The sequence below is a fragment of the Notechis scutatus genome, chromosome 5, assembly GCF_049901735.1.
Source record: "Notechis scutatus isolate UNSWTSFEM ecotype Mainland chromosome 5, rNotScu1.2, whole genome shotgun sequence".
Taxonomy (NCBI): Eukaryota; Metazoa; Chordata; class Lepidosauria; order Squamata; family Elapidae; genus Notechis; species Notechis scutatus.
In genome coordinates, this window is record NC_142013.1 from 82420899 (window position 1) to 82492987 (window position 72089).

The following is a 72089-nucleotide window of genomic DNA, read 5'->3' on the forward strand; positions in this document are numbered from 1 at the left end:
GTAATTTTTTCTTTTTTTAAATATATACATATATATACACATATTTTCTTTTTCTATTGGGCTTTTTTTTTTTTTTCGGGAAGAAGGGGGAGTGGAGTAGAGAAACTTTGTAACTCTGTAACACTGCCAACTTGAAAATACTTTACTTGAAGTTGAGAGAACTGTGAGAAACTCTTTCCCAAGGACACTGAGTTGATAAGATAGAGGGAGGAATTCTGGAGAATGTTTTCACAGGTGTCTCTTTGGGATTTCTACAATCAACTGAATATTTGAAGCTTGGCTTTGAAACTTGTGGAGAAGCCATAATAAGAGCCTTGGACGTTTAAATAAAATGCAGTGTGCTCCTTGCTTTACTTGTTGTTAGCTTTCATCCCTCCTCCTCAACCCTATAGCATTTCGTAATATTTGTACACTTTTGCTTATCACTATTATTATTTTTCATTTATTCTTTTTCTAAAGGGAAAGCCTCAGAATATTTTTTCCTTTTTCCTTTTCTTTTTCTTTTTGGGGGACTTTTGCTTTTTTCACCTTTATATATATATATATATCTTTTTTTATGGCTATGTTTTATTTTCTTGAGATCTCGCAATTGGATTAAGGTGTGAAGAACCTGAAGAATTTTTCTTTTTTTCCTATTATTATTATTATTATTATTATTATTATTATTATTATTATTATTATTATTATTATTATTATTATTATCTAATATTATTGGGTTTTATTCTCCTTCTGACTATCGCAACTGAGGATTAAGGTCTAGAAGAACCTGAAGAAACCTTTCTTTTTTCCTTGAAACCTTTTTCTTTTTTTTAAATTTTGGGCTTTTTATTTTTTACTGGTTTTTCTTTTTCACGTTTTTCCTTTCCCTAATTGGATTACAATTGCCACTCTGCCAACTGGATTAAAAGAGTGGGAAGATTCTGAGTTATTCAAATGAGTAAGAAAATTCTACCTTCTGGTACCTCAACTTCTACTCCTGCCTCCCCATCAACTGGAGGACGACTTTCAACAATGGCGAAGCAAGATAAAGCACAAATGGATCTAACGACGGTTATACAAGGAATTCAAGAACTTAAAATGAGTATTGAACAAAGGACGGGGAGTATCGAACAAAAAATTGAAAACATCCAACAAATGATGGTGAAATATGATGAGAGACTGCAAAAAATGGAAGAGAAAGACAATCAAAGAGATGAGAAACTGCAAAAAATGGAAGAGAAAGACAATCAAAGAGATGAGAAAATTGGAAATATTGATGACAGAGTGACAACGCTTGAACAAAACAAGAATGAGATGTTGAAGTGGGAGATGGACAGATCAGAATATTACCTCAGATTTCAAAATATAGAGGAAGAAAAAGGACAAGATCTTGCTGCAGTAATGATAGAAATCTTGGCTGAAGCTCTGGAAATAACAGAGGAAAAGATGATGGATGGAATAGATGAGATATACCGAGTTTTTACAAGATATGCGTCGAGGAATAAGCTACCAAGAGAAGTTCATGTCAGATTTACCAAAAAATCTATTAAAACACAGATATTACAAGCGGCAAGAGAGAAGGCATTGAAATATAGAGATAAAGAGATTGTGGTTTTAAAACAAGTACCCAGAAAAGTTAGAGAGATGAGAAGAGAATATCGATTCCTGACTAAAATATTATTGGAAAAGGAGGTGAATTACAGATGGTTGATTCCAGAAGTATTAATGGTTACATGGAAAGAACAGAGATACAGAATTGGCTCAATTGATGAAGCAGAAACGTTTTATAATGAATTCTTTAAAAGAAGAGAAATAGAGATAGAAAAAGAGATTACTCCAACTGAATTTCAAGAGGACCAAATAGAGATGGGAAAAGAAGAAGGTGCAGTAGGTGGACGAGTGGAGACTAAAGAACAACGTGAAGTAAGATCAACGAGAGCTGTTAGACCTAAATATAAATCATAACTATGGAGGAAAAAAAATGATTTCTTTGAATATAAATGGACTGAATTCAGCTACTAAAAGAAGGAAAACCTTTCATAAAATAGAGAAATTAAAATTTGACATAATTTGCTTACAAGAAGTACACATTAAAAAACAACATCAACAATTATTGGTGCGACCAAAAATAGGGAAAATTTTTACTTCTTTGACTCACTGTAAGAAAAGAGGAGTGGTTTTGTATATTAAAGAAACTATCCCAGCAAAACTGATTTACAAGGATGAAGATGGAAGAGTATTAATGGTTGAAATAGTGGACAACAATACAAAAATACTCCTGGTTGCAATCTACGCTCCGAATGATAAACAAAAAAGATTTTATAAAAAATTACACATGAAAATAATTGAATTGGACTATGCTAATATATTTATAATGGGAGATTTTAATGGAATTGTAGACAATGAACTGGACTATACAGCAAAAATAACACGACAAAATAGGAAGACCCTCCCTAAATCCTTTTTTGAAATGATAGAGGAACTAAATTTAAAAGATATATGGAGGGAAAGAAATACTAAAACTCAACAATATACTTTCTATTCGAATAGACATTCATCATGGTCCAGAATAGATATGATTTGGACGTCAACAGAATTATTATCTAATATTCAAGAAATAAATATTGAAACAAGTACATGGGCAGACCATAACCCAATGACAATTAAATGGAAAGGACAAAAAAGAAGATCTGGATGGACATTAAATAATACTATTTTAAAGGAAAAAGACTTTACACAATGGATGGAAAAAGAACTGGCCTTCTTCTTTAATGAAAACAGAAAAGAAGATACTTCAATACAGAACGTTTGGGACACAATGAAGGCATATGCAAGAGGATTGATAATGGATTATACAAAGAAAAAGAATATTAGGAAGAGGCAAATGATTAAAACTTTAGAAGATGACTATAAAAAATGGAAAAAGAATTACAGAGAACGCCACAGAAAAAGATATTAAATTTAAAATGGACATAATCAAACATAAAATGGATCAAACAGAGAAAGAAGAATTGGCGCAAAAAATCAGAAGCGCTAAACAGAACTACTTTGAGGATGCAAACAGGCCAGGTAGATGGTTAGCATACAAACTGAGAAAAGAGAAAGAATCAAGGAAAATACTACAGTTAATGGACGAACAAGGTCAAGTTTGTCATGGTAATAAGGAGAAAAAGAGAATTATTCGAGACTTTTATGCACAATTATATAAGCAGGAGGATTTTGATGAGGGGAAAATCAAACAGTATTTACAAAATGCTAACCTACCTAAGATACCTGATGAAACTGGGAAAATGTTAGAAAATCCTATAACAATGATGGAATTAACTGAAGCACTCAATAGGCAGAATAACGGGAAAGCACCAGGACCAGATGGTTTCCCGGCAGAATTTTATAAAACATTACAAGAATCGTTGAGTATTTCATTGTTAGAAATTATGAATGAAGCTATGATAAATAAGAAAATACCTAAAACATGGTCAGAAGCTTATATTATGCTTATCCCAAAAGAAGGGGCTGACCCATTACAAATTAAGAACTATAGACCTATTTCTTTATTGAATGCAGATTATAAAATATTTGCTTCAATTTTGGCAGAAAGGCTTAAAAAATACCTAAATAATTTTATCCATCCTGATCAGAATGGATTTCTACCAAAGAGACAAATTAAAGACAACATGAGAGTAATTTTGGACACTTTGGAATACTATGAGGCACACCCTGAAAAACAAATGGCTTTGATATTCTTAGATGCCCAAAAGGCATTTGATAACGTGAATTGGAGATTTATGTTATTATTATTGGAACAGATGGGCTTTGCTAGAAAATTTATTCAAGCAATAGAAGCCATATATTACAAGCAAACAGCAAAAGTGATGATAGACGGAGAATTTACAGACCCTATCAATATTAAAAAAGGCACAAGACAAGGATGTCCATTATCCCCTTTGTTATTTGTATTGACTTTGGAAGTGTTAAATAGAAATATTAGAGAGGATACAAATATAAAAGGAATGAAAGTTAAAAAGGAGGAATTTAAATTGCAAGCCTTTGCGGATGACTTGGTCTTTATTTTGAAAGACCCTCTAGAGACAGCTTTAAAATTACTGGAAAAGATAGAGACGTATGGTGAGATGGCTGGCTTGAAAATAAATAAAGACAAAACAAAGATTTTGACAAAAAATATGTTATTAAGGCAAAGAGAAGAGTTGGCAGACCTATTGAAAATTCAAGTTACGAATAAAGTTAAATACTTGGGGATATTTTTGACGTCAAGATGTATTACACTGAAAGAGAATAACTATATTAAACTTAAACAGCAGATAGCATCGGACTTGAAAAAATGGGAAAACCTACAATTATCTTTGATAGGTAGAATTTCAACAATCAAAATGAATATTTTACCCAGAATTTTATATTTGTTTCAAACAATACCAATTAAATTAGGTAAGGATTATTTTGAAGAATTAAATAAAATTGTGTTGAAGTATATATGGCAAGGTAAGAAAGCGAGAATAAAACTAAAACTTTTACAGGATGCTAGATCTAGAGGAGGATTTGGCCTTCCTAATTGGGAGTTGTATTATCAAGCTGCAAACTTAATGTGGGCTAAAGAATGGATAACGTTAAGAAAGTCTAGATTACTGGCATTGGAAGGACATGACTTATTATTGGGTTGGCATGCTTTTTTATGGTATAAGGGAACTAAATCGCAGGGTTATTTCAGAAGGCACTATATACGGGAATCGTTATGGTTGAATTGGGAGAAAATTAAGAAACAATGTTATCTGAAAATACCAGTTTGGTTATCAACTATCGAAGCTTTTTCCTATCCTATAATTTATAAGAAGGAACAAACAGTTAGATATGGGGAAATATTGGATGAAAAGGGTGAACTTAAAACGATGCAAAAGTTAGAAGAACAAGATATAAAGATGAATTGGTTTTCATATGCGCAAATACACTCAAGGTATCTTAAAGATTCTAAAACAGAAGGATTTTATGATAAATTGACTGATTTAGATAGGATTTTGACAGGTTCTGATGAAAAAGTGATTAAAAAACTATATAGTTATTTGTTGGAAATTAAATTAGAGGAAGAACAAGTCAAAGAAACAATGATTGTTTGGGGAATAACTTTGGATATGGGATTGATTTAGAGAAATGGCAAAAATTGTGGTCTCAAAATTATAAAATGACAATGTCAGTAGCATATAAAGAAAATTTGTATAAGATGTTTTACAGGTGGCATTTCCCCCCGACAAGAATAGCAAGAATGTTCAAGAACAAATCTGAAAAGTGCTGGAAATGTCATCAGATCCCTGGCTCATATTACCATATGTGGTGGACTTGTGAGGAGGCCAGGAAATACTGGACTAGAATTCGCATATGGTTGGAAGAAATGACAAAAGAACATATAGATTTGAAACCAGAGATTTTTCTATTGGGAATCTTACCTGATACATTTAATAAAAACTTAAAGTACTTGATTGTGAATGTGTTAACAGCGGCTAGGATCGTATTTGCTAAAAATTGGAAAAGTGAGAAAATACCATTAGAGGAAGAAATTATTAAGAAAATATTGAATTGTGCTGAAATGAGTAGATTGACATTTGAAATTAGAGAGCAAGAAGATAAACAATTTTATGAAATTTGGGATCTTTTTTACCAATGGTTAGATAATGCAATATAACAATAGAATATTTAGAAATCTAGGAGATAACGAATATATACTTTTTTTCTTTTTTTTCTTTTTCTCTCTTCTTGGCCTTGATAATATTTTTAGAATATTTTATTAAGATAGACTTGGTATGATTTCATGATCTGTTATAAAATAAGTTAATTAAATTATAGTTATCTCGTTAAAGTATGAATTACTAAAATCAGTTAAATGATTGTTTAATAACGATATTAGGATATACAATTGTTGATTGATAATATGAGTTATTATGTAATATAATTACTATGATGGTTATGAAATGGATGCACAAAAAGGAGTGGTAAACCAACCGATACACTGCCTGTAAATATATGAAGAATAATGATGGTTTTATGTTATGTCTTATGTTGTATGTGTTTTTGTTTGTTGTTAAAACCAATAAAAACTTTTTTTAAAAAAAGGTATGCCTCTCCTCGCCTGGCCTCTCATGACTGTGGGTATGCTGCAACAGTCGTAAGTGTGAAAAATGGTCATAAGTCACTTTTTTCAGTGCCATTATAACTTTGAATAGTCACTCCACACAAGCAAAGTACCAGCAAAGGAGGAAAAAAAACTCCAGAGAAGTTTCAGAGACAGGAAGTCTAGTCCTGCCAAGAATGTAATAAGGGTTAATGGAGAGGCAGTTTCTGTAAGCAACACCAGAATGTTTCCTTCCTGCCTTCCTTACAGGATTAGGCCAGTAATTTCTTCTAACAACTGGTTCTCCGAACTGCTTAGAATGTTAACCGGTTCTAGCGAATAGGTGCGAACTGGTAGAATCCCACCCCTGGACTTACTAATGATTTATAAAATGTTACTAATACTTCATGTGATGTTGATTCTATGCCTCTGTTGAATTAGTTTTTTTGATTTCTGCCACACACTACTGGTTCATCTTTAAGTGATCATCCACTAGGACTCCAAAGTCCCTCTCACAGTTACTGTTTTTGAGCCAGGTTTCACCTAATCTGTAATCCTTTGGTTTTCCCTGCCTAAAATATGGTACAATAGTTCTGAGATAACATCTTCCAGTTCTGCCAGAACTCTGGGATGTAATTCATCAAGTCCTGATGATTTCAGATTCACCATCCAACTTTTCTGAGTTAAATTAGCATCTTTGAATAACTAATTCATCCAACTTTTCTTTTTTTTTTTTTTTAAAACAAGTTTTATTAAAAGTTTCAACAACAAACAAATCATTACATATTAAATCTTTCCCTGTCTTTCTACAATAATTTCCCCAATATTCTCATAAAACACAAACAAACACAAACAAACATAAAAATCTTTTAGTAAAGTACCTTGGCCCCAGTTACCTCTCTTTGCATGGGCTAAAATAATAGCGCATATCACTCTTCACAATTCTATCTTATTTAATCCATCTTTATTAAATCATTAAATTTGTATCTTTTGCCCATTCATTATCCCTCTATCTCTTCTTATAATAAAAAGAATTTCTCCTGAAATCACTAATCAGAGTATGATGCCTTTCTATCCTCCCCCTAAGTTAGTAAAATTAACATTCAACATAACAAATACCCAATTTGGTTCTGCTTAGTACATTCTATCCACCAAAAATGTTTAAATACATTGTATCCTCCTTTCCTTCGATATTTTATTACATTTCAAAAATCAATCATTATTAAAAACTTCAACATTTTAATTTCTTATTAAATCTTAAACCATTCTAATTTACTATTTCAAATATAAATGTTACAATACCATCTTCTGTACCTTAGCAGAATCTTTCTTACAGAAATTTATATTTCATCCTTTGTCTCTAAAAATCCTCTTCTCCCATCCAATTTTAAAGCTTTGAGGCTTTTCTCCGCCTTTCCCCTTTCTTTCTTCCCCCACCAAATCTTCCTACCCCCTTCTTCTTCTAACCTCTGCCTTGCTGGGATCCCTTCTCTGTTGTGTTCCCTTTTTCTCTTGTTTGTTATCATTATATTTACTTTGCATCATATTTTTCTTTCTCAAATGTTTTTTTAGATCTTAAGTCCTTCATTTTCCTTGCTCTCTTCCTTCCTTCTTCCTTAGATAAGTTTTGGGATTCAATGAAGATGGCGCTTCGCCTCTTCCTTGTTGTTCTTCTTCCGTTTCCATCTGTTCCATTGTCTGTTGGTAATTGACCAGCGCCATTTCTAGAAATAGAAAAGCTTTTTCCATGCCATCTTTGCAGGCTGCTTTTGTTTGCTCATATTCATCCCTCAGGTCTTCAAAAAGGAAAGCCATTATAAATAAATCTTTTCTTTTCTTTATTCCTCTTCCTTCTTACACCAACCAAATATTCCGAGAGAAAGGCAAAACAATCCCAAAATCCACAATCCTCAATAAATCCAAGCAAGCCAAAATTCCCCCTTCCTCTTCCAGGGGTGGTATCAAACAAATAAAAAAAAGAGTCCAAATCTATATTTTAAAGCCTTATTAAGATTATATTTCTGTCCTCAAGTCTTCAAGGCATCTCCTTCAACAAGATCCAAATTTATATATTTTCTTTATCCTCTCCTTCCGGCTTAATTCCGTCGGGAGGGAGAGTAAACTTTCCTTCAGCACCTCAAAATAGCCGCTTTTTTTTTTCTCTTGTGGAAAAAAATCATCAAAAACCATCTTTTCCAGGAATTAAATTAGATAAATCTCAAGCCCTGGGTCGACCAAGAAGAACTTTCACTTTCAATAACTTTCTTCTTCCTCCTGCGCATACTTGCCCGGCTGTCAACTTCTTTGTGGCGGCCATTACGGACCGCCGCTGCACCGCCCTGGTAAAAGGGGGTTCTGCCGGCCAGGAGGGGGTCCGCAACACCCCAAACCCTTCCTCCGGATCCCCTTACCTTCAGCTACCCCTGCAGGGCAGCCTTGCTCGCACCCGTCCGGTCGGAGCCCCAAAACGGCTAGCGCGGCAGGGGATCGCGCAGCTCGCGAATCCCTACCGCCGCGGCCGACAAACCGGAAACTCTGCCCTATATTTCTACAAGTTTTTACCAATTCTCCCCCAAAAAGACATATACACACAACACACAAAACATAAAAAAATATCTTTTTGGAAAGTAACTTGGACCCAGGTGTCTCTCTTCATGGACTTCAATTATATTCATGCTCATCTTACATATCATTACTTATTTTATTTACCATTCTAAGCCTTCTATATTAACTTCTCCACATATTTCACACTTCTTAATTCTACCTTAATTAATCATCTTAGTTTAAATCATTATATTGGTATCTTTTGTCCATTTTTATCATCCCTTTGTCTCATCCCTTATGAAAAAAAAAGAAAATCAGTTTCTCCTGAAATCATTAATCAGAGTATGATGCCTTTCTATCTCCCCTAAGTTAATCAAATTAATCTTTAAAATAATATCTAATACCCAATCAGATTTTGCTTGGTACATTCTATCTAACTAATACATCCAACACAATTAAGTGCATAATTAGAGAATAAATCCAAATATTAAAAAGAAATACTATAATAAAAATTTCATAATAACATCAATACCATAATTTTATTAAACTCTTTAATTAAAACAATATTCTAAACCCTCCTATTATTAAGTTTTAAAACCAATCATTTTTAAACATTTTAACATTTTAATCTCTTATCAACTCTTAAACCATTGCAATACTACCATCTCATCTTATGTACCTTGGTAAAATCTTTTTTACTTTATCCATTATCCATAAAAATTCCTTTTTTCCATTTAATTTCAAAACATTGTAGCTTTTCTCCACCTTTTCCCTTTCTTTCTTTTCCCAACAAACCTTTCTACCCCCCCTTCTTCTAGCCTCTGCCTTACCGGCTTCCCCTTCTCTGTCGTATTTCTTTTCCCTTTGTTTACAATCATCATATTGGTTTTGCACTTTATTTTTCCCTTTCTTAAATGTTTTTTTAGATCTTAAGTCCTTAAACCTTTAGTTTTCTTTCTTTCTCTTCTTTTCTTTTCTTTCTTCTCTTCTTTTTTTTCTGGATCAAATTCTGAGATTCATTAAAGATGGCTCCTTCCTTTCTTTCTTGTTCCTCTGCTGTCTTCATCTGTTGTAATTTTTGTTGATAATTAGTAAGCGCCATTTCTAAGAAAAGGAAAGCTTCTTCCACACCATTTCTTAGTTCCTCAACAGAAAGAGCCATTATAAATCTTTTCTTTTCTTTTCTCCTTCTTTCTTCTTACAACAACCAGAATATTCAAAAGAAAATAAAAAAGATAAAACAGTCCCAAAGTTATCAATCAGTCCAAACCAAGGCAGAGTTCTCACTTTCTCCTTCTGGGGTGATATCAATCAAAGAGAAAGAAAGTCCAAATCTGTTTAAAGTCTTGTTACAATATATTCTAGTCTTCAAATCCTTAAGGCATCTGCTCCAACAAATCTTAGCATACAAATATTTTCTTTTAATCCTCTCTTCCCACTCATCGCTTAAAACCAATTTCCACCTAAAAAATAGGTTTCTTAATATCCAGTTATTTATTCCGTAGGAAAAGAGGGAAAGCTATCCTTTCAGCACCTTCAAGCAGCCGCTTTTTTCCTCTTCTGGCAGGTATTATTCAGAAAGTCATACTTTTCAGGAATTTTATTAAATATGTCTTAGAGTCCTAGGAGCCAAGAAAACTTTCTCCTCTCAATCACTTTCTCCACTTCCTCCTGCGCATTCTTACCCGCTGCCAGCTTCTTTGTGGCGGCCATTACGGACCGCCGCTGCACCGTCCTGGGAAAAGGGGGTTCTGCCGGCCAGGAGGGGGTCTGCAGCACCCCCAAACCCTTCTCCGGATCCCCTACTTTTCAGCTGCCCCCGCAGGGCAGCCTAGCTCCGCACCCGGCTGGGTCGGAGCCCCAAAACGGCTAGCGCGGGCAGGGATCGCGAGCCGCAAATCCTGCCGCCGCGAAGCCGACAAACCGGAAGTCTCCTTATAATAATAATAATAATAATAGGAAAAAGAAAATTCTTCAGGTTCTTCACACCTTAATCCAATTAAGTAGATCTCAAGAAAATAAAACATAGCCATAAAAAAGAATATATATATATATAAAGGTGAAAAAAGCAAAAGTCCCCCCAAAAAGAAAAAGAAAAGGAAAAAGGAAAAAATATTCTGAGGCTTTCCCTTTAGAAAAAGAATAAATGAAAAATAATAATAATAGTAATAAGCAAAAGTGTACAAATATTAAAAATGCTATAGGGTTGAGGAGGAGGGATGAAAGCTAACAACAAGTAAAGCAAGGAGCACACTGCATTTTATTTAAACGTCCAAGGTTTCTTATTATGGCTTCTCCACAAGTTTCAAAGCCAAGCTTCAAATATTCAGTTGATTGTAGAAATCCCAAAGAGACACCTGTGAAAACATTCTCCAGAATTCCTCCTCTATCTTATCAACTCAGTGTCCTTGGGAAAGAGTTTCTCACAGTTCTCTCAACTTCAAGTAAAGTATTTTCAAGTTGGCAGTGTTACAGAGTTACAAAGTTTCTCTACTCCACTCCCCTTCTTCCGAAAAAAAAAAAAAAGCCCAATAGAAAAAGAAAATATGTGTATATATATGTATATATTTAAAAAAAGAAAAATTACTAAAGGGAGCCTCTATTAAAAATATAAACAGTCAAAAAGGAGAAAAAAATAGGTAATTATAAAAGGAAAACCAGTCTGGTTACAATTACTAATCACAATAGAAGTTCACTGGAAAAAAAAAAGTAAAAAGCCAAGCCTCATTTTGACATCTCCTAAAAAATCACCACTAAGTCCATCTTATCAAGTTCTGTCAAAAATCTTACAGGTTTCTTCTTCTAGAGTGTCCTTAAATCCCAAATAAACAAAAAAAAAATCTCACCAGCCGATACACTTTCTCTTTCTTTCTTCTCTTCCTTCCGGAGCTGTCCCTGCTTCAGCAGCTTAATGGCTGCCTCTCCGCCGATGGCAAAAGGGCTTCTCCTGGATCCACCAGGGACTTGCGGTGTCCCTGTGATCAACAGAACGCTCCCCTTACTATCACCATCTCTACGGGACGGTTTAGGTCTGTTGGACCGACCAGGGGCGAAGATATCAGCTGTAACTTCGGAGCCCCAAAATTACAGCTGTAGCGCGGCGACGTGGCTCCGCCTTCTTCCCAAGGAGAGGCATACCTTGATGTGAGTGATATTGAGTTGGCCACACCCACCAATAACATGGCCACCAAGCCATGTCCACCCAGTTACTTGACCACCAAGCCACGCCCACCACCTAAGCCATGCCCACAGAACCGGTTGTTAAAAAAATTGAATCCCACCCCTGAGTAAGACCATACCTGGAATACTACAGCCAGTTTTGGTCACCACATTACAAAAAAGATGTTGAAAAGATGGGGAAAAGGGCAAAGAAGATCAACTAAGATGATTAAGGGCCTGGAGACAAAAATATATGAAGAATGGTTGCAGGAATTGAGTATGGCCAGTCTAAAGAAAAGAAAGACTAGGAGTGACATGATAGCAGTATTCCAGTATTTGAGGAACTGCCACAAAGAAGAGGGGGATCAACCTATTTTCCATAGCACCAGAAGACAGGACAAGAAATGATGGAAACTAATCAAGGAGAGAAGCAACCTAGAACTAAGAAGAACATTCCTAAAAGTGAGGACAATTAACCAGTGGAACAGCTTGTCTTCAGAGGTTGTGGGTGCTTCACCAGTAGAGGTTTTTAAGAAAAGACTGGACAGCCACCTATCTGAAAGGGTATCGGATCTTTTGCTTGAGCAGGGGGTTGGACTAGAAGACCTTCCAGCTCAATTTTGTAGAAAATATAGAATGAGAATAATGGTAACTAAGTCAGAAAGAAACAGATGAAATAATAATAATGATATTGAATAAGAGTAAAGAGAAGTAAAGAGAAATTGAATAAGAGGTTTTGGTATATTATATGGAAATGGTTTAAAACAGAATCATAATTTATCTGACTTGTTAAATTTACAAGGGAAAAAGGTTTAAACATGTAATGAATAATGATAATTTGTGTGTTTTAAAAATTAATAAAACTTGTTTTTAAAAAAAAAAAAAAAACTAATATGGTGCCATAATTCTTTTTGTAGTTTTATATTCAAAATATTGTGCAATGTTCATTGGGCTATTGAAATGAATAGTAGCATTTTCTCACCTCTAAATCATTGGAACATATTTTGAAACAAGTAGTGCTGTCGTAATAGTGGAATTGCTTCTTGGTGAAGACAGTAGATGGTCTTTCACAACCCACACCTATTCCTTGTTAATGTTGCTCTTCACTGAAGGGAAAGAACAATCAGAAACTGAGTTTAATGTACATTGATGCAAAGCTGGTTTCAAAATAGTTAAGGGGAAAAATCCTCCTTCATATTAATTATTTTCTTCTTATTATAAGAAGAAAATAGCATAATCCCTGTTTCTTTCCTATTCAACGTTCCAGCAATCAGTGTCTTGATTAGTGATTACAGGTAGATTCTATTTCAGCATTCTCCAACTTTTTCAGCTTTTACTCTTCTTCCCCAGTCCATAAAATATGGATTGGATAAATGGATTAATAAAGAACAATAAATGGTGGGTTTATGTTTCATGAAGAGAATCCATGAGGCCGGCAAGGGTTCACTTTGGCAAAGCAAACTTAACTGAACATGAAGAAAAATGTAAAATTCTGTATCTGGATTGGAAAAGAAAGGAAAAAGAAAAAGGCATGTTTATGACTTGGTGCGTAATCTACATGTGAAAAGGATGCAAATTAAAATGAGTATGAATATGGATATGCTTTGAGTTCTTTGTTAAATAAACAAATAAACAAACAAACAAATATGCTACATCTGTTCTTTGGTTCATTTGTATTTTAGTGTCTATGCTATGAAAGATGTAATTAATAGGATTTCTTACTGTGTTCCTGAAGCATTTTTCTAGTTCTTGACTTTTACTGCCTAAAAATATGTCAGCTACACTTGCCGTAAAATTGATTGAATTGATAAGTAATACATAATGAAAGAATATGATAATAACAAGAACTACTACAACAAATTTGTCCGGGTTGACCATTGACAGGAACGAATATATTGTATGTGAAAGAAGTATTCTTAAGATAAATTGGGATATGTTCAAGATATTGTGCAATGTTCATTGGGCTGTTGAAATAAGTAGTAGCATTTTCCCACCTCTAAATCATTGAAACATATTTTGAAACAGGTAGTGCTGTCGTAATAATGGAATTGCTTCTTGATGAAGACAGGAGGGGCTTTCACAGCCCACACCTACTCCTTGTTAATGTTGCTCTTCACTGAAGGGAAAGAACAATCAGCAAAGCTGGTTTCCAAGAAGTTGAATTAAGGAAAGGAAACATCTTTGATATTATTCTAGGAAGAAAACAGCATGGCCCCTGATTCCTTTCTGTTCCACGTTGAAGAGAAAGTTCCAGCAATCAATGTCATGATTTGTTGATTACAAGTTAGAATAGAATAGAATAGAATTCTTTATTGGCCAGGTGTGATTGGATACACAAGCAATTTGTCTTGGTGCAAATGCTCTCAGTATACCTAAAAGAAAAGATACATTCGTCAAGAATCATAAGGTACAATACTTAATGATACTCATAGGATACAATAAGCAATCAAATCATGCTAGGAAACAGTCAATATAAATCGTAAGGACACAACCAACAAAGTTACATGCTTCTCGTGCCATCCCAGTCAGACCAGGTGTGTGTGTGTGTGTGTGTGTGTGTGTGAGCAAGAGAGAGAAAGAGAGAGAGAGAGAGAGAGGAAGGGAGAGAAAGAAAAAGAAAGATCAGAAAGAAAAAGAGAAAGAAATGAAAGAAAGAAAAAAAAGGAAGAGAATGGTGTGTGTGTTTGTGTGTGTGTGTGTGTGACAGAGAGAGAGAGAGAAAGAGAGAGAGAGAGGGCTGGAGTGGGGCGGCGGAGATCTTGGGAAAGCGCGCCGCCCGATTTCTTCCTTATCCCACCGTCCCGCTGCTGACTAGAGCTGCTCGTGAGTTTATTCAGTTCTTCCCAGAGTGGATTGTTTATAGTTGCTTTTGAAGGACAGCCTGTTTGGAATTGCTCCAAGGGAAAAATGTTTGAAAGAGCAGAATTTTCCAAGCTTTCTGCAGGCTTCCTTTGTGCAGCTTCATTCCATTTCAGTGGAGCAATTCTTTAGGGAAGACGGTGCCCTCAGACCTCTCTGCCACAACATGCAAGCTGATTGGGGTTGTCCTTATCCTTGCAATAAGGCAAAAGGCTGTCTCCATAGGTCACATGGCAGAAGAGATCCAAATAATAGTTCAATAAGCCCTGTCCTCCCCCTCACAATGAAAGCCCCGTCCTCCAGGGAGCTGCTTCCCCAGCACCTGTCAATAGTGGTGTCCCCCAGGGCAGTGTTCTAGGACCAACTCTCTTCATACTCTACATAAACGACCTCTGTGATCATATTAAGAGCAATTAGTTCTTCTTCGCTGATGATGTAAAGCTGTTCAATACCACAGACAATACTGCTACCTTACAAAAAGATCTTGACTATGTATCTGAATGGTCAAACAAATGGCAACTTCAAATCTCAACAAATAAATGCTCTGTCTTACATATTGGCAAAAAAAAATCAGAAAATAAAATACAAGCTGAATAGTCAAGATCTTGTTGATGACCCAAGCTCTGTAAAGGACCTTGGAATACTCACCTCTAATGATCTAAGTGCTAGAGCCCACTGCAACTACATAGCCAAAAAGGCATTAAGAGTTGTTAACCTAATCCTACGAAGTTTTTTCTCTGGTAATATCACACTACTAACCAGAGCATACAAAACATTTGCTAGACCAATACTCGAATACAGTTCATCAGTCTGGAACCCTCATTACGTTTCTGATATTAGCACAATTGAGAAAGTCCAGAAATATTTCACAAGAAGAGTTCTCCACTCTTCTACTCGTTGTAGAATACCTTATGCCACCAGACTTGAAATTCTAAAACTAGAAAACCTTGAATTACGCCGTCTTCGGTCTGACTTAAGCATGGTATATAAAATCATACATTGCAATGTCCTACCTGTCAATGAATACTTCAGCTTCAACCATAACAACACAAGAGCACACAATAGATACAAACTCAAAGTAAACCGCACCAAACTTGATTGCAGGAAATACGACTTCAGCAATAGAGTGATCAATGTCTGTAATACTCTACCCGACTCTATAGTCTCTTCCCCAAACCCCAAAAACTTTAACCTTAGACTGTCTACTATTGACCTCACCCCTTTCCTAAGAGGTCTGTAGGGGTGTGTGCATAAGCGCACCATCGTGCCTACCGTCCCTGTCCTATTGTTTCTCTTATTCTTTTATTTTTCTTATATGTACCCATTTCATGTATTCACAACTATGTATACACTTATACTTATTATCTTGTAAACAATTGGCAAATCAAATAAATAAATAAATAAATAAATCTTCCATCCATCTTCCGCTCACGGGGAGGGGGGATCACCTGTATGGCCTCGCCTGACCGATCAGGGAGAACCAGAGGGATCTGTGTGCTCCCTGTGAATCTTAGACTGACCTTTGTCTGATCCATCAGATCTTTCTTTATTGCCTTAAAATAGAATTTGCAAAGAGATCCTATTTTGCAATTAGGAGCCATTCTTGACACCTAAACACTGATGACCAATTGATCAGCAATCTGTGTGGTTGGAGAGTAGAGCAGCTTCCAGGGGTGCCTTTTCCTAGAAACCTAGAAGTCCCTCCCCCCACTTATTCACCCCTTTCTTGGGCCTGGATGAACAGAGGTGTGTGTGTGTGTGTGTGTGTGTGTGTGTGTGTGTGTGAGAGAGAGAGAGAGAGAGAGAGAGAGAAGAAAAAGAAATAGGAAGGTAGAGAAAGAGAGAAAACTGTGCTATTATTTTTAATTGTTCCATTATTTATCATGTATTAATATTTTACATTGTCCCTACACCTAGAGTGATTTTACTGCCTTTTTTTGCCCAGGGCTACCACATATTTTTCAGAGATCTACATGCATTCAATGTCTAGTCCAGAGCATAAATATGTGTGTGTTTATTTTGTATATCAGGTTGCATAAGTCCAGCTTAATATGCTCTTCCTAATATGTGATGTTTTGTATTGAAGGGAATAGTAATAATAAATAAAGAAGCATGTGGGCCATTTCCTCCTTTCAGTGGTCCATGAAAATACATCTACAGTAAATACATAATAAAGTCAAAAAAGGTGAACAATATTTTTACAGAACTATAGATACATTGAGGCTGGGTGTGACAAGGAATGGCTGGGAGGGGAGGGGCCAGACGAGGCACCCTTTGATGTGAGTGACATTGAGTTGACCATGCCCACCCAGTCACATGACCACCAAGCCATGCCCACTCAGTCACATGACCACCAAGCCACGCCCACCAAATAAGCCACGCCCACTGAACCAGTACTAAAAAAATTTGAATCCCACCACTGAGCTGTTGCCATATGAAATTGTAAATCTTTTTTCTGTAGCAATCTTCAAACAGAGGCTGGATATTATAGATACAAGACACATGTTCTAGCAAGATCTATCACCCTCAGAATACATTCTTTATTTAGCTTATGTGCAAGAGTGCCTGGGAAGAGATAATTTAGGATTTATGGGCTGTATCTTGCAATTTTTGGCACATTTTTAGTGTTCTTTATTTTAGTTGTGCATATCTACAGCACACCATCTACGATTAGCCAAACAATCCCAGTGCTAGGCCTGAATCTATTAGCATTGGCCTCCATGGAAAAACTAAAGTCCAGCTAAAGAAGAGCAAAGGTCCAGTTAAGCAATTCCAGCCAAACAGCCATGCCAACGTGGTCTTAAGGAAGGGGAAGGAAGCAGCAGTAGTTAAGAGCAGTAATGGAGATGGCAGCAAGGATAATTGTACTCAGTCACAGTCTTCCTCATCTCAGGGATAACAGTCCTGGAAAGAACCCAGGTTAAATTATCCCTGTTCAAAATATAAATTCTAATAATACAGAGCTATCCAAGGGAAGGAGAAACTAAATATAATTGATAATGAAAAAAAATGCAAAGGAGATCCTAGATGGAAGATAGCATAGAAGCCAGAAAGCTAACTCATAGAAAAAGACAAGAAAGCAAGCCAATATATTTAATTAACATACTATTATTGTGCCATGATTCTTTTTGCATTTAAAACAGATATTTTCCCAAAGTCATATTTTTATTGTGTAGGAAATTAGCACCCACACCTCTCCTAGAAAATTAAAATATTCTGGGAAATATTAAAAGGCAGAATATTTCCCCTAAAAAGAGTAGAAACTCAAGAGCAGAAACACCTCAGAAGCAGAAACTCACCCCCACCTTTGTTAATGGGTGGGCCATTAAGGCCTGGGCCAGAATGCTTTACATAACAAAGATCTCCAGGTAAAGCTATAACAATTGCTCAAGCCCTTTCAGTGCATCATCATCCAGCAAGGCTCAACCAAGCCTGGAACTCAGGACAGCCTACAGAGTTGCCCCTGCATGGCTTCATGGGAGTCTGACAACCAATTAGAAACAAGCTTCAATTCAAATCCCAACGAAGGTTATAAAACCAGAGGTAGGATTTTACCAGTTTGCACCTATTTGGTAGAACCAGTTGTTAACATTCTAAGCAGTTTGGAGAAGCGGTTGTTAGAAGAAATTACTGGCCTAATCCTGTAAGGAAGGCAGGAAGGAAACATTCTGGTGTTGCTTACAGAAACTGCCTCTCCATTAACCCTTATTACATTCTTGGAAGGACTAGACTTCCTGTCTCTGGAACGTCTCTGGAGTTTTTTTCCCCTCCTTTGCTGGTACTTTGCTTGCGTGGAGTGGCCATTCAAAGTTACAATGGCACTGAAAAAAGTGACTTATGACCATTTTTTACACTTACAGCAGCATCCCCACAGCAGCATCCCCACAGTCATGAGAGGCCAGGCGAGGAGATGTGTGCCTCGATGTGAGGGATATTGAGTTGGCCATGCCCAGCAATAACATGACCACCAAGCCACGCCCACATAACTGGTTGTTAAAAAATTTGAATCCCACCCCTGTATAAAACCCAGGCATTCTCAGCATATCAGTCCTTTTTCTCTCTTGATCTCTTCCTTTACCTTGAAGCATGTGATCATCCTTCCTTTTCACTCTGGAGCTCCAGGCCATGTGGTCCTGTCCACCATTAAAGCTTCCTAACAGCCTCCATGTTTCCAACGTCTTTTTCTCCACTTGGAACTGAACCCAGAAGGATATTTCTTCCCACAATTGCTTGAGGCCCCCAGTCATCCTGACATCTACAATAAAGAGGTGGCAGGATCAGAATTGTCTTGGCAGGTAAATTAAGCAATTCCTGGAAACATTCCTATATTCCGCAGATATATACCCACTCACTGACTTCTCTTCTTTTTTCTGAAACTGAAGCTTAAACTGAGCGTCTCATGAAACTGTCTCTTGAAAGACTGACACAGAACCTCTCCTGCTCAGCTATCATACGGATAAGACTTCAGCCTCTACAATTAGCACTTCTCGTTCTGGTAAGAAGCTACTAATCTAAAATTTTCTATCCAGTTTTTCATGGCTTTTCCTTTATACAGAATACACCACCTTTGCCAAGGACCTTATGGAAAGCATTAGCATCTACCGTGTTTCTCATATAATAAGGCCGGGTCTTATTTTTTTTTGAGCCCCGAAAAAATGGCTAGGCCGTCTTTTTGGGGGTGACTTAATTCCCCCCCCCTTGCATCTTCAGGCAGGCAGGCGGCGATGGCTTGGATGTTGACCTCGGCGTTGGTGGGGCACTTTGTATTGGGGTCAACGCAGGCAGCACCATATCCGGGTGTGCAACAAAAGTACTTCCTAACGGCAAGCCCCCCCCCACCATTTCCCCCCCATTTCTCATGTTTTAATATAGGCCTTAATTTGGGGGGAGGGGCTTAATTTCATTTCATGCCTATAAAACATGCTGGGACTTCCTATTGGGGGAGGCCATATTGTTGGAGAAACAGGGTACAAATTAGAACCTGTGATAGTCAGGAAAAAAGAGGTGGAAAATTTTTACCTAATTTGATTTCTAGAATGTCCCCATTTTGATTCTGGCTAAGCCAGTATTTAATGTGAAAAATAAATGTTTTTTTTTAATACTCAGTACTAAATGTTTGTACATTTTCTACAGTGTATGCGTATATTAATTATTTCAATAGTAGTATTTTAGGGTTATTTTAATATATTGAGTCTTGGGTACAGGGTCTTTTAAATTCTTCTTTAGAGCTTAAGGTACTATTTTTAAATATTTGTTCTAAAACTTGTTTGTTAGTTTTATGCCCTTCTTTACCTCTTCTCCATCTATCCTAATATCTCTCTAAATATAAATATTAGCATTTTCTAATTCTATGGAAATCACTTCCCATATCATTTTAGAGAAATGTATTTTTTCACTATTTCCCCACACTTTCCATATTCTAAAATAGGTTGCTCCTTAGTTGTAGACATATACTTATCCCACATTCCTACATATTTTCCTAAAATAAAATGCTATTTCTCCTTTTCTGTCTTCTTTTCTCACAATTTTTCATTTTCTCAAACAGTTTAAAGGGAATTTATCTGAATAGTTTTGACACTATATTTCCCAAGTCAGATATGGAGAACTGGGAGACCCTGAAGGGAGGAACAAAAAGAAAACCGTACATCCAGGTTCCTCAAGAGAAATAAGGTCTGGCCAACATTATGGAGTCAATGGATGGAAGACATTAAAGATGACAAGCAGTAGTTGAACATCTATAAAGGAAAGATTAAGATGCTTGGCTGGAAATGAAGCTGTCTTAACAAATCCCTTTCTGGATTTCCCTTTCTTTCATCGTGTTTGCTTTGTTTGTGGGGATGGCCCAGAGGTGGTATTCAGCGGGTTCTGAGCAGTTTGGAGAACCGGTAGCGGAAATTTGAGTAGTTCGGAGAACCGGCAAATACCACTTCTGACTGGCCCCGCCCCCCATCTATTCTCTGCCTCCTGAGTCCCAGCTGATTGGCTGGGTCTTCTTTTGTTGCCCTGCATAGGAGAACAGAACTGGAAAGCAGGTTAGTGGGGTGGGGAGGGAATGGGGATTTTGCAGTAATCTTCCTTGCCATGTCCACCAAGCCATGCCCACAGAACCAGTAGTAAAAAAAATTTGAATCCCACCACTGGGATGGCCTCCTATTCTCTCTGGATTGTGTTTACTGCTTGCCATTCAGCTTGAAACTTTCATCTTAGAAAGGCTACTCCATCCTCCAATAATTTACACCTTTTAGAGTTATGTCATATTTTTCTTTTGGTGTGCCAACCAGCCCCGCACACAAGTTGCTCATTTACTCATTTCCTGCTTTTCTTTTTTTAATAGTTTTTTATTAGTTATAATATAGCATACAAACAAAATACAAAAGTAAACAATAGGGAAAATAGGGAAGGGAAAAGGGAAAGGGAAAGTGAGGGAAAGAGAAAAGAGAGGGAAAAGGGGGGGAAGGCATTAACATCAAATCTTTTTACTTTTACATAATCATATTAACTCGCCGTTTCTATAACAATAAATCTATCTAATTGGTAAAACCCAAAATCAAAGTGTCATTTTTTTCCTCACCACAAGCACAAAGTCCAGAAGCGGTTTCAAAGTAGAAATAAAAGTATTTTTTTTTCCTTGATCAAAACAGTCAATTTAGCCATCTCGGCCAGCTCCACTAGTTTTTGTAGCCATTCATCCATTGTGGAGATCAAGGTGACCTTCCATTTCTTGTTTCTGCTTTTCATAAGATACCTGTCCTCTAATGCTGGGTCAGCTAAACTTATTCAGGAGCCACTGTTGAAAGACTTTTGAAGACCTTCTGTGTCCTTGTTTTGTCATTAATACTACTTCATACCTTGGCCCTGGAACATCTTAAGGACACCTATATTATGCAATTTTTACACACAGGAATACCAAGTTTGGCTGGAGAAGTGTCCTTTTGGATCAACGAGAGAAGCCAAGTACAATGAGTTCAATAGAAGAAACCAAAACTATTCAAACATTGTTTGGATACCAGCATTCATTTATAACTTTCAAGGTAAGGTGGGTAATACTTGAAAATATTAAATCTTAACTTTGAAACTACAAAAGACCTCCATTTCTCAATGGTTGTGAAAACAATAGAATCACCAAAGTTTATGTTGTGATGAAATGGTCAGTAATAAATGGCCACAAAATTCTTTCTTGTGCTTTCTGAGCAAATTGGCTTCAGTGGACATCAATAGGTTACTTTCTTTTTTCAGATATGCTCCCCTTTTGCCTATCAGAAATTAAAAGGGGCCCAATTACAGCTGACAAAATTTCATTACAGCATGCTTTAGACATAGGTAAATTCCTTAATATGTTTAATAACACCTTTTGGCTTTTTAATTACACAGATGATTTTAGCTTATCACTGTTAGAGTTTTTATATCCAAAAGACTAACGTTAATCTCCATTAATAAATCTCCCAGCCAATTTATTAAATAATTTAGTAACTATATCTTCCTTTGAAGAGCCATGGAAAGATAGATTTGGAGATTATTGAATAGAACTGAGAGGAATGCCACAGCTTTTGTTTTCCCTTTCTTCCTAGATCATTTCAACTGCTTGTGAGCTGGGTGTCTTTGATGTCCTGAAGGAATCAGGGGAACCGCTGTCTTCCACAACTGTTGCTGAGCGCTTGAGCACCAGCCCCACTGGGATGCAGAGGCTGCTAGAGGCCTGTGTGGGGTTAAAGCTCCTGACACTGGAGTGGAAAGATGGCAAAGGTAATCCTGTGAGAAGCAGGAAGCAACTGGAATGGCCAACAATTATTCCATAACTAGCTGATAACCCGGCGTTTCCCGGATATTTATGTATCCCAATCCTGTATTAGACAGGAAAATCCTGTAGTCAGGACCAATGGTGGGATTCAATTTTTTTTACTACTGGTTCTGTGGGCGTGGCTTCGTGGGTGTGGCAGGGGAAGGATACTGTAAAATGCCAATTTGCCAGTTCTCTGAACTACTCAAAATTTCCGCTACCGGTTCTCCAGAACTGATCAGAACCTGCTGAATACCACCTCTGGTTGGAACTCACGCTGTTGTACTGTCTCTCTTGCAGTGTTGCAAGTCTTCTATTCCTCTCCTTGGTTTCTTGTCTACACTGGTGTTTCATTTTTGTAGCGTTTGATTGCACTTGGCCAATCGCCTGACATTTCCTTGGAGGGTTGAGAGGGAACCCCCATGTGGAGTACCGTGAAGCCATTACCATGGCAAGTCCATAGTTGGAGAAAGGGGGCATCCAGAAATCACAGGCCAGAAAGCTGGTATGGTGTGCAGTAACTGGGTTTGTGTATGTGTTTGTATGTGTTGAGTCCATTATTACTTTCTTTGAGATTTGTTCCAGCCTGCATCACAGGACCTTTTTGTTCTTCCCAAAGTTTTATAGTCCCATACTTGCAAAGAAATATAAATCAGAAGAGCAAAAAATTGGCATTTTGAGATGGTGTCCCTGCTGTTTTCACAACAAAACAGTTTGTTTCCAAACTGTGAACATTACTGTTGTACAATGGGATTGAACCAATTTTCAAAATAAAAATATATCCAAATCCCAACTCTAATGAAATTTGAAAAATGAAAAATAGCCATTGCATTTGGCCAAATAACTGGTACACGTCTAGAGGCTGGCTTATCTTTAAGTCCTGCTAACCACAGCCTTGAATGTATTTCACTAAGAGTTAAAGGACATGTGTCTTTTTTTCTTTGGCTGCCTCATCACTATTCCAGTCTGAAAAAAATTCTCCCTACTTCTTCTGCCAGCGCCCTAAATATGTGGCAAGCATGGTAATAACACAGAGTGAGACCACAAATATACACATGTGTATTTGTGTTCGTGTTTTTAATGCTGTTCTGTACGGTCATTACCATTCTTGTAGAACCGCGCAGCGATTGGACAAGACGCGCGGTGAACTGATTGGCTGAGTGAGCCGCCCGATTGGCCGCCGTGAATCACCCGCGATTGGTGGAAACTAATCGCGGGAGATTCAAAGCGGTGCCATTGGCCGCGGCCGCGGCGGCCAAAGAATAAAAGCCGCTGTTTTCTTTCTGAAGCCGAGCCGATCTCGGAGACCTAATAAATGAGCTGAACCAAGTCACTGGCTCCGAGTCTCATTCCTTGCAACGGACACGACACTGGCGACGAAGGTGGGATCCCAAAACTGATCCCCATCGGACACCTGTCCAGAGGAAACGAGACCGACGAGATGGCCAGCATCGCACCGCCCGCACCTTTTAACCCGGCTACTGAGGATTGGGAATCGTACACCGACCGATTCCTGATGTTCCTCGAAAGTAGCAATCTAAAGGATGCAACCGGGCAGAAGAAAAGAGCGGTTTTCCTCACGCACTGCGGGCCCGCAGTGTTTAAAATGGCGAAAGCCCTCGCGAAACCAGAGGACGTGAAAACAATGGACTGGGCCGATCTCAGGCCATTGCTCGGGAACCACTATGCCCCGACGTGCCCACCCTTATCCAGCGGCACGACTTCTACCGACGAGACCAGTGAGCGGGCGAGAGCATCAGCGATTTCGTGGCCGACCTGCGGAATCTCGGAGGCATGTGTGGCTTCACGGACATGGACGAGGCACTCCGAGACCGCGTCGTCCTGGGACTCAGAGACCCAGTTCTCCAGAGCCGATTGATGGCAAAAGGCGACATCGCCCTCGCCGACGTCCTCGCAGACGCCACCGCAGCCGAGGCAACCCGGAAGTCGGCGGCCCAGATGCGGAGGTCCGACACCGAAGACCGAAATGCGACCACCGAGGCAGGCACGGCAACCGAGACGCGTTCCGAAGCAAGCCGCCGAGAGACCACCACACACCATGGCGACCTCGACTCCGCCTCCAACACCACCGACGGGAAGAGGACGTGCATTGGCTCCAGACGGACCGAGATCGGCGCGATCGACGGGTCGTAAGTCGGGCAACCGTGCGCCGGTGCGGAGGCGACCACCTCGGTCGGAGTGCCGATTCTTCGATGCAATATGCCGGCACTGCGACAAGAGAGGCCACATCGCCCGAGTCTGCCTACTGTCCCTGGCGGCGGGACTGACAACGACCGGAGACGAGATGGCACCCCTCCAGGCCCAGAGACCGCCAAGCCGAAAGCCGATGGAACCAAGATGGACGGGGCCGACGAGACGGCGGGAACAGGCGGAGAGAGGAAACCCACCAGACGGTCGTCATCGGCCACTCCTCCAGCACAGACGCCCGGAAAGTATATGTGGAGGTGGGCATCGAGGGCGAGCCATGCAAGATGGAAGTGGACTCCGGGTCCTACCTCTCCATGGTTGCATGGCGGGAAATCAAGCGCCTGGTGCCTGCCATCCACAGAGGAGGGCTGGAAAGCCAAAGCCTAATCATCAAGGACTACCAAGGGAATCGCATACCGGTAGTCGGAACAGGCCAATTCGAGGTAACCTTCAAGGGGCGTACAGCAAGGTTTCCCCTGACGATCGTGGACCGAGACCGCCCTAGCCTTTTGGGACTTCAGTGGTTCACGCCGCTCAGAATCGAGGTGACGGGCATCGACCACATCGGGGAGGCCGACTGGGAGGAACAACTCGCGAAGGACTTCCAGGAAGTGTTTGACGGCACCCTAGGCAAGTACCGAGGGCCCCCTATTTCGTTCAGCCTAGACCCCAGCGTTCCCCCAATTCGCCTGAAACCACGGCGAGTGCCATTCGCACTCCAGCCAAAGATTGATGAGCAAATAGACAAGCTCATCAAACAAGGGGTCCTCGAACCAATCGACCATGCCCGGTGGGAGACCCCATAGTCACCCCCGTCAAGCCCGATGGGTCGGTGAGGATCTGTGGGGACTATAAGGCCACCCTCAATTGCGCCTTGCAGCAAAGCGCCTACCCCGTCCCAGTAGTGCAGCATCTCCTGCACTCACTGGGGAGGCAAGGTCTTTGCGGCTCGACCTGGCACAAGCCTATCAGCAGCTACCGGTCGACGCAGAAACGGCCGAGGCGCAAACCATAGTGACCCACCGGGGGCTTTCCGTTGTAAGAGACTCCAGTTTGGAGTCAGCGTGGCCCCAGGGATATTCCAGAGCCTCATGGAGAGACTCCTGCAAGGAATCAAGGGGTGGTGCCCTACTTGACGACGTACTGGTGTCGGCAACCAACCAAAAAAGAACTAGAGGGTCGCCTGAGGGAGGTCCTAACCAAATTCAAAAATGCGGGGCTGAAGGTTAAAAAGAGAAATGCCAACTACACACCGAAAGGGTCGAGTTCCTGGGGTACCTCTTAGATCGGCACGAATTCACCCAACCGAGGAAAAATCAGAGCAATCAAGGAAGCCCCCAGGCCGAAGAATAAAACGGAGCTACAGGCATTTCTAGGACTGCTTAATTTTTACAATGTTTTCCTGCCCCAAAAGGCGACCGCGGCGGAACCCTTGCATAGGCTCCTGGACAAGGCGGCTCTGTGGACTTGGGGGAAACGCGAGGAAGCCGCCTTCAACAAAACCAAGGACCTGCTCACCTCGGATGCCGTCCTCATCCAATACAAAGAGACCCTACCGATAGCTGTCACATGCGACGCATCACCCTTCGACATTGGCGCCGTCCTCAGCCACACGCTCCCCGACGGAAAAGAAGCACCCATCGCTTTCTTCTCAAGAACCCTCACCAAACCGGAAAGGAACTACAGTCAGCTGGACAAAGAAGCCCTGGCCATCGTTGCTGCTGTCAAAAGGTTCCATGAGTACATCTACGGCTGAACCTTCACCATCGTCACCGACCACAAGCCGCTGCTGGGAATCCTAGCAGGGAACAGGGCCACCCCGAACATTCTATCCCCTAGAATGACAAGGTGGTCCGAATTTGCCGCCTACAGCTACCGGCTCACGCACCGACCCGGTAAGACGATCACCCACGCAGACGCCCTGAGTCGCACACCGCTACCAGACTTCGACACCGACCCAGCACCCACGACGACCACCCTCAGCATAGAGACTCTGCCCGATCTACCCATAACCGCGTCAGACATTGCCCAGGAAACTAATAAAGACAAACGTCTGGCGCGGGTATTGCATTGGGTGGAGAAGGGGTGGCCCGAAAGGGATGACGACGAAAACTTCAGAACATTCCGAAACCGACAAACAGAACTGTCATTGCAAAAAGGTTGTTTGCTTTGGGGGGACCGGGTTGTTATTCCGGAAAAATTACAGGGAAAGGTTTTGGAATTATTGCATGAGGGACACCCAGGCATCGTTAGGACAAAGGCCTTGGCCAGAAGTTACGCCTGGTGGCCAGGGATGGACAAACAAATCGAGGCCTGGGTGGCAGCGTGCAGCAGGTGCCAGGAAACCAGACCCAGCCCTCCCGCCGCCCCAATCCTGGAATGGGAAACCCTAGGGGACCATGGTCCAGGATCCACATAGATTTTGCCGGGCCCACAAAAGGCCACACCTTCCTCATCACGGTAGACGCTTACTCCAACTGGTTGGAGGTAAGCAACATGAGAACTACCACCACGGAGGCCGTCACCAAAGAACTCAACAAATTATTCACAACCCACGGCCTCCCAGACGTCCTCGTATCCGACAACGGGCCCCAATTTACCTCGCTGGAATTCGAAAAATTCCTAGCGGAGCGGGGGATATGACATGCGTTAACAGCGCCGGCACATCTGGCGGCGAACGGGAGGGCGGAACGGATGGTTCAATTTACCAAAAAAACTATCCAAAAAATAGAAAACGGGGAAATCCAAGAGAAAATAAACAAAATGCTCTTTATACAACACATAACCCCGAATACAACAACCAATAAAAGCCCGGCGGAATTACTGATGGGGAGAAAATTAAGGTCCCCACTCGACAGACTGCACCCCACATACAACCCTGAAAAACCCCCAAACTCCTCAAGCAAAGACCGAACCTTTAAAACAGGCGACGCGGTATACGCGAAAAACCTCACCGGAGACCCACTCTGGGTACCAGCAACCGTAACCCAAGTGACAGGCCCCCACTCGTACCGCTTACAGACAGCCGACGGACGAGCATGGAAACGACACATCGACCAGTTAAGGTCTAGAACAGCCACGGGAAACACAACCGACACGCAAACAGAAACAAACACAGAAGGGAACCCCCCCAACACAAACCAAGAGGGGAGGGAAAGCCCAAAAGACCAAACCCCACTAGAAAGAAACCAGGAATACTCACCAGCATACAGCCAGCTCGACACCTCACCAGGAAGAAGCAGCCAGGCCAGCTCAACCAGCCCAGAAAGACCAGGCGGGAGCGGCAACCGCAACTCAACCAGCCCGGGTAGACCGGGAGGGAGCTGCGACGAAAGGCCCGGCCCAGCCTTCCAGACGGTTCCATCAACAGGACAAGGAGCAACACAGAACCCGACCGAACCGGCCGGGAGCCAAGCACCAACTAATCTGCGGAGGTCAAGTAGACAAGTACGAAGCCCCGCCTACTTACGGGACTACGTTACGTAGGACCCTACCAAGAGGGGAGGGGTGTTCTGTACGGTCATTACCATTCTTGTAGAACCGCGCAGCGATTGGACAAGACGCGCGGCGAACTGATTGGCTGAGTGAGCCGCCCGGATTGGCCCGCCGTGAATCACCCGCGATTGGTGGAAACTAATCGCGGGAGATTCAAAGCGGTGCCATTGGCCGTGGCGGCCAAAGAATAAAAGCCGCCGTTTTCTTTCTGAAGCCGAGCCGATCTCGGAGACCTAATAAATGAGCTGAACCAAGTCACTGGCTCCGAGTCTCATTCCTTGCGACGGACACGACAAATGCACCTTTCTAAATGCCTTGTTTTGTTTTTGTAGTTGCATATTTTAACTTTTTTTTGAATAAAATGAAAATGTGGAAAGATAAATACATGTTTGCCAAGAAGCACACTTCATTTACAAATACATTTACTACACACCACTGGCCAATAGGTGATTTATAAAAAATATTGATTCAAAATGCAATTGAGCTATAAAAGAACATATTGTGTATAGCCTTGTTTGCTTTAAAGATAATCACAAATCAATTTTATTCCCCTAAAAGTCAGGATTATTTGCATCCATCATGCAGCACTTGGATCTTGAACTCAGGCTGTCAGCTTTCAGCTGCCCGGGGCATCTTTAACAGCTGAGCCATTGCATCCCCTTTTACATTATAATTTACAAATGCATTTACTATCTTCCACTGGCCAATAGGTGATTTTAAAAAATATTGATTTAACAACGCAACAGACCTATAGAATGTCATATTGTGTAGACCCTTCTTTGTTTTAGGGATCAGTTTTATTCCCCTAAAAGTCATTATTTGCACCTAAAGTATTATTTGCACCTAAAAGGATTATTTGCACCTGTGATTATATTATTATGATTATTTTCCCCTTGCGTTCAGTTGTGTCTGAAACTGCCTAGATACCACAGGTCCCTGCAGATTTTGTGGTAAGGTTTTTCAGAAGAGCTTTGCCGCCACTTCCTTCCTATGGGTGAGAGGAAGTGATTACTAGCCCAAAGTCACTCAGCTGGCTTAGTGCCTAATGTAGGATAGGAACTTACACTCTCCAAGTTTTTAGTCTGGTGCCTTAACAATTACATCAAACTGTCTTTCTTATTATTATCAAATGCTTGACATAAATACAACATAATTTGTTTTTAAAGAAGTAGTTTAAGACAATATTGCAAGTATTACTCTAGTGAATTGAAAGACACTTACCTACAACGACACCTGTAATTTTTGTTTCTTTTTTAGATCTTTATGAAAACACAGACATTACCAATCTCTACCTGGTCAAATCAAGTCCAAAGTCTCAGTATTATTCCATGAAGTTTTATTCTGAAGTTATGTATCCATCAATGCAACATTTGCCTGATGCTGTGAGGTAAACAGTCCCAGCATGGGACTAGTGAACTAGAATAAATAAAGATAGAACATGAAAGAGCATCTTATGTTATGCTACTGACCTGATGTTGCTCCTGACAATTTTTCCTCTATATTTTACTTGATTCCATTATTAAAAAGCTTTGCACAAGAAACAGAAACCCAAACCCTAATAAAAGCAAGAAAAGCAAACGTTTATGCTATAGAGTCATTTCATTAAGATGAAGACTGAGATTACAGTTTATAAATGATAGGTAACTTTTTGTAAATAGGAGTAGTAATTGACTTGAAAAATGCTTTAGGATATTTGTCATGGATTTAACAATAGTCAGTTAATTTTTCAAATAAATATGAACCATAAAAACACTGTGATATTTTAACAATGGTTTTTTAAAAAATTTATATTAATTCAGATTATTTATACCGATTACAAAATCAATAACTTTAAATAAATAAAACTAATTTATATCAAAATAGCTGGCTGGGGAATTCTGGGAGTTGAAGTCCTCCAGGCTTAAAGTTGCCAAGGTTGGACACCCCTGTATTAGAGGTCTCTGCCAATAAAAACAACTTCCAAAGTTTGATTATAAATGTAATTTAGATCACAAGAGGCATATTTAAGTTAAAGTAAAATGAAAAGCAGCAGCTGCAAAGGCAAAAATTCAAAGAACAATTTCTAAACAATAAAAAATAAAAAATCAGAAATCTGGATAAATGTAAACCTTTTTTGAGTGCTACTTAATAATATGAAAATGTCAACATATTCCTGTTACGATAATCCTCAAATTCCATATGCAGTTAGGGCTGAATTTTCCATCACTAACTGATGCAATCACAAAGCATGATGCTTGTGACCCTGTGGCTTAGCAACTGTAATTCTAGCAGTCTCAGTTGCCATCATTATGTGAGGACTGCACAGACCATTGAGCAAGAACCTCCTGTGATCACAGCTTCCAACTTCCTGACTTTGCTTGCAGGAAGCTGATAGGAAACATCATAAATTATTATCACTGTATAGATTCTGCAATGGCTGGAACTCTGAGGACCAGTCATTTAATACTGTTATAACTTTGGACGGTCACTAAATAAATGGTTGTAACCTGAGGACTACCTGTATATCACTCCAGTCTTCATCAGGTAGGCCTCCCCAGACTTGTTTGCCAATTACTAGAATGACCATCTCTGTTCACAACATTTAAACTCTACAATGAAAAGAACCTCTTGACTTAGGAACAGCTCTATTTGACCTAGTCAGGTCCAACATTAATTTGAAGACAAAAATATTGGGGGAGGATATTTTTTCCCTACAGACCCATCAACGGTGAATTGATAAGCCTGAGAAACTGATATTTCTCCTGAAACTTCCTTTAAATCAAAAATATTAAAAGAACCCAACCCCACCTCCATACTGCTACTTTTTAAAATGAAATTACCAGATTGTACTGAACTGTACTTAAGAAAGTGAAGGATAACTGGCTTAATAATGAAACCTTTACAATAAATTTTGAACTGTTCAAAATACAGTAGACATTCAGGATCTACCTCTGTGCAAAAGAAAATGCCAAAATGATTGTTTTGTCCCTTTTTAATTTTTAAAAAATTCTTCTAGGAAAGGAAATAATCAGACTTCATCAATATATGGCTGTTCCAACATTTTTGAGATCATTTACAGGTAACATTAAAATTTTAAAGAATGTTCATTAAATAAATTGTTTCATGAGCAACTAATCATGATTAGTCTTCACAATGTCAGTGTTTTTTCTGTAATTTGTTTTAACTTTTTTTTTTATTCAGAAGATTAAAATACAAAGTACCAAAAGAAAAAAATACTGTGTTTCACCCAAAATAAGACCCAGACTTATTTTCTTTTGGGCCCCAAAATAAGCACCAGGTCTTATTTTTGGGGAATGTCTTACTCGCTTACTTAGGACCACTGCAGCCAGGCTTCTCATTCCCTGAGACCTGTTGGGCTGCTGCTCGATATCTTCTACAGCCACTCACAGCCACCGTATGACTCATCACGCCAAGGTCACCTTTCGTGGCAGGAAGCTGCATGGCACTGATGCTGCCACTCGCAGCAGGAGGCTGCATGGCATGTTGTGCCATTGCATGCATGAGCAGCAACACCGACACGATGAGCCACACCATCTCCTGCTATGAGTGGCAATACTGGCGTAATGTGCCATGTGGCATCCAGCCACAAGCAGCCTCAGAAGAAGTCAATCAGCAGCACAACAGGTATTGGAGCATGGGTGGCCTGGCTACAGCGGTCCTAAGGTAAGTAGGTGTAGGGCATGTTGGGCAGCTCCACACACCCCACTCCCACCCTAGCTTAATTTTTATACATGTGCCTCACCCCACCTCATACAACCAGAGAGTGGGATGAAGTGGGCAGGGCTTAATTAGGGCTTATTTTGGGGTAGAGCTTATATTAGGCACAGGTGTCAAAATCGGGCTAGGGCTTGTTTTCAGGCTAAGTAATTTTTGGGGGAAACATGGTATTAACAGAGACAAAAAAAACCAAGAATGATAAAAAAATCTGAAAAGAACAAAAGACAAAAACACATGTCCCCACTAGTTGAACATTGACAAATCTATTGCAACAATAATAGCTTCCCCCTTTGCAAAGCAGGTCCAAAATTTATAAGCTTCTATATCTATTTGAAACCCAATTGACTAATTGATTCATTGCATATATAAAGGAAAAAATAGTTAACAGGTTAAACAACAGCAAAGTTAACATTCAAGGCACTCTGTTAACAGTCTGTTTTTATCATTTACTCACAGAAAGTCTACACAGTTTCTTATTTACCATAAATCACCCCAAATGTTATCTTATCTATCTCATTATTGTCCAGAATCAAATAGCCTCATTTGACTTTTATTAATGAAACCTTTCCTTAGGCATCTCATTTTCAAAGTTCATGGGTTTCTGTTGTGCAACATCCATTGTTGAAACATTCTCCTTGAAAACACTACAATTCCCTTACCAAGGAAGTCCAGTCCATCCTTTATCAATTTCATTGTCTCAGAATTTCTTGTATTTATATTCCTTTCAATCTTTTCTGGCAGGTTTGTATTTACCAAACCAAGTACATTTGATAGCAATAGATCAGGTTTTCGCCCAGTTGCAAATAAGCCCAACTGTTATTTCCTACTTTTAAATATTGTCTTGAGTTTGCACATCTGTTAATTGTTATTATACATAAACAATTTTTTCTTTATATATAAAATAAAACCTGCAAGTTTCAAATAAAGCCTTCAAGTAAGATAACATTCTTTTTTTGAATGCTTCCCAGAAAATCCATCTCCTTTTAGAAACATTTGAGAAACCCACTGTTCTTTCTTTAAGGACAAGAGAAGCACATCAGGCAAAGCCCAGTATCCACAAGGAAATAAATTTTTCTTCCCCCAGAATAAAAAATGATTAAAGAAAGAAATTTCCCATCAAAAAATTAAGAAATAAATATCAATGCTTTTAAAAAAAAGCTAGGAAGAGCAAAATTTATAACATAATCCTGTATAATTGCAAGTCCAATTGAATGACTTTCACAGCCAAAAATTTTTATTTTCATCACAAACCTCCTTATAGCTAAAATGAAAGTAGTTTGGAAATGAATAGAATAGAATAGAATAGAATAGAATAGAATAGAATAGAATAGAATAGAATAGAATAGAATAGAATTCTTTATTGGCCAAGTGTGGTTGGACACACAAGGAATTTGTCTTGGTGCAAATATTCTCAGTATATATAAAAGAAAAAGATGCATTCGTCAAGAAATGTAAATACTGAAAGGGCAAAAGAAGTTGTAAAAGTCCAGCAAGGGGTTATACATGTATAAAAAGTGGAAAGAGGGGCACATAACTAAGGCAGAATATCAGCAAATAGCCCAAGCCTGGAAAGATGAAGGGAGGAAATCTAAGGCTCATAATGTGACAAAAGTAAAAAATAACCAAAAAAAAGCTTCTTCCAACATATTAAAAACAAGAAAAAAAATCAAGAAAACAATTGGTCCATTGCTGGGAGAAAGTGGCAAGGTGACAAGCAACAAGGGAGAAAGCAAAACTACTTAACTCATTTTTTGCATCTGTCTTTACACAAAGGGAAAAAAACAGTCTAACTTATTAAAAACAACACCACAAAAAACAGATTAGGAACACAAGTTAAAATAAGGGAAGAAAATGGTAAGTGAGCACCTGTCTCTCCTAGACGAGTTCAAATCACCAGGACCACTTGGATTACACAAGGTCTTGAAGGAACTGGCAGACGAGATCTCAGAAACATTGAACTATATCTTCCAAAGATCTTGGAGCACCGGGGAACTGCCAGAGGACTGGAAAAGAGCTGATGTAGTTCCCATCTTCAAAAAAGGAAACCAGGAAACTACAGACCTATCAGCCTGACCCTTAAGAAAAATGAACAACCGAAGGGAAATGTTAGCAAGACATCAAACATTCCAAGATCAAGAATTCTGGCCATCCCCTCTTCTTCGTAGGTGTATGATAATCTGAAGATCTTGGATCTTTCCTAGTCCCCTTTTCAAAAAAACAGAGAGCAAAGCCATCAAATAACCAGCTTTGGGGGCAAAATCAGCTGTTCGTTGGCAGGAGAAAAAGAACCACCCATTAGAATAAGCATGCCAGCTTGGGGTAAGAGTCCATATCTCTGTTATATGTTCTTGACCCATCATTAGCATCATCTTCAACCTCTTTTTTATGGCATTGGAATACTGTTGTGACTTATATAATTGATCAGGCATTTCTTTTTAATGTACAAAGCACTAGCCTGCAATACAGCAACTGTATGAATCTGTTTTGTTTCAAGAACATTATAATATTGGCCACTGAAATGGCAGGACTGTTTCACGTATCACATACAGAGTTTTCCAAATCCTGGTCACCATCATTTAAATGATCCTGTAAAAAATTGCTTTCACTGAAACATAAACAGATATTAAAAATAATAACAACAATAGCAGTTTATAAAGCTATATTTAGAGATGTTTATTTGGTAGCGTTTATTTGAATTCTAGATCAAAGGAAGAGTTACAAACCTCATCCGGTTTTCTTAATGAGCACTGGCCTGTCCTAGGAAGAGAAGTGCTTTCTGCCTTTGACCTGTCCCAGTTCCCACTCATTTGCGATCTGGGTGGTAAGTATAACCATAACTATTTTTAAGTGAATTAACTAATCACTCTGACAAGATACTATACAGTGGGCAAATACCCCTATTTTAAAAAGGATTAACTAATCACTCTGACATGATACAGTGGAGAAATTGGCAAAGGGGAGACAGTTCAGAAAACAGTCTTCTCCTGCCTTTTTGCTGTGCTAGCCAAGATGGAAGGAACTGAAATCAGAGAATAGCAGGCTCATGAACAAAGGACCCAAAAACTGAATTTGCCTGGGAAGCATTTTGAGGGTGTAAAAAAACGTGACTGACGATGATACAGGACTTGGTGCCCTTTGAGATGATGTTCAGGTTTTTTTCTGCTCAATCTGTATCAAATGTGTTTTATTGGTTTTTAAGACAAACATAGACAGACAAAACATAAAAACATCAAGCCATCTTCCATATATATATACATACAGTGTGTTGGTTGGTTTACAAACTGTTTTGTGCTTCCATTTCGTAGTCTTCAATTACAATTACATTGTATATATTCTCATATTTTCAATCAAATATTAAGTACATTAATATCATTGTTAATCAATCATTTGACTATACTTTTATTCATTCATGTTTTATGAAATAATCCATATTTTACTTAATTTGTTTTATGACAGTTCATATTATCATCTCAAATCTATCCTACAGTCATTTTGTAGATATAATAAGAAAAGAATAAATCTTTATATATTTATTATTTTCTAAGAATCTACATATTTCATTACCATGTTTTATTGTCTAACCATTGATAGAATAGATCCCAAATTTTATAAAATTGTTTATCATCTTGTTCTCTGATTTCAAATGTCAATCTATTCATTTCAGCACATTCCAATATTTTCTTAATGATTTCCTCCTGTGATGGTGTTTTCTCATTTTTCCAGTTTTTGGCAAATACAATCCTAGCCGCTCTTAATACATTTACAATCAATTATTTACTATGTATTTCAGGCAAAACTCCCAATAAAAATATCTCTGGTTTCAAGTCTATATGCTTTTTTGTCATTTTTTCCAACCACGTGTGGATTTTAGTTCAGTATTTTTTGGCATCCGCACAAGTTCACCACATATGGTAATATGAGCCTGGTATCTGATGACATTTCCAACATTTTTCGGATTTGTTCTTGAACATTCTTGCTATTCTTGTTGGGGGAAAATGCCACCTGTAAAACATCTTATACAAATTTTCTTTATATGCTGTTGACATTGTCATCTTATAATTTTGAGACCACAATTTTTGCCATTTCTCTAGATCAATCCTATATCCAAAATTCTTCCCCAAGCAATCATAGTTTCTTTAACTTGTTCTTGTTCTAGTTTAATTTCTAATAAATATCCATATAATTTTTAATCACCTTTTCATCAGTACCTGTCAAAATCTTTTCTAAATCAGTCAGTTTATCATAGAAACCTTCTGTTTTAGAATCTTTGTCATACCTTAAATGTATTTGCGCATATGAAAACCAATTCATCTTTATACCTTGTTCCTCTAATTTTTGCATATATTTATGTTCACCCTTTTCATTCAATATTTCACCATATCTAACTGTTTGTTCCTTTTTATATATTATAAAATAAGAAAATGCATCAATAGTCGATAGCCAGACTGGAATTTTCAAATAATATTGCCTTTTAGTCTTCTCCCAATTTAACCACAGAGACTCCCGTATATAATGTCTTCTAAAATACCCCTGTGTTTTAGTTCCTTTATACCATAGAAAACCCCAACAACAGATCATGTCCTTCTGATGTCAACAATCTAGTATTTCTTAATCCATTCCTTAACCCACATCAAATTTGTAGCTTGGTAATACAACTCCCAATTAGGCAAACCAAATCCTCCTCTTATTCTGGCATCTTGCAAAAGTTTTAACTTTATTCTCGCTTTCTTACCTTGCCATATATATTTCAACACAATTTTATTTAAATCTTCAAAATAATCTTTTCCAAGCCTAACTGGAATTGTTTGGAACAAATATAAAATTCTGGGTAGTATATTCATCTTGATTGTTGATATTCTCCCTATTAATGACAGTTGTAAATTTTCCTATTTCACCAAATCTAGCGCTATCTGCTGCTTAAGTTTGATATAATTATTCTCTTTTAGTGTACTGCATCTTGCTGTCAAGTATATTTATTTATTTATTTATTTATTTATTTGATTTGCCAATTGTTTACAAGATAATAAGTATAAATGTATACATAGTTGTGAATACATGAAATGGGTACATATAAGAAAAATAAAAGAATAAGAGAAACAATAGGACAGGGATGGTAGGCACGTTGGTGCGCTTATGCACGCCCCCTACAGGCCTCTTAGGAAAGGGGTGAGGTCAATAGTAGACAGTCTAAGGTTAAAGTTTTTGGGGTTTGGGGAAGAAACTACAGAGTCGGGTAGAGTATTCCAGACATTGACCACTCTATTGCTGAAGTCGTATTTCCTGCAATCAAGTTTGCTGCGGTTTACTTTGAGTTTGTTTCTATTGTGTGCTCTTGTGTTGTTATGGTTGAAGCTGAAGTATTCATTGACAGGTAGGACATTGCAATGTATGATTTTATATAACATGCTTAAGTCAGACCGAAGACGGCGTAATTCAAGGTTTTCTAGTTCTAGAATTTCAAGTCTGGTGGCATAAGGTATTCTACAATGAGTAGAGGAGTGGAGAACTCTTCTTGTGAAATATTTCTGGACTTTCTCAATTGTGCTAATATCAGATACATAATGTGGGTTCCAGACTGATGAACTGTATTCAAGTATTGGTCTAGCAAATGTTTTGTATGCTCTGGTTAGTAGTGTGATATTACCAGAGAAAAAGCTACGTAGGATTAGGTTAACAACTCTTAATGCCTTTTTGGCTATGTAGTTGCAGTGGGCTCTAGCACTTAGATCATTAGAGGTGAGTATTCCAAGGTCCTTTACAGAGCATGGGTCATCAACAAGATCTTGACTATTCAGCTTGTATTTTATTTTCTGATTTTTTTTGCCAATATGTAAGACAGAGCATTTATTTGTTGAGATTTGAAGTTGCCATTTGTTTGACCATTCTGATACATAGTCAAGATCTTTTTGTAGGGTAGCAGTATTGTCTGTGGTATTGAACAGCTTTACATCATCAGCGAAGAGAACGCAATTGCTCTTAATATGATCACAGAGGTCGTTTATGTAGAGTATGAAGAGAGTTGGTCCTAGAACACTGCCTTGGGGAACACCACTATTGACAGGTACTGGATTTGATAGGACACTCCCGATTTTGACCATTTGTTGTCTGTTTGACAGGAATGCTTCTATCCAGTTATTCAGTTGTCCAGAGATACCATAGGATTTTATTTTTAGGAGTAGTTTGTCGTGTACCACTGAATCAAAGGCTTTACAGAAGTCTATGTAGATTGCGTCTATTGCTTTGCCCTGGTCGAGTTGTGTCGTCCATATGTTTTTGCAGTGTAAGAGTTGCAGATTACAGGATAGTTTTTTTCTGAAACCAAATTGTTTATTGGAGAGTAGGTTATTTGTCTCTAAGTGGAGGATGATGGATTGGTTAATAATTGATTCCATGACTTTACAGGTGACGCAGCATAAGGAGATTGGCCTGTAATTTTCAACTAGGCTTGGGTCTCCCTTTTGAAGATGGGGATGACTGTGGCTTGTGACCATAGGTTAGGCAAGGAGCTGGTTCTGAAAGATTTTTCAAAGATTATGCTTAGAGGTTTGGCTATGACAGTGGATAGCTTTCTTAAGAAGTAGGCACATATTCCATCCGGTCCAATAGATAGAGATGGTTTTAGATTGCGTAGTGCTTTTTCAACATTGTCTTCTGTGAAGTCGATATGTATTAGATCATTGTTGTTATCTGTGGTACGGCTAGGAAATACTGGGCATGATCCATTGCTGTTTACAAATACTGAGCCGAAGAATGTGTTAAAGATGTTGGCTTTAATGGTGTCGTCGTTGCAGTCTTTACCATCAGGTCCTATCAAGGGAGGGATGGACCTTGAGTCTTTTAGTTTGTTGTTTACAAAATTTTAAAAAGCACGGGTGGAATTGGTGCTTAGAAGGTTTTCCTCTTGTTTAATGTGATAATTGGTGCATTCGGTCTTTATCTGGTGGCATAAATTTTTGTATCGGTTTTTTGAAATTGGCAACGTGACCAGATTTGTTTTTCCGCCAGAGTGATCTCTTTTTGGATTGAAGTTTCCTTATTGATATGGGTAATCTGCTTTTTTGTTTTGTTTTGGGAGTTGTTGTTGGTACGTATAGTTTGATGACTCTTTTGACTTCAAGTAAAAATATGTTGTAATGGTCTTCAACAGTATTGCATCCATTGAATAGAGATTGCCAATCAAGGGATGAGAGATCGTTGTGTATAAGATCATAGTTGCCTTTTTTGAAGTTACAATTGGGGATTACATCATTGTGGTGATTTTTGTGTGGACGTATGTTGAGACAAAAGTCAATCATATTGTGGTCACTGCTGGAAAAGGGTTCTTTAGTTTGTATTCCGTAAATTAAATTCAAACTATTGCAGAAGATGAGATCGAGGCAGTTGTTTAGTCTAGTGTTGTTGGTTACTAGTTGTTCCAGTCCCAGATTTGTAATAGCATTGTAGAAGGTTGTGTGTATGATTTCAGTTGTACAATCATTTAGGGTCCAGTCAATATGAGGTAGATTGAAATCACCAAGAAAGATAAAAGGGTATGGGCAGGATGCAGCCCATGTTAGTAATGTATTTAGCTTGTTTACATGTTCGATGTCATAATCAGGTGCTCTGTAACATAGTAAGAATCGAATTGTGATATTTAAGGATAGTTCACAGATGATGGTCTCAGGAAGAGCAAGCTCCTGGGTAACTTGGATATTTTTTAGATGTAAGGATTTTTTATAGAAGATAGCAACACCACCTCCTCGACGATTTTCACGATCTGATCGGTAAACATGATAGTCTCTTACTGTGGTAATGGAGTCGGGAGAGATGCATTGAGCCATGTTTCACAGACAAATATAATGTCGAAGTTAGCCATATTTAGGAGGATGAGAAATTCAGGTATTTTATTCACGAGGCTTCTTGCATTGAGTAGTTTGCATTTAAGGCCGGCAGTAGTTGGAATTGAGGTAGTTGGGGGCGTGCGTGCCTAGTCTTGGGTGATGGTGGAATGGTTGAGGTAGGGTTGTGGTTGAGGGTAAAAGCTGAGTATTGGGTTGCGTGGCTTACTTTTGATACAGTCAGCATGGTAGTCAATGTACAGGTCCTTCTCTCCATTGTCTAGACGGTTTTTGAGTTCAATGCGGAGTACACGGGAGCGGGCACGTTGCTGTATGGTTAGGTCAGGGCGGCAACGGAGGTTCTTATGGTTGGTGTTGGTTTTGGCGAGTGAGTTTATAGTATAAATGAATTTACGTTTGCTTGATTCATTTTTGCAAATGACTCTGCACAGGCGTGGGGCCACAGAGCCGTCACTGTTATTGAGCTCTCGGCCAATGCGTGAAATGTCAAGTATTTCATCAGCGGAGATGGTTGATGCTTGATAATCCCTGATGATGTTTCGGACAGTTGTGATGTCATCATTGTTATTGGTGACCTCTAGACCAAATAAGATGGCGTTTGGACATTGAAGTATCCCCAAGTATCCCCAAGTACTTGATCTTATTCGTGACCTGAATTTTCAATAGATCTGCCAGTTCTTCCTTTTGTCTTGATAGCATATTCTTTGTCAAAATCTTTGTCTTATCTTTATTTATTTTCAAACCAGCCACCTTCCCATATGTCTCTATCTTTTCTATCAATTTTGATGCTGTTTCTAGTGGGTCTTCTAAAATGAAAACCAGATCATCTGCAAATGCTTGCAACTTGAATTCTTCCTTTTTAATTTTCATCCCTTTTATATCCTTTTCTTCTCTAATATTTCTGTTTAACACTTCCAAGGTTAACACAAACAACAAAGATGATAGTGGGCACCCTTGTCTTGTTCCTTTTCTTATATCAATAGAGTCTGTCAGTTCTCCCTCTGTCATTACCTTTGCTGTTTGGTTATGATATATAGATTCTATTGCTTGAATAAATTTTTTACCAAAGCCCATCTGTTCCAGCTGTAATAACATGAATTGCCAATTCACATTATCAAATGCCTTCTGTGCATCTAAAAATATCAAAGCCATTTGCTTTTCAGGGTGTGCCTCATAGTATTCCAAAGTGTCCAAGATTACTCTCATATTGTCTTTAATTTGTCTCTTTGGCAGAAATCCATTTTGATCAGGGTGGATAAAATTGTTTAAGTATTTTTTAAGTCTTTCTGCCAATATTGAAGCAAAAATTTTATAATCTGCGTTTAGTAAGGAAATTGGTCTATAGTTCTTGATTTGTAATGGATTGGCCTCCTCTTTTGGGACAAGTGTAATATAAGCTTCTGGCCATGATTTGGGTATCTTCTTTAACATAACTTCATTCATAACTTCTAGCAATGGAAGATTCAACGATTCTTGTAGTGTTTTATAAAATTCTGCGGGAAGTCCATCTGTGCCTAATGCCTTTCCATTGTTTTGCTTCTTAAGTGCTTCAGTTAACTCCATCATCGTTATATTACTTTCTAACATTGTTTCAATCTCTGTAGGTATCTGGGGTAGATTACCATTCTGTAAGTACTGTTTAACTCTATCCTCATCAATATTCTCTTGTGTGTATAGTTTCCCATAATAGTCTCGTATAATTTCCTTCTTCTCTTTACTATCATAGCAAACTTGGCCTTGGTCATCTATTAATTGCAATATTTTCCTTGATTCTTTCTCCTTTCTCAATTTGTATGCTAACCATCTACCTGGTTTATTTGCATCTTCAAAATAGTTCTGTTTCGCACCTCTGATTTTCTGTGCTAGTTCTTCTTTTTCCATTAGTCCCATTTTCTGTTTAATTATGTCCATTTTTAACTTAATGTCCTTTTTCTGTGGCATTTTCTGTAGCTCTTTTTCAAGTCCTTTATACTCATCCTCTAATGCCTTAGAGGCTAGTCTTTTCATGGTATTTCTTTTCCTTGTATAGTCTATTATCAAGCCTCTGGCATATGCCTTCATTGTATCCCATACGTTCTGCATTGATGTATCTTCTTTTTTGTTTTCTCTAAAGAAGAAAGCCAGTTCTTTCTCCATCCACTGTATGAAGTCTTTTTCCTTTAATATAGTATTATTTAACGTCCATCTAGATCTTCTTCTTTGTCCTTTCCATTTAATTGTCATTGGATTGTGATCTGCCCAAGTACTTGTTTCAATATTTATTTCTTGAATATTAGCTAACAATTCTGTTGACATCCGTATCATATCTATTCTGGACCATGATAAATGTCTGTTTGAATAGAAGGTGTATTGTTCAGTCTTAGCATTTCTTTCTCTCCATGTATCTTTTAAATTTATTTCATCTATCATTTTAAAAAAGGATTTAGGGAGAGTCTTTCTGTTTTGCTTTGTTGTTTTCTGTGCTGTATCCTCCAATTTGTTATCTACAATTCCATTAAAGTCTCCCATCATACTATATTAGCATAGTCCAGGTCAATTATTTTCATATGTAATTTTCTATAAAATTCTTCTTGATTGTCATTCAGGGCATAGATTGCAATCAGGAGTGTTTTCATATTATTGTCCATTATTTCTACCATTAGTAATCTTCCATCATCATCGGTATAGATCAATTTCGCTGGGATAATATCTTTAATGTATAAAACTACTCCTCTTTTCTTGCGTTGTGTCAAAGAAGTAAATATTTTCCCTAATTTTGGCTGTATCAGCAATTGTTCATGTTGCTTTTTAATATGTACTTCTTGTAGGCATATTATATCAAATTTTAATTTCTCTAATTTATGGAAATTTTCCTTCTTTTAACAGCTGAGTTAAGTCCATTTATGTTAATTGTAATCAGTTTTTTTCTCTTCCATGGTTATATTTTGTAGTTAGGTTTAGCAGCTCTCGTAGATCTTGGTTCATGTTGTTCTTTGACTTCCACCTTTCCGCCTACTGCACCTTCTTCCTTTTCAGTCGCTATTTGGCAGTCCTCTTAGAATTCAATTAGTGACATTTCTTTTTCTGCCTCCTCCTCTTTCCCTCCAAAATATTCTGTATAAAATAATTCAGCTTTCTCAATTGAGTCAATTCTATGCCTCTGTTCTTACCATGTAAACATTAAACCTTCTGGAATCAGCCATCTATAATTCACCTCTTTTTTAAGTAGAATTTTAGTCAGAAATCGGTATTCTCTTCTCATCTCTCTCACTCTTCTGGGTACTTGTTTCAGGACCACAATCTCCTTGTCTTTATATTTTAATGTTTTCTCTCTTGCTACTTGCAATATTTGCGTTTTAATGGCTTTCTTTGTAAATCTGATGTGAACTTCTCTTGGTAAGCTATTTCTCATTGCATATCTTGTGAAGACTTGATAAACCTCGTCTATTCCATCCATCATCTTCTCTTTAGTTATTTCCAGAGCTTCAGCCAAAATTTCTATCATTATCTCAGCTAGGTTTTGTCCCTTTTCTTCCTCTATGTTTTGGAATCTGAGATAAAATTCTGATCTGTCCATCTCCCATCTCAACATCCCACTTTTATCTTGTTCAACCACAGTTAATCTGCTATCAATATCTCTAATCTTCTTATCTCTTTGTTTGACTTCTTCAATTTTTTGGAATCTCTCATCATACTTCATCATCATTTGTTGAATGTTCTCCACCATTTCATCCATTTTTCCTGTTCTTTGTTCAATGTTCTCTGTTCTCTTTTCAATATTCTTTGTTCTTATTTGTATATTTTGAATTCCTTGCATAATCATCTGCAGCGTCACTTTTTCCTGTTCTTTTTCTTGCTGTAACATCATCTGTATTGAGCGTTGTCCTCCAGATGGTGAAGAGGAAGAAATAGAAGTTGAGGAATCAGGGGCTGTTAGTTTTCTACTCATTTCAGACAATTCAAAATATTCAGGTTCTTCTAGACCTTAATCCACTTGTGAAATAACCAATTGTAATTCCAAGTAAAAATAGTGGGGGAAAAAGAAGCCAAATAATAACAAGAAGAAGAAGAAGAAAAAAATTCTTCAGGTTCTTGTATACCTTAATCCAATTGATTGGTTAGATAGCAGTAAAAACTCAAAAATGGAAGAAAAGACCATAAACACACACAAAAAGAAAAAAATGTTAAATCCTGGAACAGGCGGAAAAATAAAAAACTAAAGAAGAGAAAAGAAAAGTTCTTCAGGTTCTTCAACACCTTAATCCAATTAAAAAGTCTCAGGTATAAAGGGATGCATAACAAAAAAAAAGAAAGCCACAAAAAAATACCAATATGGAAGGTAAATAGAAAAAAAAATACAAGGGAGGGAGAGAGAAAAAAGAAAAGAGACTACTCCCTTAAAAAAAAGAAAGAAAAAGGAAGGAAATCATTAATACTAAAGCTTTTCCTTTAAAATAAAATGCAAACGTAAAAATTAGACTTCAAAAACAAAAAGAAAGACAAAAACAAGTTCCAAAGGCCAAAGATCCAAATAGCTATTACAAAAAGTAAGCTAGTAAGGAGGCGGTTTGTTAAAGTAAGAAATAGCCCAGCTTAAAAAAAGTAAAAAGGGCACACTGCACTTTGTTTGGTTATCCAAGGCTTTTGTTAAAATTTATAACTCTCTTCTCCAGAGTCTTACCATGTTTCTCCAACAATACGGCCTCCACCAATAGGAAGGCCCAGCATGTTTTTGGGGCATAAAATCAAATTAAGCCCCTCCCCCCAAATTTAGGCCTATCTTAAAATATGCAACATAAGGGGGAAGGGCGGGAGACTTGCCGTTAGGAGCGCCCGGCGGGCAGGAATTCCTTACCACCAGCCGCTCCTAATGGGCGATCATGGCGAAGCGCGAGGAGCTCCCTACTCCCACCAAACACCTTTGCTGCAGACACCTTTGGCACCCACTGCTGTTGCTTTCCCTTCTGCCCATTCCGCCACCACGTTTGGAGCTGGCGCTTCCATGTTTGGAGTGCCGCCGCCATTTGGAGCTCCAAACGCGGAAGTGGCAGCTCCAAACATGACGGCAGGCGATCTTTTTATTTTGGTCCACGCGAAGTTCAGAGCGAGCAAGAGAGGGAGACTGCGATGCCTCCATCTGAGATGGCAACCTCACTAGTGGATCACAACGTGGCTGGAAGCCCGAATCGGCGGGATATGATGGCAATCTTTTTGGAGCGAGAGGAAAGGGAGAGAAGAGTTGCGAGGCGTAATTTGCAGGAGGAAGTGGGTGTACCCCATGGCAGGGAGCCCAAGGAAGAAGGGCCGGTAGGCAACGGAGAGCGCCCCGTAGCTCCGGAAGCAGCCTAGAGACGCGCCCGGGAAGAGGCGCAGATGCTGCCTTGTAGTCCCCAAACCAACTGCGTGCGCCGCCTTTAGTTATGTGCGCTCTGCTCTCTGGGCATCTCCGTGTGACCGTGACCCTGTCCCTTCCACCTGGCGCCCTTGCTGCTTTCTGGCTCTTTAGCGACCGGCTTCGCGTTTGGAACACGTTCGTGTTTGGAGTTGGTTCAATCAATTTCAATCAATCTGAGGTGCAGCTGTAGAGAAATAATAGGCAAATAGTTTCAGATAGCTGGACATGTACAAATATTTGTTTTGCAGTTACTTAATTATGTTTGTTCTTTCTTTAAGGAAACACTGGTGGCTTAGCTAAGGAATTGATTTCACTCTACCCAAAATGTTCTGTGACCATTTTTGACCTTTCTAAACTAGCGGAAGCCTTTAAGAATAATTGTTTGCCTTCAGAAGAGTCCAGGATCACTTTCCATGCAGGTAAAAGTGGATGTGCTGCAACCTTCCATGTGGGTTGAACTCATGTCTTGCAAAGCACAAGAAGCTTTAGCAGGTAGAAAGGCAGACTGGATTAGGAAGGTCTGGTTTTGAAAGGAAGAACAGATTAATCTGTTGAAATAATCTGGAAGACATGGTGCTTTATGAAACTTAAATAACTTATTTTTTTGTAGGTGATTTTTTTAAAGATCCCATTCCTGAAGTAGACCTGTACATTTTGGCCAGGATTCTGCATGACTGGTCGGACGAGACCTGTTTGCAGCTGTTATGCAAAGTTTACCAGGCCTGCAAACCTGGTAGGTATCCTTTAATCACAGAAAGTTAAATCAGCTAGGAAACTGGCAAAGTTCATATACGGCTCACGTTTTCAGCTTCCTGAAATCTACTATAATTTTAAATTCATGATCCAATTTTTCTGAGCCTTGAATTGGCATCTTAGAATAACTAATTCAACTATAGTGCTGGAAAAATAATGGTTCCAGGTTAATTGTAGCAGCTACTTCTGCTCTATATCCCAAAGGACCTGTGTTATGCAGATCAGATTCAGTCATATTTTAGTGGCTGTTCTATGAAAAATGTAACTAGCAAGAATTCTCAGTGTGTCCCTGTGACTCTTTGCTACTTCTTGGCAATATATATCAGGAATCCTTCTAAATGTTGTAAAAATGACTGAGTTGATACGTAATAGCCTGTTCATGGTGGAAGAATATAAAAATAAGCCAATTACAAATTTCAGATTGCTAACTGGTATTGTAGTTCATGCAGTCCAACAGCAACTAGGTGAAAACAAGCTCTTTCCACATGAGCAGAAAGAAAATTGCCCAAAAAAGTAAAGGAATAAAACATCAGGTCTTAACTGACAAGATGATTTTGGAAAACTGCAAGAAATCAACTAAAATGTAGCTTGGATTCAGTACAAGAAGCCATTCAACTCCCTGCTACATGATTGGATAATTCAATGCCTAGAAATAATAGGAGTCAGTAGAAATGTCAGAGGTTGTGTACAAAGATCAAAGGAACAATGGAAAACATCATTGCAAGTCACTGGGCATAAGGTTTAATATCAAGAGAGGAATATTTCAGGGAGACCCACTATTACTACTACTGTTTATCATTACATTGATTCTTCTATCGGCAATATTGAATAACTCAGGCCATGACTATCAAAAATATCTGCCAGGCTTCCTCACCACCAAATAAAAGGTTCTACATTTAGGCAAGAAAAACCAAATGCACAGGTATAGTGTAGGTGGTACATAGCTGAATAGTAGTAATTGTGAGAAGGATCTTGGCATCCTAGTGGACAATCACTTAAATATGAACCAGCAGTGTGCTACAGCTGCCAAAAGAGCCAATGCAGTCCTAGGCTGTATCAATAGAGGGACAGAATCAAGATCATGTGAAGTATTAATACTACTTTATAATGTCTTGGTAAGATCACATTTGGAATATTGCATCCAGTTTCGGTCACCACAATGTAAAAAAGATGTTGAGAATCTAGAAACAGTGCACAGGACAGCAGCAAAGATTATTGGGGACTAAAACATAAAGAACGGTTGCTGGAATTGGGCATGTCTAATCAAAAGGACTAGGGTGACATGATAACAATGTTCCAATATCTAAGAGGTTGCCACAAAGAAGAGGGAATCGTCTAGTCTTCAAAGCACCTGAAGGCAGGTCAAGAAGCAATGGATGCAGTGGTAGGATTCAATTTTTTTTACTACCAGTTCTGTGAGCGTGGCTTGGTGGGCATGGCAGGGGAAGGATACTGTAAAATCTCCAGTCAGAGGTGGTATTTGCCGGTTCTCCGAACTACTCAAAATTTCCACTACCGATTCTCCAGAACGGGTCAGAACCTGCTGAATATCACCTCTGAATGGATGGAAATTAATCAAGGAGAAAAGAACTAAGGAGAAATTTCCTGACAGAACAATTATTGGAAGTTTTTAAGAAGAGATTGGACAATCATTTGTCTGAAATAGTATAAGACTTCCTGCCTGAGCAGGGGGTTGGACTAGAAGACCTCTAAGGTCCCTTACAAAATTGTTATTCTGTTATTCTTTATGTGGATGATCTGAAGTTGTATAGAAAAACACCATCTGAAATGAAGGATTCATAATATTAATTGAGGTATTTTCAAAGCATTATGAAATGTTCATTGGGCTGTTGGAATACGTACTGTAGTAGCATTTTCTCATCTCTGAATAATTGAAATATATATTTTGAAACAGGTGGCGGTGTCTTAATAGTTGAAATACTTCTTGATGAAGACAAAAGAGGACCTTTAGCAGCCCACTTCTACTCCTTGTTAATGTTGATCCTGACTGAAGGGAAAGAACGATCAGCAACTGAGTTTAATGTGCTCCTCCGCAAAGCTGGTTTTCCAAAAATTGAGTTGAAGAAAGGAAGCCTCTATCATATTATTCTAGGAAGAAAATAATGCTGCCCCTGATTCCTTCCTGTTCAATGTTTAAGATGAAATTGCAGTAATCAAAGCCTTGATTTGTTAGTTACAGACAGGTATATTCTACTCTTCTTCCAGAGTCCATAGACTACATAGCTGATCTTTTTCTTATCACACAATGTTTCACCATAATTAGAGATCCCTGATCATGGCTGCAAAAATCTTGAGAACCAATTCTGAGCAATAAAGGGATAAAGGAAATTCTTACCACATGACAAAAATTGATCTCTTTATAGATCTTCAGTTTTTCCCATTCTGAGATACAAAGAAAATCTCCTTACACACATTAAACAAACGATAAGAGTACAGGAGAAAATCTGATGGATTTTAAGCCACACATGTTGCTTTGCTAATTCAAAAAGCAATTAAACCCTATAAATTCTGCAACACAGAGAATGCAATAGGTACTAACAAGGTGAATAAGAATATTAACTATAGTATTGCAAGCTAGCCACAAGAAAATTAATAGTTAGTGCTGGGAACTCAAGGCTTTTAGATAATGGCTATGGTGAAATAACAATTTCAGAAACGTTCTCTCATTCTTTCTATGCCTAGTTATATATTTCAATGCATATGAATTAACCCAATCAGTAAGATAATTTTATTAGCGCTATATCCTATTAATAGGCTAATTAATTAATAGGCTAATTCAGATATTATAACAATCAAATTTAAAAAACGATTTACCTAGGTTGTAAAAGGAGCTTATAACTTCATTGCTCTTTAAGCTTTTTTATTTCATCACTGGTACTAAATCTGTCAATAAACTTTGTTGCTGATCTTTTAATACTGCATTAGGGTATCATGACACTATGACCGTATCATGACAAATTAATTGCCAGCTTCCAACAATATCTACACCAGTTACTCAATTAACTGGTTTCTGTAGGACTCCAATACATTTGTAACATCCTTCCATAAATTATAGGCCAACTCCTAAAATGCTCTACCTGTCCTCTTGTGGCATGGGAGGGCCTGAAACAATTACAGTACATATATGCTTTTATGTTGTGAATTTTATTTGAGCTGTCCAAACTTAATCTTTTCTCCTTTTTTGGTAATAATGTTAGAGAAGTCAGAAGTTTGTTATGTAGCCTTTCTATTAGCCAAAAAGATATTTCAGGTCTCTTATAACATGCCAGGGTCTTGTTATAACTACTTTCAAAAATAAGTCCCTCCCACATTATGTGTCTGTTTGTTATTCTTGCTGTCTTTGGCCTGAATAAAATATTGATTTGATACATGTTGACTCTCCAAGTTGACAGTCCATCAGCTCTGTCTTTTCAGCCTGCACCTCAAAGACAAAGAGGCTGGACCTTGTGGGTGAACCTGGAATTGGTGGTAGAATTGCTGGTGCCATGTTCTGTGAGCCTTTAAGGACCAGGAGAGTGGTCAATAAGTCCTCTGAATATAACTTTGCCCAGTTTTTATTTTATTTCATTTGTTTGTTTGTATCATACCTTTATTATTTTTTACAAAGAACTTGTGGTGATGAACATACTTAATACTCTTTCCTGCTCCATTGGGCCATCAGGAGTCTTTAAAAAGTCCTTAAAATGTGGAAGAAACTAGGACCTTCAGCAGCAATAGCAACAAATCCATAGTTATCTGATATTTTTTCTTTATAATATTTATTAAAACTTTCAAACAAGTATTGGTCAAACACAAGCTACACAAGGTAAGGAAGAAAATAAAGGAAAAGCAAAAGGTGGAAGAACGGGGAAAGTTAAAGAAAATATAAAAGAAAGAAAAAAGTATAAAGAAGTGGTTTCTGACATTCTTCACAGCAGTTATATGTATAAATATATTTTAATCTTTCTCTATAAATTGCTTAATCTTTCCCTATATACTCTTGTTTGTTTGTTATCTATTCTATTTATCCATCAAAAATCCTAGTAATTTTCTTTATTTTTTTCATGCAAAATGTCTATAACAGACTTCCAGTCAGCAATAAATATAAATAATGTCTTTTTTTCTAATCAAATAAATTAATTTACCTATTTCAGAAAATATGGGTAGTGTTGAATCTTTCCATCGCTGAACATACAGTAATCTCTCTGCTGTGGTAATATATTGAAATAATCTTCCATTGCTTTAATTATTATGATACTCCAATGCAAAGTCCATATCAAAGCAAATAACTTTATTAAGCCAAGTCCAAAATATTTCTGCTACCAGTAGTTTACTGCTCCAATAGTTTGCATTTAATTTGGGGTGCTTTACTCCCCATATTTTTGCTTTGCATAATTGTATATACTACTATACAATTAGTATATCGTTCTTTTCTTTTTTTGGACTCGTAACTCTCTTCTTCCCCACTTCTCATTTCCCCTTCACCCCATAAGCGAGCTACACTTTGCTAAACAACAAAAAATGCTTATTTGAATTTTCCCCAATGCACAAGCCGCATCAACAACTTCCCATCCTTTCTTTCCCTTTGTGTGGCGCCGCTGAGCCGCGTTTGAGTCCATCAGGAGGCTCTAGTCTAGGCGGAGACAGTACTATACCTAGTGTTTTTCAAACCTCAACCTTTTAAGATGTGAGGACTTCAACTCCCAGAATTCCAGGAGGTGAAGTCCGCATATTTTAAGGTTCCGACTTGAAAAGCGCTGCTCTAGTCTAGGGGAAACAAAGCTCCGTGCGAAACTTTGGCCGCAGAAGTTGGCGAGCACGATTTTGAATTAAGGAAGCCTACCGTGCCTTATTAAGCCTGGAATCTGTTCAGGTCGACCCTTCCCATTCATTCACCCTAAATGAATTGTATCGCAATGAGTCCTTTTAATTTTTTATTTCAACGGGAAAAGCATGCTGTTTTAATTGAGACGTTGGAGACTTAATATTTTCATTAGTTGGGTTCCCGTTCGTGATGAAAATCAAGAAACTATCTAATGCCAGAAAGCTGAATCGGTCTTAATTCCGCCCCCACCCACCCACCCCAAAAATATTATGCTTTACGCTTCCGTTTACTTTCTCCATTTGTAAATGAGCGCCAACGAATTCACACTGGAGAAACAGAAATGCCCGTCTGAAAAGTTGAACCCATTCTATTCTTATTCTTAATATTATTTTGCTGCCATCAAGTGGTCATCCAAATGTCTGCAGGTCAGATCCTGGAACGGAAACGATGGTCCATGAAGACAGAACTCTATAACTCTACAAACTCTGGAGAAATAATAATTCTGTCGAATTCCCCCATTTGTCAAGTAAAGTTTCATTGCCAGCCCAAATCTGTTGAGTGTCCCCATTTATTTAGATGAAATTTCAAATTGTGGGAGGCTGAGTTAAATAGTGTCTTTTAGAAGCTCCAAACGCACAAAACATGGAATATCATCAGCACTGACTGTATGCCTATAATCTCATGGGATTTTCTGCATAAGAAAACTTATAATAATGCTATTATGATTCATATAGATTGTATTTCAGACATGTGCTAGTCTATATTATGTTTTTTTGTTTTGCAGTTGTGTTGTTGCTTCGCCCTTTAATTGGCAGAAATAAATATATTTACAAAATATTCAGAAAGTATTTCTGCATAAAATGTTCCCTGGCTAACAATCCTTCTGAGTGCATTAGGACATAATGCTGTTTAGATTGGTATTGTCAGAATTAGAATCATATGACACACTCTATATATACACACACATGCACACACACAGAATATGGTGGCATACATTATGCATGTCAAAGGCGGACAACGTGATGTCTTCAAGAAGTCTAATCCTATGATTAGCTGCAAAGACCTATAAAAGGTGTATTATAAAATCACCATTATGTGCCATCAAATAGATGTCAACTGTTAACAACCACATAGACTTTTTCCAGGATGATTTATCTCTAGCCTGGTTCTTCAGGTTTACCAACAATGCATCCCTTTTTGGCTGCAACTGAGGCCATCCACGCTTTGTTGGAATTATAGTCTGGTGGCACAAAACTCAAATGTATAAAACTTTTACAGCATAAACATCGAATGTTTTTTTCTTTTATTGTAATAACAATTATATGTAATAGGTGCATTGTTGTCATTCTTTTCAACACAGCTCAGACCCTTTTGAAATATGAATCAATTTGATTAAATTTCCTCATCGTATTATGTCAGTGATGGCTAACTTTTTCGGCACTGAATGCCGAAAAATGCAATATGCGCGTGTCCCCTGCACATGCGCCCTGCCCCCCTGTGCATGTGTGTGCATCCCCCGCACATGCACTCCACCCCTCGCACGTGTGGCAGAGACCGAAGACCAACTGGCCTTATAGATCATCCAAGATATAATTAGTTGTAAATTGCTAGCAGAGAATATCTCTGTAGTAGCTTTTTGGGGTTTTCAACTGGTAAGCCTGTTGGACACTCTTAAGAATTGAACTGGATTTCCTACATGCAAAGTATGTAAATTGAATAAATAAATAAAAGCATGAATTGCATTGCATCACTGAGAGTACAAGAATGGGCCAATTAAAATAATGACCTTATATGGCACTAGACTCTGATCTGAGAAACCTTCCTCGTTTGCAGAATATAGACTGCCTTTGCTAAATATTCCCAGATTAATTGAATTTGCAAGTTCAAGAATCAAAATATAAAATCAAGGACAATGCATCAACCTAGGCTGATTTCCCTCTTCTTTTTCCTGAAAAGGACTAGCTATGAAAAATGGTGATGGGTGGAATTGTAATCGTGTGATTACAGGGACACTATGGCAGCTGCAACTATGAGAACCCATTGTAAGTTCTCCTTCAGTACTAGGTGAGAACTACCTGTACTCTAATCCTTTCGGAACATCCCTCCCCCACCTTAATAATTTGTTCAGGACAAGGTTTGCATTCTATCACACTAAGAAGAAAACAGCAACAGACAGAATGTCAAATGAATAGGCATTTCAAAAAAAAGGGAAGAGGCACAAAATCACATACCTAACATAAGATGTATCATAAGTACAGTATATAAATAGCATGGATAATACAAAGGAGGCTCACCTTTCATCAATTACAGATCGCAGTATAAAACATATTAAGACTGACACAGTATAGAACATATTAGATGTTCTTTTATACACATATTAATGGGTATAAGAGAGCATCTAATAATTTTTGTGAGAATCTTTGCAATGATAACTTACTGTTAAAAACTGAATTTGGAGAAACAGAAAGGTCAATGGTGAGATTCAAGTAATTTAACAACCAGTTCGCCCAAAATCAGGTTGGCCATCGTAGGAGGTGTGACCCATCTGCATCTGCCATCTCCACCACACATGCAGGACCAGCTTCCCGCAACAGCCAACCTGACCCTAGGCAAACTGGTTTGTTAAATTAACCCCCACTATCAAAGTGAATCCTGGATGCTGCGCTGTAATGGAGAAACAGGAAATGGAGTAGCTAGCACGAGGGGGTGGGGGAGGAAGAGCAAGGAGAAGAAAGAGGGAAAGCAACCTCCTTCCCTTGCGCCAGCCACACCGTTGCCCATTTCTCCATTGCAGCGCCACCCTGCAGAGCTTACCCCACCCACCACCGCCCAGATGCTCGTTTCCTCCAAGCATTTCTTTGCCTACTTGATTTCCAGGTCCATCCCGTTTCTCCCTTGCATTTCTCGCTGTCATGTGCAGGAAAACAAGTTTGTGGGACTAAACAAAAAGTTAAATCAATCAATTCCAACTTTGTGAGATTTTTTTTTCCTGCAAGATTTAATTTTTTTTAAATTTTTAATCTTAGTACCACAAACTTTTGTTTCTCTGCACACACCGGCAAGAAATGCGACAGAGGAACGCGACGGAGCTGAAAATCAGGTAGGCAAAGGAATGCTTGGGGGAAGTGAGGGCATCTGGGCACCAGGCACTAAAATGGGCTCGTCTTTCTCTAGCAGCTGCCCAGGTCTGCTGGAGGAAAGGCTGGCATCTACTGGCACTTAAATGTGGTGGCATTCCAGATCTGGCTGGGAGGGGCAGTGGGTATCGGCACTGCAGGCAGGACACCGGTTCTCTTCATCATCCTCCCCGATCCTTTGGTGCTATGCCAGCGCTTTGGCCCTTTGGCCTTATATGCAGGCCCTGCCCCGCCACCTGAGACAGTTTTCGCCTGAGTGACATGATCGAAGGTTTCTGTCGCTCCTCTCTTGGACTTTTGGGGAGGGGTTTTTTTTCCCCACCTGGAAGGAAGTTGAATGAAAACCAGACATGTTCTGGAAACACAGATTTTCTGGAATATGTCTAACCGGTTTGCCGAACTCAGCAAAAAATTAGGTATTGGTTCTATCGAACCTGTGAGAATCAGCTGAATCCCACTACTAAGAATGGTGTATATGAAAGGAAGCATTCCAACTCCTGATTAATGTATAGGAATGACAGGACTGGAAGAAATGATATCTGGCATCAAAATAAGGTGCCCAAACATGAAGAATTTGAGATATGACACTTCTTTAATAGTGGAAAGTAAAGATGACTTAGATGTACAAAAATTGTGAGAAATTGGGATTGTTCACTTATTTGGATGTAGAGGCTATGTAGAGGCTAAGACTCTAAATGACTTAAGTTTTCCTTGTCACAAAGGTAGTACATTCTTATTGTGTACATATAGTTGATAGTAATAGCGGTAAATTTTGTTTGTTTGTTTGTTTTGGGAGAGAACGATGGATAGTATGCGGGAAGTAAAGAGGAAGCTAATTCTAGCAAAGATAGCACTCACACCTTAGACAAGGTCAGAAAGAAAATGTCATTTCAACAACAATCAAAATATGAAAACACAATAGCTTTTTCCAGTTATATACTTTGGAAAGCTGGATACTAAGAATGAGTGAGAAAGGGAAACAATGAGACTTTGTGGACTTTGAATTACAGATTTGAAGATGGTTACTAAAACTATAATAAAATGCAAAAAAAGGATTAAGTGATTTGGTTAGGAACATACAAAGATTTCTCCCTGGAGTAATAAACTGCTAGCCTCTCCTTGGGCCATGTGATGTAAACAGATGATACCCTGGGAAACAGGGGAAATATGCTTAGCAAGGTTGAGATACATAAAAGAGGAAGATAACAAACAAGGCCAAGAAAAGTGATATCACTGGAATGTCCCAGGAAGTATTATGGGTTTTCACCTGTGGTAGGTGGAAGTGGAAGGCACTGTCCTTACCATTATCAATAGTTGAGTTTTAGTCAGTGGCATCTAGCAATAGTGCTTAAGAATTATATACCACTTCACGGTGCTTTACAGCCCCCTCTAAATGGTTTACAGAATCAGCGTATTGTCCCCAACAATTTGGATCTTCATTTTACCAACTTTGGAAGGATGGAAGGCTGAGTCAACATTGAGTCGGTGAGACTTGAACTGCCAAATTGCAGACAGTCATTAGTCAGGAAAAGTAGCCTGCAGTACTGTACTGCATTCTAACCACTTTGCCACCACAACTCTTCTAGCTACTATGATTACATTATGTAATCTAATAAATGTTCTTCTCCCTCATTAAAACTTGTAGTTTGGGGGACAACTTCCAGTACCAGCTGTATGTGAAGTTTTCAGAAGCCATATGCTTCCTTGGAGTCTTTAGTTGTCAAAGAGGTAGTGTATCTTTTCCACTGCTTGAAAATGCAAAACAGGTAGCTTCATCTTAGGAATCACTTATGGCACCTGCTCCCCGTTCCTCACGGGAATTGGTTATTTCTAAGTATATCCACTCAACAAACATAAAGGAGAAATCAATTCCAAACATATGTGTACATGTCTCCCCTCTCATTACTGGTAGCTTAAGAAGCAAAGCCTCTAACTGTAATAATTAAAGCAGAAATTACTTTCCTAAGACCAAATTCTTTGGTATGGTAGCCTTTCATTAATTGTACAGAATGTGGGAATGATCTTGGGACAAAGGTGGAAGAGCTGTAGACAAGACAAGGGTCAGATAAGAGTATACAGAAGGAATAGAAACAGGGCAGTTATCTCAGAATATTTCTTAATTATAAGCTGTCTAGAATTGCCTCCAGGCAGGATGAACAGCATATAAATTTAATAAATAAAATATTGCCATATTAGTATATAAGCTAGACTCCAATTAGTTCACAAAAGTTATCCAAACATTTGGCTAAAACAACATTATCCTTCACTGTAGAAATGTTTTTTTTCCTTATTCCTTGAAAGATGGATTCTATATATGCTAATGTTCTATAGATCTCACAGGACAGGTTTCAATGGGTCATTGAGTCCTAACAATATAGGACTAAGTTGTTCAGAGGTTGCCTAATCTATTCTTTTGGGGCACCAAAAGTTTTTTAAAGGAGTTGTGAAATATATTAGCTGTCCTGCAAACAAGAGATATAATAGGTATAACACATAATTGAGATTTCATTTTCTGTGAGTGGATTACTGCGGTGGAGCTATGGGAGCGTAGTAGTTAGAAATGGCTACTTCTTCTACCTGCCAGCTACCTGCAATTTGGTGGTTCGAATCTCACCAGGTTCAACATTGACTCAGCCTTCCATCTTTCTGAGGTTGGTAAAATGAGGACCCAGATTCTTGGGGGCAATATGCTGACTCTATAAACACTTAGAGGGGTCTGTAAAGCACTGTGAAGTGGTATATAAGTCTAAATGCTATTGCTAAGTGCTACTCACAGCAGGAATAACAAGACTGGGAATCTTTAGTTTATTTACTCTGAACAAAATAGAAACATTTTGTAACATCTAATACATGCAAATTCATAAGCTTCAGATCTGTTGACAGTGCTGGTTAAAGGAATTAAAAATGTTTGATTATATTATTTGTTTATAATGTGTTTTAGCCAAATTTGCTCTTATATTAATGTAATCACTCTTGGATGCACAGTAGATATAAAATCATTATTGGCTGGGAAAAAATATTTTGTGTTTTCCTGTTATAAGGAAAGATGCTGTGTGTGTGTGTGTGTGTGTGTGTGTGTGTGTGTGTGTGTGTGTGTGTGTGTCTTTCTCACTTAAAAGCTTCCTTTGAGCCAGAATTGCAATCATCAGGTTTGATTCTCAGAAATATCTAGGAGTTCATTTTAATCACTGCCTGATAAACAAAGCATTTCAATAACAGAACATTTTTCCAGTCAAGAAAAAAGAAAAGAAAGTAAATGAAAGTAAAAGAAAGTAAAAGAAAGTAAATGATGACAAAGAAAAATAGTGAACTTTTAATTACTTCTTTCTTAACCAATAGACACTGATGTTAGAAATGAAAAATGCATTTTGCAAAACTGAAGTTAGTGCCTTATCTATTTAAAAAAGTAGAAAATCTCTCTCTCTCTCTCTCTCTCTCTCTCTCTCTCACACACACACACACACACATCAATATTTTTGGGGAAGGTACATTTTTAATTGCATGTCAATATTGTAATACTTGAAATGTTTCATTTCTTGATTGAGCACAAATGGGAATAAGGTAGCTCAACCATATTTGCCATATTTTTTGTTTCCTCACTAATACATGATTAACGTTTAAAATAATGCATTGTTTTATTTTCAATAATGCAATGCTATTGCATAAGTCAGATGCAATGTTTTCATTCTGTTTTTTAGTCAGACTGGTGCCCAACACATCCCCAAAAAATCAGTTATAGGCTTACACTCTAAAAACACAACACAAAGTAACAGTAATACATATAAATATCTGTATGTGTTACTTTATTCTTTCCCTCCATTTCCTAGCCATACCATTCAGTCTGAAGTGGGGGGGGGGGTCAACTAAAAAAACCCCCACAGTTAATAAAAACTAAGTAAGGAATTCCATCCTCCAATTTTTTTCAAAGGAGCAAAATGGAACAGGAATTCCAGTTAAATAATTAGTCATAGCAGAGAAGCAATCTTGAGCACATCTCCGATTACTTATGAAATATGGAATATCATATCATCCCAAGACTGCAAGTCTTGTGAATATCCAGATTGATGCCAGTCCATCAGCTGATGTGTGGAATCTCCAAGATTCTTAATGATAAAAGCTGGAGATTTAGAGTTTCGGTTTTTCTTTAATGATTCTAGATAAAGGTGACTGTTGCCGTCACCCTGTCTCCTTCCTATGTCTGGGCTGATCTTCTGCAAACAGTCCTTGGTTGAAATGTTTGGGCAATGGAGCCATCAAACATGACTCATCAAAGGTCAAGGACTGTTAAAAATATATAGAAAGTCTGACTAGAATTACCGACTACCGTAAAAACAATAACCATTTTCCCTGGAGTAGTACAGCTTTGACTGAGACCAAAGACAGAACTTATAGTATTAAGTATTTTTTTTTCTTTTAAGAATAAGAATCAACTGAGAACTTCTTGAGCTAACTGAGGAAATTTTTCAGCCATATTACTTTACACAAATAAAGCCCATCACTGCAAACAATGCAGCTTGAGAAATCTTAAAATCAATGAATTATTATTTCCATCATGCCTTATTATCATTATCATCAAAAATGATACGCTTCTTAATTTAAGTTCCAGAATCGTATCAGATAGCAGACTTTGGTTGATCTTAATAAGGTAAATAGGATCAGACCTGGTTAATACTTTGTGGAATTACATTCAGGAAATCATAGGGCTATAAGACAGAAAGAAAATTTTTTAAAACAAAATTCAGAATAATACAATAGAAACTCACTTTCGTTTTGTTTAATATGCACTTAAATAGCAGCCAACTTAATTAATGATTTCCATAAAATGCATGATCATATTTTGAACTTTTAAATCACTTCTAAGCAGTCCTTTGCTATAAAGGATAGGGAAAAAACACTATTTTATGTGTGTAATGTGTTTTGTGTAATTGTGCACATATTTGATGTTTGAACTTATATCCAACAAATGTGATTAATGTCTTCTCGTTACATGGAAGGAGTGGGACCTGTAGAATTTAGACTTTGTTTTCTTTTATATTTATATTCCTACCTTTGTTTAATAAAATATATTGTGAATGTATGATGAAATACTTTTTAGTATACATATTAAGCAACATGGATGCCAGAAAGGCTTTGCCATACAGCTGGATGATAGTTCCCATCAACTGACCTAACATGGCCTCTTAGGTCAATGGGTGCAATGAGAGTTACAATGCATCACACTAGACTAGAGAAAGAGCACAAAGATGAGGAAGTAATGTGATCCCACCACAATGATCAAAGACAATTTATCATAATAGATCAGCGGTTGCCAACCGGTAGGCCACGGCCCACTGGTGGGCCGTGAGAAAATTTTGGTGGGCTGCAGAGAAATCTCACCCCCAGAGCACCCCCACAAAGCAATTAATCCAGGCTGCGCAGAAACACAAGGCTGTGCCACCCACATGGCCCGAGGGAACCCTCCCTCCCCACTCACCCCTTACCCGGCAAACTTTCCTGCTAAATTGCTATTTTTCCTTTTTCCGACCATCATCTGTTCTGCTGTGCCTTGAGATTTAGATTAGCTAGGAAGCAGGAAATGGTTGGATTTCTTGCTTTCTAGCTAGTCTTTAGGTGTTCGGCTCAGCACAGCCAAACCTCCCTTAGGACTGAAGGTTTGCTTGCAAGCAAATTCAGTGCAGACTCACGGCAAGCAAATTTGAGAGACTGAGCTAGCCGATGGCAGATAGATAGATCACTGAATGATTCTGTGAGCAACTCAATTTGCCTGCTTTGCCTGATTTTGGGTAAAAGTTGCTCTTTTTTAAATAAGAATTTCAATATTTACATGCATGGTGTGTTGTGAGTTAATATTGTGAGTTTGCTTGCTAGCAAATTTTATGTGACAGACTGAGCTAGCCAATTGCAGATAGATAGATCTCTGAATGAATCTGTGATTTCGTGAGCAACTCAATCTGCCTACTTTGCCTGATTTTGGGTAAAAGTTGCTCTTTTTTTTTTAATAAAAAAATCAATATTTATATAAATATTTATAATGTTTACAAGCCATGCCCAGCCAGTCACATAACCACCAAACCACACCTACAAATTAGGCGACACCCACAGAACCAGTTAGTGGTCCCTGGGTCTAAAATTATGAGTTTGGTGGTCCCTGAGGTTCAAAAGGTTGGTGACCCCTGTAATAGATGGATAACATGACAGTGCTTTATAATTTGTTTTGGACTAGTAAGATCCAGAGTTACTCAAAAATGAAAATGTCAGGAAGCTCTGATATCAGCAGTTTATTTAATGGGAAAAGCAGAAGGCTAATCAGCCTCTGAATCAGCAGACATTTATTGTTGCAGGAAGTGCAATCTATTGACGCAGAATGTTGTTATTCTTTTTAAAAAAACGCTTACCTTTTGTGTCATTTATTACTGAGTCATTAGGACACGGGATATATAGCTAATATGATTGGTATATCATTTCAAGAAGCAAACTTTTAAGCATCTGCTTTAGGTTATTCTTGATTTATACTTTCTAAAGTTTTTCTTAGAAAAGTCTGTGTACAATTTAAAAAAAACCCAACTCCATTGCTACCTATTGTTTGATTTTATTATTAATATTTGTGCCTAATTCAAGACAAAAAAAACCCCTCTCAAACCAGCAGTATAAACTTGAACCCTCTCCCAAAACCTTTGGACTTGGCCTACATGAATATTCAAAAATTGCTATTTAAATTACACCTCTTAATCAAACTAAAGTGACCAATATTAAACAAGGAGAAATTCTGCTAGCAATTTAACTTTAGCAAATGAACTTACAGTCAATATAATTTAGTTTCTGTTCTAGGTCAGACTTTGTAACTTTTGGCTGCAAAATTATTGTGATCTCATAGAATCAAAATAGTCAGGTGTGCAGGGTTTCAACTACTGTTACCATAAGTGCAGCCTATATTTTTAAATAATGTACATTACTTTTAAATATTTACTCTGAGCATCTTTGCACCTGTGAACATGTCTCCTTAGACCTGAATCTTTTATTTTTCTCACATACATAGATACCTTAACTCAGTGTTACTCAGTCCTGGCAATCTTAAGGTGGGTGGACTTTAATTCCCAAAATTCCCCGGCCAGCATGGCCCAATCTGTCTCAATTCCCCAACTATTTGCTTTCTGCAAAATATGCATTTGAGTCAAAAAGTGAAATGGAGTTTCATTAATAAAAAAGATAATTTTATATGTTGCAATTCAATCTCCATTTGTACTATACATTTAAATTCTTGGAATAGTTGCTTTTTTAATCTTTATTGGTGTGTTTTCTGCAAATATGGTCTCTTATGACTAATCAGGAACAATCACCATGGCTTTTGTACTCAGGCACCAAATAGACGATCTGTTGGAGATATGTTCATAAAAGAAAGTAACTTATGATTCATTATATTAGGATTAGGTATAATCATATAAAATTTCAGAAAATCAAGTTTTAAATCAGGAATGTAAGGAATAGGAACCCAAAACAGCCATGAAAGTTCCTGCTACCATGTTTCCTGCTGCAGCTGGGAATACAATTTTATACTCTGCACCATGTCATGATTTACTGACCACAAAGGGCAGTGAAGGATTCACTCTTACCCTAACCCTTTTTGTCAGGCGCTCTGCTCTTTCTCTAATCTTGGAGATTCTACTCTTCAGAAGATTCCTTCAGTCTTTGTTGGCGGCAGAGGTGGTATTCAGCAGGTTCTGACCAGTTCTGGAGAACCAGTAGTGGAAATTTTGAGTAGTTCGGAGAACCGGCAAATCCCATCTCTGACTGGACATTTTACAGTATCCTTCCCCTGCCACGCCCACTAAGCCACACCCACAGAACCGGTAGTGAAAAAAATTGAATCCCATCACTTGGCAGGCATGCACTCATGGAACATATGTTCTTGGACTATCTTTGCCTACTCAATTTATGTAGTTGTAAGCTGCCCAGAGTCATTTACTGAAATGGGCAGCTATAAAAATCAATCAATCAATCAAACAAAGAAATAATAAATCTCCCTTCTATTATGTTTCTGTCATCTTAATCATTGTTTCTATTAGTTTCCTGCTGTTAGATATTAGGATACTCACCTCTGGTTGGTTGATTTGCAACAGTGGGAGTTTGAAGAGCTGTCACTGGTTGAAGCCGCGGCCAGCTCTGCTGTAAAAGGAGCTGCTGTAGCTGCAGTTCTCAGTTCTGTAAGGATGAAATAAAGAAGTTGGCGATTGGAGCTTCTCACGTCTTGTCTTACCCACGACTTAACACTGGCGACAAGGATGGGATACTGAGACAACAGGACCAGCGAGCACATGGCAGCCGAACTGGACATAGAACCACATGATGGCCGGAATCAACATGCCACCGCACTGTTCGATCCAACAACCAAGGACTGGGAATTGTACGTCAATCAATTCCACATGTTTCTGATGAACATTTCGGAGCAGAGGAAACAAGCTGTTTTCCTCACGCATTGTGGACCCGCCGTTTTCAAAATGGTCAAAGCTCTCTCACCACCCAACGATGTAAAGACGAAGGCCTGGCTGGACTTGGAGAGAATTCTGAGGGCCCATTACACGCCTCCAGTGTCCTGTCTAATCAAGAGGCACAAATTCTACCGGAGAGACCAAAAGGACGGAGAGAGCATCAACGATTTTGTTGCAAGCCTGAGGGACATCGCCGGGGCATGAGAGTTCCTGAATGTGGACGAGGCGTAGTCCTAGGACTCTGGGACCTGACACTACAGAGCCAACTCCTGACAAAGCCCAAAATAACACTAAAAGAGGCAATCAAAGAAGCATCAGCCATAGAAGGGTCCCAGAAATCTGCCGCAGCCATGAAGAAAATGAACAAGACACCGCAGGTCCCATCAAAGGAAGCCGCCGCCATCCACCACGAGGACCTCAAATCTGAGTCAGAATCAGAAGACAACGAGGAAGTGAACCAACTCCGTTCCAAAAGGAGCCAGAGAAGTCAAGAGGGGAGGAGAAAGGACTTTTGGTATGCAGGATGTGAGGGAAACCACCCCTGGTCAGAATGCCGTTTCCGTAACACACCACTTCAAATGCAAGCCCCTACATTTTGGGGTCAGCGTTGCCCTGGGGCTATTCCAGAGCCTCATGGAATGCCTCTTACAAGGGATTAAAGGAGTGGTGCCTTATTTTGACGGTGTCCTCATATAAGCAGAGGATAAAGGACAATTGCAAGAACGCCTAAGGGAAGTCTTAAGCCATTTCAAAGCGGTGGGGCTAAAAGTAAAAAAGTAAAAATGCCAACTAGCAGCCAACAAGGTAGAATTCCTGGGCTATCTAATAGACAGTGAAGGGATCCACACCACAGACAGTATAATTAAGGCAATCAAAGAAGCCACCAGGCCGAGAAACAAAACAGAGTTGCAAGCCTTCCTTGGCCTCATTAACTTTTACAATATATTTTTACCACAGAAGGCAACAGTAGCGGAACCACTCCACAGACTCCTTGACAAGAAGGCAGCCTGGGCCTGGCGGCAAAAAGAAGAAACAGCATTCCAAGGAATAAAAAACATAATCATATCAGACCACATACTAATCCAGTACAGCGAGACCTTACCATTAATCCTAACCTGCGACACATCACCATTCGGGGTTGGTGCCATCATCAGCCACATACTACCAGATGGAAAAGAAGCCCCCATTGTCTTTTATTCAAAGACATTGTCCAAACTGGAAAGGAATTATAGTCAACTCAACAAAGAAGCGCTAGCCGCAGTCATCGGGATCAAGCGATTCCACGAATACATTTATGCAAGAAAGTTTACCCTGGTCACCAACCACAAACTATTACTTGGAATCATCACAGGAGATAGAGCCACACCGAACATCCTGTTGCCCAGAATGACGCGTTGGACAGAATTCCTAGCTGCTTATGATTACAAATTAATCTACAGACCAGGAAAAAACATTGAACATCAGTCGTTGCCCCCTACCCAACCTGGACGAAGATCCAACCTGGACGAAGACCTGTCACCAACCACATCCATGCTCCTGATAGAAATTCTTGAGGAAGCACCGACAGACATCGCGAAAGCAACCGCTAAAGACAAGACTCTGGCGTGAATATTGAACTGGGTAGGGAGGGGTTGGCCAGACATGAAGGCAGCCGAAGAGATTAAACCATTCAGAAACAGACAGAAGGAACTATCAATATTGAAAGGGTGCATACTGTGGGGGAATCTGGTGATAATCCCCAAGAGCCTAAGGGAGAGCATAATGAGAATGTTGCATGTGGGACACCCGGCAATAGTAAAAATGAAGTCCCTGGCAAGGAGCTATGTATGGTGGCCAGGGATGGATAAAGAGATAGAGGCCTGGGTGTCAACCTGCAAGGCCTGCCAGGAGTCCAGGCCAGCACTTCCCACAGCACCCAACCACAAGTGGGAAACTCCAAGGGGACCGTGGTCAAGGGTACATATCGATTTTGCGGGTCTGGTAAAGAGGAACACATTTTTAATAGTAGTGGATGCATATTCTAAATGGCTGGAAGTCAGTGTCATGCAGTTCACCACAACAGAGGCCGTAATTAGAAACCTTAGAAACTTATTTGCAATACACGGCCTTCCAGACATAACTATATCCGACAATGGCCCCAGTTCAGCTACCCAACTTGAGGAGTTCCTAGCGTAAAACGGGATATGGCACGTTTTAACAGCACTGGGTCATCCCTCTACGAATGGTACCTTACATAAAGAAACTCCCCAAAAGCTAGGGCCTGGGGACACACAAGCTAAAATAGACAAGCTGTTAAGCATGCAGCACATAATGCCCAGCGCAACAACTAATAAGAGCCCCGACGAACTACTAATGGGGTGGAAGCTGAGATCACCCCTAGACAGACTACACCCCACTATATAACTCAGACAAACCAGTAGACTCGCTCAGCAAATGCCGGACATTCCAAATGGGTGATTCAGTGTATGCAAAAAACCTAACAAGGAACCCCTATGGATACCCATGAGGGTGGCCCAAGTAACCAGGCCTCGCTCTTTCAGGGTAGATACAATGGATGGGCATAATTGGAGGAGACATATAGACCAATTAAGGGCTTGAAGGTCTAGGGCCCCCCCAGACATGAACAGAGAGGAAGGGGGAGACCAGAACAGGCCCTCACAGCTAATGAGACACAACCCTGACAATTAATAAAAGCACTGAACGGAAAAAGCAGGCACCTACCTGAATCCCAAAGGTAGGACAGCAAGGCCAGGCAGGAAGGGGCCCATGGAGAAATCGAAAGGGCAGCCTCTAGTGGAGACAAAATGGCCGCCCCAGCCAGAAGGTTCCAGGAGGTTCTAATGGGGAGGACAGCAGAAACAATAAGTCCAACTGAACAGCTTGAAGACCAGCCAGCGACTGAGCTACGCAGGTCCAGTCACTCCCAAAAAAGCCCCATCTACTTGCACAACTACGTACACTAGGCAGGCTGGGATTAGATGGACTGGACCAGATGGGGAGGGGTGTTAGATATTAGCATACTCACCTCTGGTTGGTTGATTCACGACAGCGGGAGTTTGAACAGCCATCACTGGTTGAAGCCACGGCCAGCTCTGCTATAAAAAGAGCTGCCACGGCTGCAGTTCTCAGTTCTATAAGAACAAAATAAAGAAGTTAGTTGATCGGAGCTTCCCGCGTCTTGTCTTACCCATGACTTAACACCTGCAACCTCCAAAGTGTGATAGTAAATACAGGTATATGAATTTCTGCAGCCTTAAAAAGTCTCTGATTTTTATTTCAAATATGACTATGGTGAACATGGCTGTCTGGAAGCAGTTTGATATGAACTATCTCCACTTAAGAAAAGGAGTATCAAAAGAAATCTCCTTCCCTCCCCTCTCTCTCTGGCTGTTGAAATTAAAATCTAACCAAAGTTCACACATGTTTTCTCTCACTTGCTGAATAGAAAGGAGCCATCAGTAATTGCTATGGATACCACTACATTATCTTTGGATACCACTACATTATCTTTATTCCAGACACAGTGGACTTGCTATCTGCTACAGCTGCTTGACCGGTATTTAACACTGTTGGGTGTCACTATGATAACTGGTATAAACAGCATTTTACTATATACTGCTGCTGTAAAATCCCTATTACCTTCTGAAAATTGAAACAGGTTATGAAATGTTGCAAGGTCACCATTTTTTGATCATTTTATGGATGCATTTTATGGAAAGATGTTTCCTTTCATTGAGGATTTTTCTTAGCATATCTGTTATAGTGAGATATGAAGGATCACTTGAGCCTTTCAAATTATTTCTATGGGGCTGCTCCCGACAACCAGATCATTTGATCAGATCTTTTCAGTCTTCTCCAAAAAATTTCAACAATATTAAATGATGTATGATCTATTTTATTTATTTTTATTTATTTATTTGATTTGCCAATTGTTTACAAGATAATAAGTATAAATGTATACATAGTTGTGAATACATGAAATGGTTACATATAAGAAAAATAAAAGAATAAGAGAAACAATAGGACAGGGACGGTAGGCACGTTGGTGCGCTTATGCACGCCCCCTACAGACCTCTTAGGAAAGGGGTGAGGTCAATAGTAGACAGTCTAAGGTTAAAGTTTTTGGGGTTTGGGGAAGAAACTACAGAGTCGGGTAGAGTATTCCAGACATTGACCACTCTATTGCTGAAGTCGTATTTCCTGCAATCAAGTTTGGTGCGGTTTACTTTGAGTTTGTATCTATTGTGTGCTCTTGTGTTGTTATGGTTGAAGCTGAAGTATTCATTGACAGGTAGGACATTGCAATGTATGATTTTGTATACCATGCTTAAGTCAGACCGAAGACGGCGTAATTCAAGGTTTTCTAGTTCTAGAATTTCAAGTCTGGTGGCATAAGGTATTCTACAGCGAGTAGAGGAGTGGAGAACTCTTCTTGTGAAATATTTCTGGACTTTCTCAATTGTGCTAATATCAGATACGTAGTGTGGGTTCCAGACTGATGAACTGTATTCGAGTATTGGTCTAGCAAATGTTTTGTATGCTCTGGTTAGTAGTGTGATATTACCAGAGAAAAAGCTACGTGGGATTAGGTTAACAACTCTTAATGCCTTTTTGGCTATGTAGTTGCAGTGTGCTCTAGCACTTAGATCATTAGAGGTGAGTATTCCAAGGTCATTTACAGAGCTTGGGTCATCAACAAGATCTTGACTATTCAGCTTGTATTTTATTTTCTGATTTTTTTGCCAATATGTAAGACAGAGCATTTATTTGTTGAGATTTGAAGTTGCCATTTGTTTGACCATTCGGATACATAGTCAAGATCTTTTTGTAGGGTAGCAGTATTGTCTGTGGTATTGAACAGCTTTACATGATCAGCGAAGAGAGCGCAATTGCTCTTAATATGATCACAGAGGTCGTTTATGTAGAGTATGAAGAGAGTTGGTCCTAGAACACTGCCTTGGGGGAACACCACTATTGACAGGTACTGGATTTGATAGGGCGCTCCCGATTTTGACCATTTGTTGTCTGTTTGACAGGAATGCTTCTATCCAGTTATTCAGTTGTCCAGAGATACCATAGGATTTTATTTTTAGGAGTAGTTTGTCGTGTACCACTGAATCAAAGGCTTTACAGAAGTCTATGTAGATTGCGTCTATTGTTTTGCCCTGGTCGAGTTGTGTCGTCCATATGTTTTTGCAGTGTAAGAGTTGCAGATTACAGGATAGTTTTTCTGAAAGCAAATTGTTTATTGGAGAGTAGGTTATTTGTCTCTAAGTGAAGGATGATGGATTGGTTAATAATTGATTCCATGACTTTACAGGTGACGCAGCATAAGGAGATTGGCCTGTAATTTTCAACTAGGCTTGGGTCTCCCTTTTTGAAGATGGGGATGACTGTGGCTTGTGACCATAGGTTAGGCAAGGAGCTGGTTCTGAAAGATTTTTCAAAGATTATGCTTAGAGGTTTGGCTATGGCAGTGGATAGCTTTCTTAAGAAGTAGGCACATATTCCATCCGGTCCAATAGATAGAGATGGTTTTAGGTTGCGTATTGCTTTTTCAACATTGTCTTCTGTGAAATCGATATGTATTAGATCATTGTTGTTATCTGTGGTACGCTAGGAAATATTGGGCATGATCCATTGCTGTTTACAAATACTGAGCCGAAGAATGTGTTAAAGATGTTGGCTTTAATGGTGTCGTCGTTGCAGTCTTTACCATCAGGTCCTATCAAGGGAGGGATGGACCTTGAGTCTTTTAGTTTGTTGTTTACAAAATTGTAAAAAGCGCGGTGGAATTGGTGCTTAGAAGGTTTTCCTCTTGTATAATGTGATAATTGGTGCATTGGTCTTTATCTGGTGGCATAGATTTTTGTATCGGTTTTTGAAATTGTAGCAACGTGACCAGATTTGTTTTTCCGCTCAGAGTGATCTCTTTTTGGATTGAAGTTTCCTTATTGATATGGGTAATCTGCTTTTTGTTTTGTTTTGGGAGTTGTTGTTGGTACATATAGTTTGATGACTCTTTTGACTTCAAGTAAAAATATGTTATAATGGTCTTCAACGGTATTGCATCCAGTGAATAGAGATTGCCAATCAAGGGATGAGAGATCGATTGTCTATAAGATCATAGTTGCCTTTTTGAAGTTACAATAGGGGATTACATCATTGTGGTGATTTTTGTGTGGATGTATGTTGAGACAAAAGTCGATCATATTGTGGTCACTACTGGAAAAGGGTTCTTTAGATTGTATTCCGTAGATTAGGTTCAAACTGTTGCAGAAGATGAGATCGAGGCAGTTGTTTAGTCTAGTGTTGTTGGTTACTAGTTGTTCCAGTCCCAGATTTGTAATAGCATTGTAGAAGGTTGTGTGTATGATTTCAGTTGTACAATCATTTAGGGTCCAGTTAATATGAGGTAGATTGAAATCACCAAGAAGGATAAAAGGGTATGGGCAGGATGCAGCCCATGTTAGTAATGTATTTAGCTTGTTTACATGTTCGATGTCATAATCAGGTGCTCTGTAACATAGTAAGAATCGAATTGTGATATTTGAGGATAGTTCACAGATGATGGTTTCAGGAAGGGCAAACTCCTGGGTAACTTGGATATTTTTAGATGTAAGGATTTTTATAGAATATAGCAACTCCACCTCCTCGGCGATTTTCACGATCTGATCTGTAAACATGATAGTCTCTTACTGTGGTAATGGAGTCGGGGAGAGATGCATTGAGCCATGTTTCACAGACAAATATAATGTCAAGTTAGCCATATTTAGGAGGAAGAGAAATTCAGGTATTTTATTCACGAGGCTTCTTGCATTGAGTAGTTTGCATTTAAGGCCGGCAGTAGTTGGAATTGAGGTAGTTGGGGCGTGCGTGCCTAGTCTTGGGTGATGGTGGATGGGTTGAGGTAGGGTTGTGGTTGAGGGTAAAAGCTGAGTATTGGGTTGAGTGGTTTACTTTTGATACAGTCAGCATGGTAGTCAATGTACAGGTCCTTCTCTCCATTGTCTAGACGGTTTTTGAGTTCGATGCGGAGTGCACGGGAGCGGGCACGTTGCTGTATGGTTAGGTCAGGCGGCACGGAGGTTCTTATGGATGGTGTTGGTTTTGGCGAGTGAGTTTATAGTATAAATGAATTTACGTTTGCTTGATTCATTTTGCAAATGACCCTGCACAAGCGTGGGGCCACAGAGCCATCTCTATTTTTGAGCTCTCGGTCAATGCGGAAATGTCAAGTATTTCATCAGCGGAGATGGTTGATGCTTGATAATTTCTGATGATGTTTCGGACAGTTGTGATGTCATCATTGACATTGATGTCTTCTAGACCAAATAAGATGGCGTTTGGGCGTTTCCGTTCATGCTCAACGGCTTCTCTGATGAGAATTGGGATATCAATATTTGTCTGGGTTGTGTTTATTTGTGGATTGGGTTGTGGATTGGATTGTGGTTGATTGGTAGAGATGTGGTTTATAGCTATTGGATGTTCAGGTTTTTGCGTTGTGTCCTTTTTTTCAAGGTTGGATATTCTTTCTTTTACGGCGTCCCAGGGATGCTACTATGATGTTGAGGGATGTTGTAATGGTTTCGATGGTAGGGGATGTTTCAATGGTTTCAATGGTATCAACTCTTTCAGACAGATCCAGTTTGGGTCTGCATGATTTGCAGATATGTGGAAACTCATTGGATGATTTTAGGTATTGAATCATCTGCTCAGGTAATCCCAAGCAGTCATGATGAGTGTATTTTTTTACACAGAGAACATTTGATGGAGTTTTCATTATCCTTTAGATTTTTGTAGCATTTAAGGCATGTGCAGGAGTCTTGTGGTTCATTGGTGGGGATCATCTTCTCTTTAGGTTGTGGTTTGGCGTAGGATTTTCTTTTTTGGCATGGTAGGATTGTTAAAATAGTACGTTGATTGAATTAATTAGAGGAACAATTTTGGGTAATCTATATAGCCAATATTATATCAAACAATCAATTGCAGTAATCTCTCAAGTCAGATAATATTCCTGAGCAACAATCAGCCTGAATAGTTAATTACTCTAATCATTAATCAATTAATTACACTAATCATTAACCACACTGTTCATTTAAATTCACTAGATCAATGATTTTGCTATTCAATTAAATTACATGAATTTTGATCTTTTAAACTAGTCAGTAATCACACTATTTGCACTAAACACTCTAATCACACTAATCAATTAAAAACAATAAATCAGTTAAACCATTAATAAAATATTTTATAGAAATTGATTATCTAATCGTTGATATAGGTGATGAGGTAGAAAAGTTGTAAGATTTGAGGTAATGAGGTAGTATTAAGAGTCTGCAAGGAACGGGTTAATTGTTTAACTGGCAGCTGAATGGGAGGAATTTATCGCTGTTTGAAAAGCAGATCGCTATTACTCTGTAAACAGGAAGTTGTAACACAATGATCCAAGGGTTTTTATCTGAGTGAAGGAAAGATTGAACAGCTCACAGGAAACTATTTGTTTTTGTTTTCCCTTGATGAATGAGATGGCCCTCGCCCGCTTGCCTTTGCGCCTCCGGGCTGTTTGTTAGCGCTCTTCGCGGTCGTGAGAATGCTCGCTTTGTGCCACGAACGAATCTTTGTATCTTTTGAAAGGCCAGCAATCCGCCAAACATTTACTCTAAACTAGTTCTATTCGAGTCTGAGTCCCGAGGGTGCCAAGCAGAGATCGCGCCTGCAGTCCTCACTTTCTCTTGGGGAGATGATTCTGCCGGCCCTTCCGATCGTTTCCCGGCACTTTCACTTTCCCCTCTGGGGCTGTTTCCTTTCCGCGCCGCGGACGGGCTCAGCGCCCGAAGAAATCGCCTCCTTCCGGGGAGAAGCAGCAAAGAACTCGGAGGTCCAAGAAATGCAAAATCCCCTCGCTGGGAACCCCTCGCTTTTCCTCCCCACACGGGTCAGATCGGCTTTTCAGGTGGCCCCGCAAATGGAAGCTCTGTCCTCTGCCTTTAGCAACCGGAAAATGGGACTTCTCCAAGAAAGCCTCGGCGAAGAAAGTTTTCGGAGCGTCTCGGGGCTGCAGAGGCTCTCAAGCGCAGCGCTCGCCAGGCCGCCCGCTAGATCCCAGCCGATCGCTCGATCGCCTTACCCAACAAAGGAAGCCCGCTCAAGATGGGATTCCCGGACCGCTCGCTCAGGGTCGGCTGCAAAGAGGCTTCATGCCAGGCGGCGCCGTTCTGGTGTTCTGTCTTGTCTTTTTCCCCCAAGTTGTTTTACAGACTACTTTCTTTCATTAAAAATGCCGTTTAAACCAGGCGACAAACCAGCCCCTCTCGTATTTCTTGATTGCTTGTTTCTTTACTATAGATCAGTGGTGGCAAATCTTTTTCGGCTACCGTGCTGATAATTGTTTGCACACTCGTGCATTCGCACTCGCGTGCCAGCACCCTGAAGGCATACAAAATTAAACTTTCAGGCATTTGCTAAATGAAATAAAAGAAATACTCATGTCCTACCCACTTCCTTCACTGGAATTTCCAAAAGATTTTAATAGACTTTAAGAGCACAATTCATATTGAACTCTATTGACACTAACATGGATGTCTTGTCTGAGGTGCTTTTGAAAACTCTGACATCATCCCCATCACCACCAACATAACTGTCATCAGTACATACACAACAGTTTGTGTGAAGACTTGCCCTTACAATTTAATTCTTGTCAGAGTTGAGGCAACGAGACACAGAGATAGATAGAACTTCAACTGGATCCACCTTCAAGTACTTCATTTTATACAATTTGTTTAAAGGGCAGACATTCAGTTTATATCTTCAGATTTTCTTC

General features: G+C 39.0%; 1 protein-coding gene across 1 annotated transcript; it reads left to right on the top strand.

Moving 5' to 3' along the window:
• Positions 1-21561: 21561 nt before the first annotated feature.
• Positions 21562-48735, top strand: LOC113411578 (acetylserotonin O-methyltransferase-like). Its single transcript, XM_026666712.2, has 8 exons — positions 21562-21687; positions 22225-22399; positions 29394-29523; positions 31132-31194; positions 34556-34674; positions 45344-45484; positions 45676-45798; positions 47734-48735. Exons 1-8 carry the CDS (start codon positions 21616-21618, stop codon positions 47940-47942), a joined length of 1032 nt encoding a protein of 343 aa, XP_026522497.1. The 5' UTR covers positions 21562-21615; the 3' UTR covers positions 47943-48735.
• Positions 48736-72089: the final 23354 nt, after the last annotated feature.

Excerpts from the sequence above, each read along its gene's own strand:
- LOC113411578 (XM_026666712.2), top strand. The coding sequence starts at position 21,616 with ATGAGTTCAATAGAAGAAACCAAAACTATTCAAACATTGTTTGGATAC. Across the intron at positions 21,688-22,224 it reads ATTCATTTATAACTTTCAAG|ATCATTTCAACTGCTTGTGA; the intron begins GTAAGGTGGGTA and ends CTTTCTTCCTAG. Across the intron at positions 34,675-45,343 it reads ACTCATTTGCGATCTGGGTG|GAAACACTGGTGGCTTAGCT; the intron begins GTAAGTATAACC and ends TCTTTCTTTAAG.